This window comes from Echeneis naucrates, chromosome 3, assembly GCF_900963305.1.
Source record: "Echeneis naucrates chromosome 3, fEcheNa1.1, whole genome shotgun sequence".
NCBI lineage: Eukaryota > Metazoa > Chordata > Actinopteri > Carangiformes > Echeneidae > Echeneis > Echeneis naucrates.
The window spans coordinates 23,442,419-23,502,602 of NC_042513.1; the positions used below are offsets into that span (position 1 = coordinate 23,442,419).

Consider the following 60,184-nt stretch of genomic DNA (forward strand, 5'->3'; position numbering starts at 1 on the left):
TGCACACTGTGCAGATTTAAAGCAACATGCTGGCACCGAATAACACACACACACACACACACACACACACACACACACACACACACACACACAAAGAAACTCAACACCTTTCTTGATCTGGGAGAGACAGCTATATAGTCATTACAGCAGCCAGTATCGATGTTTGAGGATGTACGATGTTCTGTGGAGAAGCATTAAAAGTAAAATAAGAAAAAGATAAGTTTATTGTGATCTGAATGTTCATGCCAAATGTCTTCAACTTCCCTCCTGGAATAGATATCCAGATGATTTCTGTCGCAGCCTCACCGGAAGATTTGTTGATAACAAGCTGCGAGGTATTTCTCCTGGGTGCTGGGCCGGAGCCAGACCTTGGCTTCACAATATAAACTGAAAATGAGGGTCAAGCCCAGGCCACTCCTGCATTAAACCTCAGCCAGATTGTGGGCAGATGAAAGGTGATGTATAGAAAGCCACTGCAGACAAGCACGATTCTAATCCCTCTGCCTGTTTTCTGTCTTGCTTTAATTGTTTTGCTTTTCTTCGCAGATGCTCCCAAGTTGACCCATCAGCTAACAGCCTGCATTTGAGTTAGATGTGAGGAAACAAAGAAAATGAGGTAACATCTGAACGCTCTGATACAGATGTTTTTCAGGGTTTCACTCAAATCTTGACTTCATCTGATCGTTGCAGACTGGGCACCTTCCATATGTAATTAACCTTGTGGTTTGTTTATCTTTCCACAAAATGGGTTTTCTTGTCAGGCCACTGGAAAGGAAAGGGGTGCAGAGCATATTCTCATTATTTTCACTTCTCTGAATATCACATGCTGTCACTTAAATGTGTATAATGAGTCTCCATATTCAGAGGAATTTTCCATGCATGCACTTTTGGGTATTTATTTTTCCTCAGAACTGTACTTGTGCCGCGTCTCTTCCTAACAAGCGTGCAGAAATGGACCGAACTGCTGCAATGACTGATAAAATATTTGCAAAGCTCCGAAAAGAATGAAAAATGAACAATGAGACTCCTCTCACGCCCAGTTTGTTGCTTGTCTGTGTGTGTCTTCCAGGATGGCGTGTTAGTCAGGAAAGATACGTCGCCGTTCACCCTGACAATCTTTTGCAATATCAGTGTAAACCAGATTAGTTATGCACACTCGATCACACTAAGGAGCTGAGCCTTGTGCATCAAAACTGGCAAGAGATTATTATTATTTTTCTTTTGCTTTAGCAGACATTTCAGCAATTATCCCCAATCACTGATGCAATGAGACACGTAGGTTGCCGAGTAACGGGACTCACCGCCTCTTTTATTCCTACTGTCCCCACATGTGAGACCCACGTGTGAACAGTATGGTTATAATAATAATGGAGCAGATAATGCTGCTCTTTGTTTACACATTTTACGAGCACGTGGTCCTAAAAGCACCTCCCGGGCTTCTAGTATAAATAAACCCAGCCTGAACAAGTGGTGCATTACTTGCTCAGCCCTTGAGCAGTTGTCTGAACGGCTTCACGAGAAACCTCCAGGTCACTGCAGATTCAGTTTAGCTTCAACAGACGCAACAGCACATTTAAGGCCATCTGTATAACTGCACAATTTGCTGGATCGTAGGAAGGAACACCCAGCTGTGATACAAGGCCGCCGATGTTCCTGACTCTGTCTGCAGGTTGGAAGACGGGGAGGGTTCCTGTCCTTGTCACAGCATTGGTCATGTCCTCCAGTAGTTTGTCCCTCTTTGAGAACTGACCAGTCCAACGTGGGAGAGCAGAGAAATGTCAAAAAACACAAGGAGCAAGAACTGCTGGCATGTTAACTGAGCTGTTCTTGTTCCAAAATACACCTGTGGAGCTCTTTTAGAACAGATGACTGTCAACAATGTCGATATTTTGCCATTATTTTCGTGGCTGACACAGCTTTAGGGTTGGTTTGTGCGCAGAGACCTGGAGGAAACACACCCACAGACAGCAGATATAACCTAAAGGTCTTATGTGGCACCTAAATGAAATTCTATCAGATTTTCTCTGTGCTTCATCATAGCCTCAAGGATTGAGTCCAAAAAGAATTAAATTAATGAAAGGTTAAAAAAAAGGTTAAATATTTTTGAACATCAGCTGACAGACTGTAGTCAGCAGTCTATATTTATGTTCCGGTGAAATCATTCGACAAGCGCATAAGCAGTTTCCACTAAAGGCAGCTGTGAGTAAAACCTAATTTGGGCATTGATGGAAGATATTTAATCATCTTTACGGGGAAATTCAGGTATCCAGCAGCTCACAGACGCTTATCATACAAAAGATGTAAAGTGATTTGCAGGGAGAGATCTGTGTGAGCTAAATCACAAAACCTCCAAATAAATCATCAGCAATATGGGACAGGATGACCTTTTTTAATCCAGAGAGGGAAAACACACGTAAACAAAACAACAGAGAAACTGGCATGAGGTCTGTGACTCTTGGAAGAGTTGTTGACGGTAAGAGCGGAAAAAGGGAAGGAAAACCAAACACTAAGGCCTAATAAATGTGTTGGTCCCCCATGTGAGGTCAGAACAGCTTCAATGTGTCTCACTCTTCCTTCAAGTCTGAAGTCGAGCGGTGGGAAAACGATTCTCCCAGAAAGTTTCTGACAAAACACTGACACATCGTTTTCATGCTTATCAAACCACCAGTGGGCCTCGATGGTCCTTCTTTTCTGCTTTTTCCTTTAAAGACTCTATAAGATCATTTTGTTGGGAGCAGATGACGGTGATCAGCGTTCTTCAAGAACTCTGGCCAATGAAATTTGACGATTAGTTGACATAATCAATTACAACGACTATAAAAATTAATCGCTGCGTAACTTTAGCATTGTATTCTAATAATCCGTTGTAAAATAAGATCACATACCAACACAAGTGTTGGTGCTTTTGCTCATACTGTCTACATTCAGGATGATACCACAGAACATATGAATCATTATAAACAAGACCAAAAGTTTCTGAAATATGAAATGGGTTAGATGTAAACTGTAAAGCTGAGCTGTCATTTGTTGGCAGCACCAAAGAAATTTCAGCTTGTCATTACTCATTAAACACCATCAGCACACTTTATCATCTGGAGTTCCTTTGATTTAGTTTGCACTGTTTTCTATCCATTACAATCTCAATTTCTTTGTATTTTTTTTGATTGATAAGGATTTTTTTATATTTATAATGAAGATTTTCTGATTGTGATTTGCATTTCCTGAAAGTTTTTTTTTTTTTAAAGAGAACGAGAGATAAAAGAGAGAGAAAGAAAACAGAAAGGGAGAAATCTGACTGAAGAACAGGATCTTCTTCCACAGCCGGTGCAGCAGCTCATTTAGGATCTTCTGTCATAATTGACCACGATCCGACTGAACGACTGCGTTCAAAGGTAACGATCAGCTCTGTGCTTAATGATGCGGGCCAACGTGAGCGAAGTTAGTGTTCCTTTTGCTGTAGCTGCGAACTGTCTGATCACTTTCTGCTTTACGTACTACTTCTCTCTCCATCCACAGCACTCGTCATCTCTGCACATCTCCAGCGAAGCCCTCCTCTGAATCTTCTTCTCGTTGGTGCTTTAGCCAGATGGAGTTTCTGGCACTTCATCCTATCTGACTGCTTCCGGTTATCTACAGAGAGGGATCTCATACACAACAGTGAGTGTTGATGGATTCTCCTACCTCGTGTCTAAAACGCATAAGTGCCAAAGTCACCAAAGTTGCGTCAGCCTGTGTAAACTGTACAATGTGATGCCGTCTTCACTGCTGTGGGATTTCACGTTAATGGCTGGCATGTCTCGCTGTTGTCACCGGCCTTTGACACAAGGAGCTGGCAGAGACTTGTTAGTGAATCTCGATAACGGCTGAGTGCTGTGTGATGTGCGGCGCACAGCGCTCGCACAAACTTGGAGGGCTAGAAAGTGGGTCACCCAGCCCACTGAGATTCAGCCTGTACCATTCACTGATGTGGAAATAAGTCTCCTACATCGGGCTCAGCGAGCAGGGCTGCACTACCAAACGCTGCCTCAGCCAGCACCCCGCCGTGTTGTACACAAAGCTCAACAAAAAGCAATTCTGAGTCAGTGACTCAATGAGTCATTTCCTCCAACATCTGCCCGGAATGCAGGAACGTTGTTATCAGCTTTTTTTGATTCTTTGTTGTGGTGAGGCAGAAATACGTGCTGTGTGCATGAATGTGAATGAAAGGTTATGTCACATGAAAAGTAATAACACACACCTTTAGTTTACATGCTCTGGAGACGTTTCACCGTGAGCGTGTGCTTTGCATGCAGCTCAAACCCCAGCCACAACGCAAACCAGTGCCGGTCCCAAGCCTGTATAGATGGCGAGGGCTGTGACAGGAAGGTGGCTCGTGAAAGCCACAGAGCTGACTTGGTAACCTGAAATAGAGAAAACGTTGTTTTTGCTTTCAAGGAGCTGCTAAATTAAGGGAAGATTGTCAATTTGACTATAGCTCATAAAAGAGAAATATTGGTGTGTTGTAAAATTGCGACAACAGGCCATAATGGTCAATACTAATGAAAAAGTAATGAAACAGATTTTCCCGTCTCAGGAGACGGAAATAGTTTTATTGACGCCACAAACTCAATTACGGTGTCCTGACGATACAACAGCAACTGTTATCATTATTTTATCATCTAATTTCAAACAGAAATCAAACTTTTCATTTAGAACTTAAAATTAATGAATGAAAACATTGACAGGAAACAAAACAGGTAGGCACAAACACGCACACATCTCGGCTGCTTCCATAATGGGAAGGCTGGTCGTAGTCAGCGTTTAGTGGTTAATAACTTTGAATCCCCAGTTGACTTCTTCGTCCCCTGAGCCCAGAGGAGCTATGTGTAGGTGACTCTGCCAGGCCTGGCCTAATGTATGCAGCGATTTGAGCTCCTGCAGCTTTGACACGAGTTCAGAGTTGGATATAATGTAAGGGCTAGTAAAACCCTTGTAGGAAGGCTGATGGCCAGCAGCCAGCGCTTTACTCAGAGAAAACCTTCACTGGCAGACAACACGCTGGCTTTAATCCGCATACTCTGCCCAAAGCTGAAGGTTTTCAGTGCCACAGCTAGCTCACAGGTATGGCTGGATCAACTCACTGTTGGCCCAGTGATGAGCCAGGAGGACAGGCACGCTGTCAGTCTGTACCCAGATTCAAGGCAGCCCTGCGACATGGGCATCTAATCAGCTGTGGACATGTGTAGTTTGGATTATAAGGAGAGGAGGACGTGAAAGTTAAGCTACCAACAATAAAAATAATAAATAAAAAGACATAAAACGTTACATTAACACTGCAGTGATTTTAACAGCGTAATAACACCCCCGGGGCAGCACGGCAGCATAGAGGTTAAGGCTGTTGTCCCACAACAAGAAGGTAACAGGTTTGATTCCCAGGCCTGGGGTCTTTCTGTGTGGGGTCCATGTTCCATGTTGCCTGTGTGGTTTCCTCCCACTGTCCAAAGACTTCATGTTTGGGTTAACTGGTGACTTTAAACTGTCCGTCTGTCTGTCTCTGTATGTTGGCCCTGTGATGGACACCTCGCCCAGTGTGAGCTGGGATTGGCTGCAGCACTCCCCTGTGACCCTTAAACGGACAAGCGGCAGAAGACGAACGAATGACCAGCACCGTTCTTTCACTCATCCAATCCTCTTACCTCTCTGGAAAAGGGAAAGAACGATCCATCATTGCGTTACTTCAGGTAAGAGAATAATCTTGCCGCTGGTCGTAGTGGGGAAAATTGGTATACAGAGGGCGTTAAAGCTGCCTCCTCTCTGGGGTCCGATTGTGGCCAGCCAACAGTGAATAGAGAGAGCGGCAGACTGAACCCAGGGGAGAGTCAGTCCACATCCTGCACTGACAGCTCCTTGATTCACCCGCTCACTTTTCACGGCTACTTCGCTTATTGTAAGGCATCCTTTAACATAATTCCAGAGATATGTAGCCTAATAAAGCCGATGACTTCCTCCGTATTCATCCTCTCTCTCAAATCCCCGTCTCTCTAACTTCCTTCATTTATCTCCCACCTAATTCTGCTTCATTATCCATCTCCTCGGGCCGTCTGTGGTTTGCGGACTATTTGATTGGCAGGTTATAACCTTCAGTAAAATGCCTTATCTACCAGTACCATTATTCCTTATAGTCATTTTCAGAAAATTGCTCAATGGATCCAATCAAATGAAGGCTTGGGTGTATTATATATGTATGCATAATGTGAGACAATTAAGAATCAGGGAATTGCTTGAATATTAAGTATTGGAATGTGTTTTACAAAGAACACTTTTTTCACCGTCATTGCTGCTTTCTTCAGGTGAAAACAGGTAAAAGGACGGCAGCGATAGAATGACATTCAGCTAAGGTCATGTGATACATCTGCACCCATGATGTCATCGCTTTTTTATCCAGAGGAATGAAGCCAGGATAGTTCTGCAAAATGGGAATATGGTCAATATAATGCTTTTAGAGTTTTAGGGGATGGATTCACCTACATCTAAAAATAAATAAGCTATGACATTTCAAGCCTGATGCACATAATGTTAACCTTCAAAGAAGTCAGGATTAGTTTTCTAATTCCGTGCATGGCAGGTAATATAAGACGGCAATCCAAACTATCGTGGCAGAGGTAATAAAAACTATCCACTCATCCTGTACTCCTACACTTGTAGTTTAAATTCTTGCCACTTCAGGACGTCTTTGATTGTCTTGTATGCGTTGAACCATCCGGGGGCACATTCGGTCACAAACAACGAGGTGGAGACTGTAGTGGCATAGTAGCAGCAGCAGGAAGAGGCAGAATGAATGGGCTGATTCAAGAGCTTCACACATTTCCCCACAGGCAGCAAGCTCTACCTCATTAGCGCAGCCCTCACCTGACTCTCGGAGCTCCACTCACCCGCCCCTCCAATGAAAAATGAGGCGCGCTGAACCAGAGTAGAGACCTCTCTGTCGTTGGAGGATGGAAACACAGAATGCATGCAGTGATATTTGTATTTTCCCGTACACTTGGGCATGAGTGTGAGTTTATTTACTGTATGAGTTCTCAGACGCCTGCAGAGGAGCCTCGCCCTCTGAATAACAGCGATGAGTGGCCTGAGATAGCGAGTGCAACCGCTTTTATCTAACTCTTCTGCCATGTGATGCCACCTCTGTGCTCCTGTCTTAAGTCTCTGCCCCCCACATCCCCCATCCTTATCTCCATCACCTCCCTCCTACTGTCCTTTTTTTTCTGTCAGTCCCTTTCTCCAACGCAGGATAAACCATTTATCAAATACGCCGAGGCACAGCTGAACAGATCATCTCTTGTATTTAAAATATGCAGATTTTTATGAAAAGAAATTTACTCTCAGCCATTAAAGCAAATAAAGAACAGCAGGAACACACATTAGCTGGAAGCTGATGCAGGTATGAGGTCAGCGAGGCGCAAGAGGCCTGACACCAAAGCAGCTGTGTCTCCTACTGGGAGTGGCACCAAGTTACTCTGCTGAGTTTGAAGAACACTTGGATATGACCACACTGCCCTCAAGTGGTCAATACAAGACCACCAAATCAGAGAAGACGGCACGTTAGGGTGCGTCTCAAAGCGACCGAGGCCTGAAGCGTTGAACCAGGACGAAGATCGGTGGCTGGTCTCTCAGTGGAGCTTTGACAGTAAACTGTCCCAGTTCAGTCTCTGAATTTCCAACTTGTTTATGAAATAGACAAGTCCTCTCTGAGAACGTATCCCTTGGATAACATTTTCAGATTTTTTGCGTTGTCCCCACAAACACCTCCAAGCCTCATAAATTAACATCTAATGTTTAAAAATAACCATTTGGAGTTTACAGACCAGAAAAACTGGAGCAGTTATCTCCCGGAGTCTTGTAATCTAAGCAATGTTTAATTCAATGTTCGTCAGTATTTCCCCCAAATAGATGACATGCTGTAGCTTTTTCTCAGAATGAGGTGTCTTGGCTGACTTAGTTGGCGATCAGAGGGGAAAGAAACAAAAGTTAAAACGGTGACACTGTCCTGGAAATTACCGGAGTAGTTTCCAGCTGTTAAAGATTTTCTATCAAGAGAAGAAGTATGTCTTCAGGGCTCGGAGGTCACAGAGAGTGCTCGACTGGATCAGGCAACGCTTAGCTGATTAGCATGCTAACTTATAATAAGCAAACTAACTAATATCCGCTGGAAACAACAATGAAGAAGCTTCCCGACACTAAAGAGAGCTCTTGGCAAGTGAAGGCATTAAGTTTGGATTAACATTGGATTTACAGCAAGAACGAAAATCAGCTCAAAGCTGATATTTTGTTTTTCTTCTGAAATGCATTTATGAATCTATGCAAACCAGCATCCACACACTCAAAATGAATGCAATGTGGCAAAAAATTGCAACTAAAAGTGTTTTTTTTTTTTGGAATGTAAAGGTTTAGGAAGTGAAGTTTAATGCTAAATATGTGAGACTCAAAGCGGCCTGTTACGCCGACAGGACACAACAGAATCACACTCCAGCCTCCGTTCGTTTTTCCTCCATGTTTATTTACAGAAGGGTAGTTTCCACAGACATCTTGAAAGTCGCTGCATGTTTTGACATTTTCACATATGGTGACACGGTGGAAATACTTCTACAAACCACAAGTACTAGCTACCCCGTGACTGTTGGTGACTCTGAACAAGCAATGTTTCTATCACAAATCGTGGCCACCTTCACCATGACTAACAGTGAGTAATGCATCTGTCATGTTACAGAATAAGAAAATTGCACTTCTAGAAATGTAAAGACGGCAGCCAAAAGTTGATCATGGCCCGAGGAGGAAGTGCTAATCTACCACATGGTCCTACGATGTACTCCTACAGTAGCGTCCGTGACATGAGTGAGGTTCTGTTCGGCACACAATGATTACGACGATGTGTGCGTACCTGTAGAGCATCGCTGGTGGCACAGTGGCCACAGAGTCTGAGTGTGTGCTTCCACTTTCTGCGAAGCACAACTGAGCTGGTACACACAATAATAGAGAAGAAGGCATACAAAAAAAAAAAAAAAAAGAAGAAGAAGAAGACGAGAAAAGAATAAAGAAAACAGACAATAGTGTGACATCACTGGACAAAGCTGCTCACCACAAAGTACCAGAATGTACAGAGAAAAGCCAGAGAGACAGAAATACAGAGTGATTTGTACAAAACAAAGTATCATCTGTGCATAAATGTTTCCTTGATTTACGGTTCAAAAAGGACAAAATGAGGTTTTGACAACAAATGACATGTATCAGAATCAGATATGCTGGCGTGATCCTCTACAATTTTTATGCAAAGATGAAGCACCTGAGTAGAGAAGACACAATTATTTCTAAATGGCTGTCTGCACTGAAAGGGTATGACCTGCCTGGGGAGGACGTCCCTTTAGCCCTTCTCCCTGCCCAGTGCTTCCCTCCCCCGGGATGCGTTTAAGTGGGATTCCACCAACATCTGACTTTTAGGCCGTTATTCATCCACACGTTTGTTTGTTTGTTTGTTTTTTCCTAATATTTTTTTAATATACATGCTTTAAACTATAAACTGAAAGCACATAGTAACAACTAACTATTGTAGAATAACAATGTAAAAGTCAATTTGGATTACTGCCACTGAGCCATCTTCCCCTCATGGTTTTTTTTTTTTTTTTTAACCCCTTCACCACCAGACAAGACCATCCAGGCCACTGTAACGAGTAAAGACTCACACTGAGGTATAACACAACAGTCTATCCTGTTTTCTATGGAAAGCGTGTCTCACAAAACTACAGGATGCTTATGTATACATGTTCTACTCATTATAAAATGTGCAGATCAAGAAAATGATCAGAATCAAATCAACAAGTTACCAACATGAGGTATACTGTTTTAATAAAACCCTTACAAAAAGAGGATGAAATACACATAATTATCAAAGTAATTATCATCTCCCGAGAAATGAGGCGCTCTGAGCAATTATCCCCCAGTAAACTCTGATTGTTCTAGCCAACAAAAAGACGAACAGCAGGAGAAATGTCAGTGACAGCGGTTAAGAGTTAAAAGAGCTCCTATAAGGAGAGCATACATCCTTTAAGCTGGAGGCAGGCTTTATGCTAATCCCCTTTTCAGATCCTCTGTGTCGGCTCCGCCCACCACATTATCCCCCTACTGCATCAGGACTTCAAACTCAGGCAAAATGGTGTGAATTAACTGAAATATATCACTAAACATTTACATTAGATTCTTGTCAGTCGTTATCATAAACGTCTGCATCACAGACGTGATTGTGTCTTCGTTTAACTGACTGACACCTAAAAACTGCACAAACACAAGTCAACATTTCCAAATGTGATGTCCACCAGAACAAATGTGAACACTGCTGTAGAGAATTGAATTTGCTGCCGGGCAAACAAGCATCCAATAATACGGACTTTGTGTCAAATGGCTGCGGTCTGTTTGCAGTGACAACAGGCTTTCTGACTAAATGAACATCTCCCATGTTGGAAGGGGGAGCAGATGCTATATGCAAAGCAAAATTGCAACCCTTTTCATTAGTTTTTGAGAAGTGAAAAGCCTGTGTACGATGAGGACCAACGCTTTACTGCCCTGATTCACTTATTGCCTTCAGTTCTGAAAAAGGCTCCAGCATGTGCAAACGTGGGCTTTGATGGAGCCTGTCAGAGCAGCAGGAACACACTCACTTCTCTTCTGAAGGTAGCATAGCTAATCATGGCTGACCTGGACCGACAGAGGTATGTTTAAGATATCAAACTGGAATGCTTTTTTCTGGACGTACGTCCAGGTGTTTAAAGATGATGTATAACAGCATCGGTAAAGAGCCTGGGTCAAAAACATGCACAGTTTTGGTGGTTTGATTTTGCTTTTTCTGTAAATTGGGCAAGTGATTCTAAAACCTCAGGGGAGAAAAATGCAGTTGCAAATCTCCCAATGTATTCAAAGTGTCACCCAAATCAATGATGCCACAGCAGGCGCCTGCTGACACGACTGATTGGACTGTGGCCACGAGTAAAACGTGACAGGGAGCAACATTTCTATTGGGGTCAGTTTGTGAAATCTAAATTCTCCTGATGCAGCAAACCCCAGCCATGCATCCATATTGTTTGACCCAGACTTACTAACAACACATTCACTTCTGTCCCGATATGACTGCCAATGCAGTTTAAAGAAAAAAAGAAAACAAAATATGAATGTGATATTAATTACATACACGGAAAGGTTAAAAAAATAAAGTCTTTTTGAGGTACCAACCATGCAACAATCAAAGTTTTAGAGAAAACACAAGAAACACGCAGAGGATGTTTCATGTCACGAGGAAGAATACATTTCTGTTGCTGATGTATTTGAGCTGGTGAGATTTTTACAGTTGTATGGACACGGGCAGAAACACAGGCAGGACAGGAGCTCTGTCCACCCTCTTTTCACTGCTGGATGACTCGAGGAAAACCACCTGAGAGAAGATGAGAGATCACTCAACGCTCTGCCTGTCATTTCTACTATCTTTTTTGAGAATCAGGGGACATTTATGTCACAATATCACACACATGCAGAGTGATCCTGGCTCTGTCTGTCCAGTACAGGTGAAATCAGTTCAGTGGAACTTGTTAGCGTCCTTCAAATGATTATTATGTTTTTTTGTTTTTTTTTGGGAAGCACCTATGAAACCGGCCTGTAACACTCAAACTCATTCTTATGAGTAAAATGCACCAATTATCGGCGTTCTGTGTGAAAGCCACTGTAATTTTAACACTTGTGCCACCTGCTGGTTGTCAGTATGAAGTCAAGGTTACAACACAAAGCGACATTTGCTCGTCCACAGCTACATTTTTACTTCTCACTGACACACCTTGAATCGTCACGCTCGCATCGTTCACTGAGGTCAGGGCAGAACACCCATAATGCTGCTGTACTTATTAGTGTTTCGGCACGGAAGGCCAGTGTTGTTCAATCAAATATGATAGCTTGGATTTATTGCAGACACATGGGAAAATGCCAGACTCTCCACTTAAATTCGGTGGTGAGACTCTGAGTGCCAGGAAAGACCAGGAACGACAGGCTTTTTGGCAAAGATGGTGTTCACACTGAAGCCCATTACCTCGCACGATTCTCTTTAAGTTACACTCTTTGGCCAACAAACACTCCAAGCTTGCCATCTTAATCTGTCAGAAGACAGGTTACATGTTACTCTGTTTATTCGTGTGCTTTCCTGAGAGCTGGCTTCATCCCAAAATAAACAACTCAGTGCTGCGGCAGTGGGATGGATCGCAGAAAGGCGTCGCTGAAGCAGCATGCAGGAGGGATCCACTTCTAAATATCACACCCAGACCACTCTAAGTCCTTCCATCCTTCATCCTAACTGCGAAATGCTTCCCTCCTAAAGCTGTGGCCACTGCATGAAAAGTGGGACCACAACACAATCTTTGCTTTCCAAAGTATCGCTGAAGCCTGAAAACCAGCTTCAGACAGAGGAAGAATAACTGTCATATTTGGCCCAACCTGCAGTATTGTTCTGTTACTGCATCACAGCCTGCAACTCCACTGGAAGCGTGGGGAAAGAAACCTGCTGGTGTACCAGGCCCCGGTGCAATATCGTTTTAAAGTGGTGTGTTGCACAGCAGAACTTTCCAGCATGCCGATGTGTTTGTGCCAAAGAAAGCCAACCAGGCAGACCTGTTGTTTCTACACCTGGTGTGTCACCAACTCTCCTCTGTTGTCCCACAGCAGTCGGCAAGTAAGCTGACGATGTCAAGTTCAATGTGTTTTGTCAAACACCTTCTGGTGAATGTTAATTCAACTCCTAGCAGATGTAAGTTCAAATTCATTGGCCCATTCAGCGATGAATTTCGTCAGCGTCCGTATGTTTTCCAGTTCAGTCTCAACGATCAGTGTTAGATTTGAGAAAAAATCAGGATGAAGCTAACGGCTCTGGGATTATTTTAAATGTCACTAACTATCGGCAGTCTTTTCGCCATCGCACACGCAGACAACGGGCGACGATCACTGACTGGTGGATTAAGGTGAGATCAATAAAAAGATAATCAGTTGAAACGGCTGACAGCAGGGACGCAACAGGCAAGCGTTAAAGTTTTACTATCATGTCTCCGCCGTGACTGAGACCTTCAGGTGCTTCAGTCAGTTTGTCACAAACCGCCTACATCATAGTGGCAACAGATATCTTGGTGGATGATGTGCATGCTTCAATGCCTTTTTAAACCCTGGCTTTCTAATTCCATGACAATCTTATATACAAGCTCATCACAATACTATTGATCTAATGTCCGTTGCTTAGGTAGGTACTGTGTGATTTTTAAGTCTTAAGGGCGCTGAACAAGAGCTTTATTGGTTTACATCTAGAGGAAACTGACTGATGATGCAGTTTTATTTTTCCTCCACATGATATTCCAACCTAGAGACAATCGAGCACCTGCACAAGGAATGTGCCCCACCGAGGCTGTATGAGTTTAACAGTCCATAATCCAATGAACCTCGACTATCTGTTGGCGGGGAACGAAGGTGGTCAAACATTCGTAAAACCTTTCAGCACTCAAACTCAGTTGCAACACTTACTCCAAATCTGTTACAGGTTAAAATTTGTTCATGGTTTCTAGTGTCTGATCTCAATTAAACAAAAGTGAGGTTCCAATCTCTGGTGGACACAAACACCATTAAATGTTCCAGCCATCAACACTGAAAAACTGAAAGCCTTCGGTGGTATTTTCAGGAATGGTACGGTGCAGCAGCAGTTGAGGGCATTCTCAGTACTTAATCTTTAATCTTTCAGGGACTGCTGGGCAATTATTTATTCATCATACCCCGTGAATGGCACAAGTGTCAAATTGCAGCAACTTTTTCTTCCCCCTTCTGGAGCTGGTGCCAGTTTGACAAGAACGACGACTGGAAGAAGAATCTGGCTAGCGCTAGTTTCTTGTGATTTACATCAGGGATATTGTGTGTCCTCGTTTTCTGTTGGTTTTTTCAACGTCGTACTGAGTGAAACAATCTTTCAGTGATCTGAGAGGAGGTTACAATGCACTAAAGCGATGTCATTTTCCTGTTGAACAATACACAAGAACATACAGTCAGTATAGGATGATTATTTCCGCAAATAACCAAAGGCTGTCAAATCAGAGAGTTAAGAAAAAGATCTTAAAAAGGTGCTAGTTACATTTCACGAATAAAACCACACTGGAAACCATCCTGAAAAGAAATGAGGTAGTGCTGTTGATAAGAAGTTGGGATGCACCAGTTCCCCTTTTCACACTTGCTCAGTTTCATATATTGGTTTAATTCAGTACTTATTGAACAGGTTAGCATCTTTTTTTTTTTTTGGACCTGGTCCTGTCTACAGTCTGGAGCATTGTGAAATGATCCCATACAGCTGAATGAGACATGCAGAATCAAGGTGAGTTTTCCTAAAATTAATGAAGCTAAAAATTTATCATGGCAGGGATTTTATATATGCATATATATATTTTAGACTGAGCAGAGAGTGACAGTTGGCTGCTGCCTAGAGCTCAGTATCTTGACAACGTGAACTTTGGTGCATCCCAAACTGGGAGCTGGACCAGAAGAGTCTGTGTCTATAGGTTGGCTGTTGTAACGTCTCCTCTAGTTCTCCCATCAACATAATTAAACCAGTGTACATGAATACGTACAGTACAGGCCAAAGGTTTGGACACACCTTCTCATTAAAATGAATAGGAAAGTGTGTCCAAACTTTTGGCCTGTGCTGTAAATACTTTGATTCCAAAATTAGATCTCCACCATCTTAAAAAGTAAAACACATCACTTTTCAAATGAACGTCCCTGGTTCACAAAATTACACCCCCGGGATATATATGGCATTTTGGAAAGGAATACTTCACATGCACCAATTTTGTATCTTCAATTTTGTGTTTTTTCCCTTGATGGGGACATGACTTGAACTTGCTCTGAATAATAATGAATAATCTATAGAAATATACAGAGGTTATAAATGCACCTACAATATTCAGGCACCTGAGACTCCCAAACTCCAGTCAGGAAAAGTGTGTGTAAATGTGTGTTTACGCATTAACCAATGGACTTTCTGTGACATATCCTGGAAACCATAACCTTTGTGTGTGTGTCTGTGTGTGTACATGCGTTTGTATGTTTGTGGTGATGTGCCCTGAGACAGCTGGAGGCTGGAGAGAGACACAGGTGTTTCTGCACTCTCAGAGTGTGCAGATACTCTTTAAGGCTTATTCCTCGGTGCCACAGTCAAGTAGCATCAACGTGGCAGAGCCCAGGGAGCCTCAAGCCTTCGATCCTTCCATCCACAAAGAGCTCACTCACTCAGGGAACCCTTTATTCAGTGGAACGGAGCCACGTGCGACACAGTGGGAATAGCCTCCTTCATCCACTTCCATCTGCTTGCTTAAGTTAAAACTTTCTGTTCTTTCCTATGGACATTAAAGAAACCCAGAGGAAAGTGTAGTTACAATGCTAGAGAGAGCGTACCCATATACAGTACTCTACCACTAAAAATACACTGTATATGTATACTGTATGTACATGTATGAAACAATGGAATCAAAGTACTTATAAAAACTTTTGCAAGGAAGAGAAAGAAATCCAATAATGAGGTGCATAAAAATAATCCTTGGGGAGTCTTCCTGTGTACTTTTGTACTTTTTAAAAGAAAATCAGTCTCATGTCTCTCTGTAAAGGTCGACGGCCTACATGCAAGCGCTACGGGCACAGATAACTGTGTGCTGCTGAGGTAGAGTGGACAAGGCCGGAGCTGACGAAGGGGGCTGGGGACAGCCCGACAGAGATGGCCTTCCCTGGTGCAGAGGGGCAGTGCCTGGAGTCCCCGTTCTCCAGATGCTCCGACCTCAGCACTGACCTCACAGTCTTCGGGGAGTGGAAGCCATTGGTTAGCCCCGTGTCCGGCTGTGGCTGCATTTCTGCAATCGGCTGGTCTCCTGAGACGTCCAGCTCCCCGTTGTGATTCCCCAACAACTTAATCGAGGGAAAACTTGAGGGGCTCTGTGCCAGTGATAGTTTTTCTAGAGGTTCTTCCTCTCCTGGCGAGCTTGGCTGACTCAAAGGGGAATATCTGTCCTCGGATAGTGAGGGTCCCCGGGTGGCATTAGAATCCTTCTCCCTCTCGCTGCTTTCGTCTTCTTTGTCCCCACTCAGCTCTGACAGCTCAGAGTGAACGATGACTTCAGCCTCCACCTGGTTACTGCACAGGGATGTACCCAGATGATCTTCTAAGGTCTGTAAAACAACAATGTCACCGTCACTTCAGCAATTAACACAACAGACAAAACTATGTTCCTGAACAAAGACGGTGCAATCACTGCCTCAGAAACTCTAACGGGCCCATCGAACTTTCCTGCAGAATTGGTGCGTTTGGGAGAGTAGAAAGACTCATGCGTGTATTTCTTGGCCTTTCAAAGCCAAAACCAACACTGTAGGAATACATTAAATTGTGTGTTTATGGGCTGTAAAAGGCTGAAATCCTTAACGTGTCTGCTGAATTATCTTACCACAGAAATCTATCCAGCAAGCCAAGATGCATTAATTGCCTGACTAGGTCACAAATAAATGACTACTGTACACTGACTACTACTAAAACATCCACTGAACAAATCCAGCAACATTTTCAAAGTTAACTGCGCTTTGATGAGTTAGATCTTTGTTGCCACAATACTTTTCTCTTGTGACAATAAAAAAAAAAAACAACAACAGCAGAACAGCATTCAAAAATACAAATAAATGCACAAATTATAAGCAGAAAAACAACAAACCAGTCAAATCTTTTATTTTCTCTTATCATGCTTACATATGATATCACATATTGAATCATACCTAGGTGTGATAAGGGGATGCATACACTAGGACTAATAAGCTTGTAGTCATTTCAGCCAGTAGATTCGATGGGTGTTTGGTTCAGTCAATTCTGGGAACTTTGAAGCTAAATTCCTGCTCATCTATCATTAAAACGCTGAACGAAAATGAAAACTCCAGGATTTAGCAAACATCAGTTCGAAGTGACGTTTGGGGCAGTGGTGGTAAAGCTAAAGCTACTTGTACTACAGATAGAGAAATGAAACAGGTAGAATACTGGAGATAATTGTACTTAGTTCATTCATTTACCGTGCCGTTATCAGTAATTAGCATGTTGAGAGCTCCATTAATGAGCGTTGGAGAGTCTTCTGTTACGGTGTCTCTGTATCTAGTGATTCTGTTGGCCCAGTTATGGCTCACAGAGCCGTTCCAAGCAGCCTGCAAGATGAACAACAGAGCAGACGTGTCAAAATTAGAACTTTTATCGTTCTGTCAACAGATAAATAGATAACAGAGTATCCAGGTCCCATCTGGAAAAAATAGGTCCCCCTTGAAGGTTTTGACCTTGGGTTCAGGTGCAGGGGCATCCTCCCCTTCCCCTGGATTAGCACTTGCCATCAGGCTCTGCTCCTCTGGGGCTTCTGTTAGCACCTGACCAGACTCTTGGCTGCCTAGGGGCATCAGTGTCTCCAGCTCGTGGCTATCATTGCACTCAGGCAAGTTGGAGGGTAAGGGGCAGCCTCCTCTCCTGTACTGAGGGGTCACAGCTGTGGAGTCCAGACCCCCAGATATCTCCCTATGTGGTGCAGAGATGAGCAGGAAGGTATAGGACTATATATCACATCACACAAGCCTAAAATTCAACACAGTTGGAGGACTTTCTGTCAATAAAACAAGATAAATGATTAAAAAAAAAGATCACATCAGTATAATACTGATGTGGCGTTAACATACCTGGATTTGCTGTTACGAAAGCTAAAACACATGCAGAGGAGGATGCATATGAGTCCCAGACATACACCAACTATGATGCCTGTTACTGCATGGATGTCCAGCTCTGTTCAAATATCAGGCAACATGTAAAAGAAGAAGAAAAGAGTCAACACATGGCAGGATCCCAAAAATATTTACCATATTGATGTTAACATTTGTTCTACTCTAACTATATATCATATAGCTCTTATCCAGAACTTTGTCTTGAAGGATAAAAATAATTAGCATAACTGGGGTGAAATATTATTTGACAGGGGCCTGATTAAAGAGACCGCGAAAATGTATTGATTTTTTTGATTTAAGGCAAAGTTAAGTTGGCAGACCAATACAAGGCGAAATCCACCGAGGGAGAGCAGACCTTCATTGATATTCATTTATGCTGGGTATCTTTGGCAGTCTGGACATGAAGAGGAAGCAGATGGCCGGAGCTCTCACCCACCCACCAACCACCTCAGTCCCATTCACACTGCTTCCTGGCAACATTATCACTGCCCATGTGAATACAATAAACCCGTTAGCCTCTCAGTTTCAGGGTTGAAGTGAAAATGAAATTACATTAACAATTATGCTTATTGCATTTGCACATGCTCAGATATATCTTCACGATCATATCCCAATCACTATGTGTAGATATTTCTTTGTGGTATGGTAAAGAGGCTGTGATTACTTAGACAGAATAATGATTCCAGACAAAAGGACGTTTAATAATTACAGGTAAATATAAAACGCTGACTGACGGAATTAAAAAGTGTCTAATGAGATCGAAGGCTCAAACACAAAATGACACAAAGAAAATGCTTTTCACAGCAATTTTGCAGAGAGCACTAACTCAAAGATCTCCACTGGGGGTCGCTGATGATGCTGCCCCTTTGACATTCACACTGAACATTATCCTCAGAATGCACTGGAACAGCAGAAGGGAAATAAAGGTCTCCTGCTGAACGGCATTTCTTTGCAGGAGGCGCCATATCACAGACTCTAATAGGAAAGACCTGTGTGTGCATTTGTGCATGATTACGGGTGTGTGCGTGTGGTCTTGTGTATACATCTTTATGAGGACCGATTATTGTTGTATTCAGGGGCTGTTCTTTCCTACTTTAAAAGACTGTTTGAAGATTTTGATTTCAGATGGAAGAGTAAAGTTAGAATTAGGTTCAGGGTAGTCAGGATTAGTCAGTAAACAAACGGTACAGTACAGGAAAATAAATGTCCTGGTGAAAATAAGAGTGTGCAAAAAGGAATGAAAAGAAGGGAAGGCTGTTAAATGTATTGCTACTTCTCATTTCTATACACTGAACGTGAAAGAAATATAAGTTATAAATATTAACTACTGGTAAAAACTAATTATTGATTCTAAGACGGAGAGCAAAGTAGTGACACTGAATATTGATGAGTTGTTGAATTTATGCTGATTAGCTTGGAATACTTGACCATTTGCATTTTTTCTTCTCAGAAAATAAACATCAAGTATTCATCCAAGCCATGAGCCCACAGGTCATGTTTTATTAATTAACCATCATTAAAAGTTAATAATGTGATTAGTTATTTATTAGTTATTTAGTTATTTATGAATGAAAGTACACATTAGATAAGTTAGATTTATATTTATTTCAAAAATCTTTACCGGTGATCGAAAACTTCCATTATTAGTTTTCTTACTATACATGCACAACACAATATGTACCATATTTCTGAAGAGGCGTGTGAACATCCTTTACAGGTGAAAATGGCCCTGGCCCCACCTCAGTAGATGCTCCCAACTTAAAAAAGTAATGGGTGCCGCTGGACAAACCCTGGACCTCCAGGCTGGTGACGCTCCCTGAAGCAGACGGAGACGTGATCTTCAGAAAAATGATTTTATTGTGCCAAGAATTCATGCCAGAGCCAACACTCACCATCCTGAGAGAGATTTTTCCACAAGTGCTCGGGCTCACTGAGGTTGCCACTGTACAATATGGTGTAGCTGTCGATGATGCCGTTTGGCTCCAGTGGAGGGCGCCAGCTCACCAGCACAGAAGAGGAGTCAAGCGCACTCAGCTGCAGCTCCTCTGGGGGTGAAGAAGGCCCTGCAAGAGAAGGCAGGACCGGGTCAGTAATTAAAATTAGAAATGAGGCATAACAGCTGGGGATTGTATATTGTCTTTGTGGGGAATTTGACACGCTGTGCAACAACCATCTGCATCCTCATTGCCCCGCCACCTGGGTACAGGAGAGAGCAGGGCGATGGGAGGAACGGGCCGCGGCTCAGGTGATGAGACATGGTAGGGGAGAGCAGGTTGAGGTGACTGGTGTTAACAATACTGCTCTGCACTCATCACCTTTGCTTAGATTGCAGATAGAGCCGTAGAGCTGCAGGCCAAGCTGTGACACGGTGCTACACCTGAGCATTTTGTTACAGCTTGTTATCAGTTATTATTAAACCAATAATTCCCATGTTCACTGGCCTCTGACCTGCCTACAAAGATTTCCACCAGTGATCTCACAAAACAAAACTGTTGAGCAAACAAAGCGCCGGTGTTTGGTAATATGGCCACCAGAGGGCTCCCAGGAGAGCTGGAAATGTCCCACAGGAAAGTGTAAAACTATCAGGAACACTTAAATGGTAACAAGGCAAGTACACATAGACCACTTTTCCTCCCAACGTGAACGTGGGCGTCAATATTTATCATGACAGAACAAAGTAGGTCAAGATCTTGACTGCAATTCTGTGACTACGTTCCCGACAAATGAGAGTGAAACACAACATTTATTACGGTAGATGAGCACCAACTAGAAACTGTGCTTCTAACCTTCTAACCAAAATTTTGTGTTTACCAGCAGCAACCTGTCTGAAATGGATGTGATGCAAAAAATTGTAGTTGACAATGACCATCGAGTTTCTCAGTCAAGGTTCTGCACACTTCCACTCCACTGAAAGCGACTAAAATATATCAAGACCCTGGTTAGGTGGGAATACTGCACAATGTGCATGTACATCCCTCAGTAAATAACCTTGAAGTATTAATCCATACCAATGGCATACATTTGGTTTATCTGTAGATGGAAGACGGCCATAACAATATATTCCTATTCTTTTAGAAAGTTTTCTTTAGAAAGTGAACTGATTTGTTCAAGGGCACTGTGGCACTGTGGCGAAAGGAGTGTTATTATTCATTCAAATCACATGAGTGAAAAAATTATGATTAATCACATCTCTCCCGCTCCCAAGCAGTTTCTCTGGCCTCCGGTCAAATACTGTATTGATTATTAGATTCTGTTGCTCACCTATAAGGCCATTTATCACCTCGCTCCTCCGTACCGCTTTTGCAGATTACAAACACCAACCTAACATCACCGCTCTCTAAAAACCCATCAGATTAAATTGCATAATCTCTTTAATCACCATCACCATTCCATCTCTACGTTATTTTAATAGTTTAACTGTTGATTAGCGTTCTATTCTGCCCTGTAAGGCGACCTTGAGAACCTTGAAATGCATCTACATATAAAAAATGCCTTCATATTATTTTATAAAATGAACACTTGAGGTAAAGACTTCTCTGAAATATCTTTCCAGGTTAATGTGAGAAGTGTGTTTCAGAAAGCTAACACATACTGTAAGTAGACTACTTCACATCTTTTAAAGCCGGGGTGGGTGGGGGTGCTCTTAAGGCTAGATCATTAAAGACTAACACGGGAAAAACAGTCAAGTGACTAAATTGTTGAGTGCAGTGAAGACTCACGGTCAGACAAAGTGGACTCTTCCACAGTGCCACTGAAGGGTCCGACCACATCCACTCCATTAGACTGAACCGCCAGCTCATAATGGGTGAAGGGCTTCAAGGACCCGAGCAGGATCTCCTGAGCAGAGCTGCAACACACAAAGAGTCCAGAGTGTCAGTTCAATGTTGTATTTTACATCAACAGAAAAAAAAAAATTTGATAATTTAAGTGGACCACTTTAGTCCAAAAATATCTATTAACTCTATAATAGATCTGACTGCTTCTAAATTATACAAGCCAGTATTTATGTGTCTCTTCAGCCTCAAATCTCTTAAAACGCTTACAAATATGGAAGCAATATGGAGGCAGAAACAATGTCATGTGCTGGTAGATAGTACTGCTTTGACTCCTCACTTTTATTGCTATATAAAGGATTATTAATAATCAAGCTACTCAGTCCTAGTCAGAAGAATGAATGCTTCGGCTTTTTTGGTTTGTTGGACGGTCAAATTTTTTATTGGAAAGAAACGCAGAGAGGCCCCGGCGCTGTTAGAGATGAAAAACCCTTCAGCAAAAAGGAACATTCTGGCGCTCTTCTGCAGAATACGGAGAAAAGTCTGACATAAAAGCCTTTATTTTGGAGAGCAATGCAGAGGCCTCCAACGGAAACAGATTTTCCAATCACAGGATCCTTATTGGTATATAAAAACACAAAGCCCATTTGAGTCGAGAACAGCTTCTCCTTGTTCCGGCTGAGAGAGGCTGAAGAGCATTTCTATGTAGAAACCAATTTTAGCAGCATGTGCACACGTGTGCACACAACGTGTGTGGGGGGGGGGGGGGGGGGGGGGGGGTTCAGTCAGGAATGGTTATCGTCGGGCTGGAGCTCTGACCTGATGTGGTAGGAAACCAGGGAGGCGTTTGTGGTCCCTGCTGGGCTGCAGCGCACCGTGTAGTTGATGATGCGCACGTTGCTGAAGCGAGGTTTCTCCCAGCGAAGCCAGATGGAGGTGGAGCTTTTTGCTGTGGCTTGGATGCTGCTTGGGGGCAATGGAGGGGGGCGTATGGGCGGCGACGGGGCTTTAACACACACACACACGCACGCACACATTACTTTCCATGAACCTTCGGAAAGTGTGAATAGCATTTGTTATTATTGGTTACATTCATTCTTTTATGTAAAGGAATAAATCTTACTTCTGTCATTAGCTTTGTCCGTTCTGCCCTTCCACACTGCAGCGGCTCCATCTATCTGCTTGTTGAACGCCCAAACCTTCACCTCGTACTGCCGGTCAGGAACTGATACACAAACATACAGCAAGAGAAGAGATTGAGAGGACGAGAGCGAAGAACAGACAGACTTACGTGTTGGTGTTTTGTTTTTTTTTTTGCCACTGTACTTTTCTTGCTTGGATTCGTGTGTCCTTGTTTTTCTTGAAGGTTAAGACTTCTAACTTTTACATCCGTCTCCTGTGCAATGGTCTCAAGTCTCTTTTTTTCAGAGAGTTGTGACAGTTCGACAGTTTCCAAAGAGATGGTAAATTATTAATGGTTATTTTTCTCTAGAGATGCCTGTCTGTCTGCACCTTATTTTCCACAACAGTATTGGAGTGAAGAGGCACACCCAGGGCAAGAGAACTGCTTTCTTTGCTCAGAATTGAAGTAATACAAATTTTGCCACACTGTGTCTGTGTTCAAAAGCAAATAATTTTTATCAAACATTTGTGACAAAGTAAGTTAAATTCTGTACCACAAAATAAGACCATGAAAGAAGAATACACATGAGAGCTGGAGAGCCCTCCGTAACCAACTCACCGAGCCCGGTGAGGAGATGGTACCTCGCCTTCTTACGGAGCCGGATGGTGTGGGTTTGTGTCGTCCTCTGTCCATTTGCTGACTCCTCGGGCTCCACTTCTCGACAGGATAGCTTATAACTAGAGATCAATGTGTGATTGGGTGAAGGGTGCCAGGTCACATTCAGCGTGTTCACTCTGGCTCGGACTTTCAGCTCAGTTGGGGCAAAGATCACTACGAAAAAGGAAAGAAAGTCCACGTGATGCGAGCCCAGGACAGGATATCTGTTTTTGCTCTATTTCAACCACTCATTCCAAGAAAATATCTTGATATCAGAATCTACAGAGCGCTTCCGATTTCACACATATTGTATCGTAAGCTGATCATCCAATCAAATTTGTTGGGTGCTGAAATCCAAATAATTATAATGTAAATTTCTAAACGACAATACAAATGGTTGCTAGCCAGTGTGTTATATTGTAGGTCTTTTAAGTGAGAAAATAGTGAATGTTGGTGCTTAAGATGCTTCAATTACATCTAAGAGAGCTTTTATCTACCTAACCTTCAAGATACTTGTCTACTTTCTTTATAATGACAGATCGTCATGAGCAAACCTGAAGATAATAATATTATTTATATGAAGTTTCCTCGTCACCAACTGAAATATTCAAAGTGAGTAATTTCAGAGATATATTTGCCCATTAAGAGTCAAATACAGATATTGATTTTGTGTCTTTTGTTGGTTGGATCAAACCAAATTCTGGATATGGATATCTGAGTCTTTATCGCCAAACACAACTTGCAGAATTTTAGAAACAAACGTGGACTGGCGTCTCTCCCTCACCCATGCTGTGGTCGCTGTGGTTGTAGTGAGCCAGTGTTTGGTGCTGGGCCCACTCAGACGGGATCCCAAAGCCAACGCCTGTCCCAGCTGCTATCCTCAGCCGATAGGCCTGGTTAGGCTGCAGCTCTCTCAGGGTAAACTGGGTCTCGTTACCCCCCACCTCCACTGTGAACACAGTGTCTGCTGTGGGAAACACAAAACCTATAAATGTATGTACATATTTGTACAACGCCCTTAATGTTATTTAGAAAGAAAGCAGAACTGTGTAATTCAACAGATAATACTGTATATACTGCGCAGGAAATGATGAGCTCTGTATTGTGTTTTTTATGCAATCATTTAAATGAATTGCTCTGTTATGAAACAACATCTTTCAAAGTGAGCTTTGTCTGTCTGAATATGATGATTATTCATTGCCCAAATAATAATTAAGCTTATCATGAATAACTTCTGTCAGAAGTTATTCATGGCTACATTAAATTTCGCTGAGGTAAAGTCGACTATCCCGTGGAATATTTCCCAAATCACCCTCAGCGTGTGATGAAGATGTAATTTCACTGGCAGTTAAAACCAACTTGTCAGCGTTGTCGAGCAGGCGTTACCAACCCTGATCCAGAGAGCTGTACTCAATGCGATAGCGGGTAACAGCTCCTCGGCTGTGCTGCGAGGACAATGGATGCCACATCAGCCTGATGTCTGTGGGGGAGGTGCTGGCTATAGACAGCTGTGGAGGTGCACTTGGCACTGTTGGAGGAAATGAAAAAGGAGATGCTTGAGCTGTTTGATGAAGCACATTAAAGCCATCTGAACACGATGTCTCCTCTATATTTAGTTGTTGTTATTATTTTTTTATATTATTTTTTTATAATATTCTTATTTATTTTCACAAAAATCACACTGATGATTGATGAACAATTAAAAATCCTGTGTTACAAGGTTAGCAACCTAATAGTGTTTGCTGTGTGGCTCAGTGAGGCGGGCGATGTTTTACTCCTGCATTAGTTTGATAAACTCACCGTCCTCCAGCATCTCCACAGTAACAGGCAGCGACGGGCGACTGGCACCCATGGGAGAGTAAGCCACCACAAAGAAGGTGTACGCTGTATGAGGGAGAAGCTCTTTGAAGTGATACTCTGTGGTGTCGTTGTTCATGGCAAACTGGTACTCCACGTTGTCTGAGCCTGAATGTGAAAAAAAAAAAAAAAAGAAAGATGAAGACGATAGGTAAAATGTATGGTATTGCTACACACACAAACACACACTTATGACGAGAGCTGCACCTGCGGCACGCTGGCAGTGCACAGAGTAGCCGATGATCTGGTCTGAGTTGTACTCCGGCTTCTCCCAGGTGAGCAGGGCAGTTGTGCTAGAGTAGGGGGTAACAGACAGGTGACGCGGAGAGCTGGGAAGGCCTTCCCTCACGATGACCGTCAGCTTGGCGGTGGCGCACGCCGTGCCCAGCCCGTTGTCCGCTATGCACTGGTAGTAACCTGCATCCTCTAGAGCCAGCTGGTTGATGAGCAGGACTCCGGGGCTTTGGGTCTTCACTCGTCTGAACGTCTTGATGGGTTGGCCGTTTTTCAGCCAGCGCAGCACAGGAGGAGGCTCCCCGGAGCTGTTGCACACAAACCTGGCTGTGTTTCCCCGGGAGAGGGACACCGACTCTGGAGGCTGGAGGATAACCGGAGGGGCTGTTCGAAGAAGGAAAACAAAGCTTCAGCTTGGATTGAAAGGCTTTAAGCTTTGTTATGGTTTGGAAACAATTTTCAAACTAAAACTGGAATAGCTTATTTGTAATTCAGGATTGTAGCCTGTTTCTTTAGATCAGATAACTCAGGGCATGGATGTAAATGTAGGTCAAAGTGAATGTTCAGCATCAAATCCCCTCAGCCAACGGGACACCTGGAAGGCAGTTATACCTACCAGCAGCTAAGCCGGCCAGTGAATTGAAAATAAATGACATAAGATACTTTCTGCACAGAAATAACTTTAAAGATACCGTGAAATGATTCAGTTTTCCACATGACTACCAGACCTTCAACTTCATGGCGTCTTCATATGAAGCTGCTGACAGAAAGAGGTGTCAACCAATAATTTTTCTACAGTACATGACTCTTACCAGGCACATGCAGTTCGGCAGGAGCGATGACAAACTCTCTGGTCTTGGGCTTGTTGGCCCGGCACACATAGATGCCGGCATGGTGACGCCTTGTGTCTCTAATCACCAGGTTTGTTGCGAGGACAACCACATCGGTGGAAATGGGCTTTCCATCTGATCAGAGGAAAAAGCAACAGACAACAACGGTGGTAGATCATGCAGTTGAAAAACAAAACAAGACTGGCGTTGAGATGAAATTATTTCTCTGGGTTGCTGCTGGCTGGCAAAAAAAAAACAAACAAACAAACAAAAAAAAAAAACAGCACAAAGGAGAGAGGGGCACTTTGAGGAGCAAAGCAATTTGACCTGTAATCACGCAAACTGACCAACAGGTGGCTCTATGATTTTTCAGTCTGGGTTCACTGAGCTGCCAGACAGTTCACTCCAAAGGCTCTAAGTGAAATCACTCACTACTCACCATATAGACCGCTATTTAGTTGAGCCGCCATTTTGTAGGGTTGTTGAATTTGCCACAGACATTAATCAACCTTTCTAAGTGAATTCTCTCAAAATAGAAAGTAGTGAAGAGGGTAGTAGCACAAACTACCACTCTGCAGTGTTGATAATATTACTGCAGTGCATTATGTGTAATCCTGTTAGTTGTGAATGAAAGAAATTTTGCTGTAGCCTGTTCATGGATTCCCATAAAGACTGTGCGTCAAAGTTATGGAGGTGTGAAGGAATCTCTATGATAAAGGATTTTATGCAGAGCGTGGCTGAGAGCACAGTAAGGTAACAGGGGACTGGTTGAGAAGAGGCAACTGCTTTACGGCTACAGGTACAGAAAACTGATGTTGACACATCCCGGTCTGCTCTTCATGTGTGAAAAACAGACAGTAACAGGGCGAGACACGGATCATGAAAGTGCAGCAGGTGTAATAAAAGAGAAAAACCAACAGCATCTGCGAACTGCACTACCTTGTCTGCTCCAGGACACCAGCGGTTTGGGCTGGCCCTGCGCCATGCACTCCATCACGGCCGGCCCACCAAGCACCACGGTGGCATTTTGAGGTGGCGCAACAATCCCAACTCTGCTCAGAGTTTCAGCGGAGCCTACAACAACAAGAGAAAGGCATACTTCAGTGGGACACAGTTCAGTGACTGGAACTGCAAAGTTGACAGCTTGACTTCAATATTCACGTGTGACAGGAAAGAAAAGTATGTCTGATTATTGGCGACAGTGCTGCCTCATGTTTCAACCATTACTGCTGAAGCGTCTGATGTTTTATGTATGATGATAACAAAGGTAGAAGGTGTAGGGATAAGGAAAGGCAAGTGGATGAACTTAAATGATAATTTGTGATTTATCTCATTAAAGTGTGGGGGTTGTCTCCCCTTTCATGATGAGATGTTGCACGTGACAACAAATGTAGCTTCTATGTTTAACCCCCCCCTTTTTTTCTTTTTTTTTTTGCTCATAGATTTGCTGATTTGGGAGCAGAAAAGCTCATTTTGGACGCATGTACGGCACTACGATCTTCTGTCCTGCCCACTGACCGAGCAAAAAAGTGATAATCCGAGTACGAGTGTTTGCATTTCACTCACTGAGCTGAAGTTTGTAAATCATGCAGGGATCTCAGTCACAATAACATGCATGCCATATCGTGAAATACTGTGTACTGCATCAGAGGCTGGGACGGGATTTAGACCGTTGTCTTCAGAGAGTTATTCGTGCCTCAGAGATAGACTTCACAGCAAGTCACTTCATCATCAGAACCGTCTCTGCTGCTGGCTGATTGGTATCTGCTTGGGGCTTCATCAGCTCTCTTATTAAATAGTGGATGGGGATATGACCTGAATCTTATATGAAACCTTGATTACAGAGATTCTCATGTGAGAGAATGAGCTGGGAATGGATGGAAGCCCTTAAAGACACATATGACTATTTACAGGTAGCTGTCTGACAGGTTCCTTCACCGACACACTGTCGATGTATACTGTACAAAACCACAAATGAACCGTGAGGAGCTGACTGAAGGAAGCGAAGTAGAGAAAGCGGATGATTTTTCTGAGGCATGACGAACACCTTATAATGTTCAAAGGTGCTTTAAGACTCTGCAACAAGATGGAGTTAAAAAGACTATACGTGTGTGTCAGTCATGTGATATGTCGTGTGTCATTGTAATGATTGTAATTATTGTAATGAGACCGTCAAAGCATATTGTTTATGGATTGAAGGGACCACACACATTTCTTGACAGCGCATCGGTGCCGAAGGTGCTGCTGGTTTGAGGCGTCCATCCTAATGCTAATGTTCACCAAAAAGAGTCCTGTCCATTCAGTTAACACCAGATATATGTTAAACATTCACACGACGCACCGCAAGCCTTGCTCATGCACAAGCCTTTGTGTGTCAGTCTGCCTTTGTGAGCACTGCAATGCGGGGTGCACCTTCATAAAGGTCTCGTGTGGACCTGATGGGAGTGGTGAAGTGTAAAGAATCTAAGGAACAAAGCGATGGTTCAGGGAAAAAAATAGGAAGAAAAAAAAACTGCAAGCTGGAGGTTTAAGGCAGCAAAACGTTTCATATTTTCTAAATCCTCTCAAGTTAAGTGTTCGAACTTGATGTCAGCATCAAGCTGTCAGCACTTGGCAATGAGTTCGAGATGTTCTATTCATAGAAGTATGTTCAAGTAAAGCAATTGCATTCTGACATCTGTTCCATGTAATGGCTCACAATAGAGCCTTAAGTAGTTTTCCAAGGGTTCATTGGAGGCAACAAGAAGATGAAAAAAAAAAAAAAAAAGATAAATGTGCACAAATATATGTTAGAGCTGAACACATCATCAAAATGTTGGTGATATCACAATGGCCAAGTGAAATATTCAAATCGAAGGAGCTGCCTCTCGTCTTTTCATCTTCACCTTTTTTCTTTTCTTTTTTTTTTTTGTAGCCTTTCTATTGTACGATACAAAAGCAGTGACTCAAAAAGGACACAATGGTTTCTACAGAGGAGCCAATTAAAGTTGACTGATCTCTCACTAGCTGGTGGCAGCGGTAGATAATGCGGCGTGGCTTTTATGTTATGCCAGGGCTGCTTAGTGGTGAAATCTCACCTAAAAATACTTAGGAGACATTCACTGGATCAGATAATCTCCACTATTAGTCCTTGTGAGTTGCAAGGTTTTGATCATAGGTCAATGCTCAAGTCAAAATAGTGAAAAATTCCACCTGTAATAAGTTGCTCAGACAGTATTACTTATGTAATTCAATTTTTAGCAAGTACTTTCATTTGTTTGAGAGTAATTATATCAAAATTTAACATTTATAGTTGATTTATGACATTCTAAGTTGATAATTTGATTTTAATTGTCATACTAAATTCAGGCAGATAATATAAAGAAAGAATATGCCCAGAAGCGCATTACTAGTACTATCGCAAAATTAATTGGAAGACCGGATAGAAATTCTCCTGAATTTGAAAATTTGGGATTTGGCAGGTTCATAAGTATACACAGGGAATAATTACTGAAAAATGGGCAGTTCTTTGGGATAATGTCGCTCCGTGGCTCACAGGATCATGATGAAAGCACAGTCTGAGACATTTTGGTAAGTCCACTGTTAGTAAGTATTCAGAGGGTGACCAGTCAGTCAGCTCTCATTAATTTACAGCAAATCAAAGGACACGGTGAATGGACAGCACTTAAATTCAAAACAGCTTTAAATGCTTTGAATAATTCATATGCTTTTAGAAAGAAATGTAAAGGTCCCTGAAATGGCCATGGGTTGGTAAAAGGAAAATTATATGACTGACTACGTTATTTTGGTTTAATTATGAATAAAATGTCTCCTCCATATACTGCTGACTGAATCAAACATCAATTCAGACAAGCTATGTGTCTGTAAACCTTGAACTTTTTCAATGAGTTGAGGAAAACTGCCAAATTCTGAGCTGAATGCCACCTCGTATGTCAATACAGTTTACCTATAAAGTGGGAGCTGTGTTGATGTATATGAATTATTTTGATCACACAGAACTTGCATTTCTGTGCATACTGATTCACTGTGTTATATTGTTTTCTGTGGTGGCCTTGAGAGCTGAACTCTCCGTGACCTCAGAAAAAAGGCATACAAATGCACAAAAAACGGTTTAACAGCATAAGTGTTGTATCTGCACACAACAAACGTGTTTTCTGAAAGTCATGAAGGTTGTTGCTCTCCAAATTTGCTTGTGTTTTGTCTGTTTGCACATGCTGCCGTGCGTAGAGCTGTCAGAGGCCACCGTAGTCTTCCATCAAAATGTTTCTTTCATTATTTTTGACCTAGGCCTTGTAGCCAGAAATTACAATGTAAAACTCTTGTTTGGCGTCAGCTGAGATGAGCCCTGGCGGTTTCAAACACGGAGTGAGAGAGTTCATATCTGAGATTGGACTGGTGGCTCCCAGTGGGGCTCGGCTGCCCCTTCAAAGACTGCAACAGACTTTACCTGAGATGACAGTGAGCTTGGCTTCGCGACTGATGTCCCTCCTGGCCGAGTTGGTAACAACGCAGCGGTAGGCGCCTTCATCCTCTGTGGTCACCTCTAGAATCTGGAGCACCCCGTTAGGAAGGGAAATGAACCTGGCAGAGAGGCAGCACAGAAGGAGGGGGGGATAAAAAAAAAAAAAAGAAGATCAACTGAATAAATCTGTTGCTCTACAGCATGAAACATTCATCTTATCAACTCTGTTGTGATCCTGTTGCGTCCTCGGGGGACTATAACATGCTTTATTCACCAGTAGGGACTTTATGAACCACCTCAACCACAACGGGAGGGGGGGTGGGACTTAAAAATCAGCTGAAATAGACAGAATGGTTCTGTATTTTTCTGAAAAGTCTATTTTGACTTGATATTTACTGTAACGTGAAAAGAAAACGTGACAAGGTTGTCTGCTCAAGAGGGAGGAGGTGAAATCTAGTGGACAGGATGTGACAACGCAGATAAAGAGAGGCTGTGGATGGTGGGAAAAAAAAGCAATACAAAAAGAAAAAGGTAGTTAGACAGGGTATAAAAAAAAGAGAGAATGGAGCGGGGATAGTGAGGGAGAGAAGAAAGAGAGGAAAAGGCCAGTGACGCATCCACCACCCTTTGGCTCATCGTTGTGAAAGGCCATTAACGGCTCCTGAGGTGGGAGAACCACCTCCCTCCAATAAGACCTTATAAGCAGCTCACTGTTTGCAGGTCATGCAGGGCCACAGCAGCCATTAGCACTTAGTGCTGTGTAATAAGGCTGCAAACAAATTCCAAGGCGACAAGGCCAGTGAAGCAACAGTGAAATGTCAATATTGTTAAGTGGCCCAGTAAATGAGAACATTTGTGGGAGAAAACTGAGGGAGAGAAACCAGGTGAGAATGTGGCATCAGGCATGCCTTTAAAAATAATGTACTCATTCATTCATCTTCTGCCGCTGATCCATTTCTGCTGCTGGAGCCAATCCCAGCTCACATTGGCAGGTCGGCTGTCCAGTACATTTACAATCACTATGACCTCATCCTGATTCTGATCAAATAAAAAAATGTGCTAATCTGTCTCCGCCCTTTGACCCCCGTCGCTTCAGATGAATATCCAAAGAAATGATGAGGCTGCAAATAAACAGCATTGAAATGATTCTGCATCTGTGTGTATGTTTCATACTTTAAATGAATGCAGAGGTGACATTTAAATGTCAGACTAGACAGCGCAGTGCAGTTTTCAGGTTTTCCGGTTTTACCTTGTAGCTGTGGTGTGCTCACCTTCACAGCTGCGTACAGACACAGAGGTGGCCTTGAACTCTGTTTTTTTCCAGACTGTAAAGTTTTTGGTTTGTAAAGATTTACAAACAGCCACTACCACAGAAGAACAACATAAATTCTACTGTATGTCATTCTGCATAGAGTTAAAAAAAAAATAATCCAATCAACTGACATATACGTGAAAAAAGAAGGCTGTAGCTGAAAAATGTTGAAAATCCAGAAAGAAAAAAAAAACAGAAGATAGGTATGTATGTATATAGCACACATTTCTGGAGTAATAATAGAGCTAATTTGGATCTGAATAAATGAAGGTTACCAAACTAACACGCTGACACAATATTTGTTATTCTTAAATGAATTAGATGACTACAACAGCTGGCTTTTATGTAACAGGGATTTAATATTGTGTTGAGAGCCACGGCCAGCTTGAGTTATACAGTATAACAGACGTCGCAGGTCACCTTAAATAAAATTCACTCTTAGCCTTCTATTTCTCACATTAAATACTGCAGTTCACTGAGCTGAGGTTTAAATTATCTTTATAAGAAGGAAAAAGAAAACGACAGAACTAGGACAATTAATGTGGGAACACCAAAAAATGTGTCAGGTTAAAAAGGAAGTATAAAAAAAAAAATCCTAAAGCAAACCTCCGGAGTTATTGCATCACCTTTTCCTCCGAAGCTGTGAGTGATTAAAAAGACAGACGACAGAGGAGGAAGGAGAGGAGGGAATGCAGCAGATGAAGAAGGCTCACCTCGTCTCCTCAGGGACAGCCACTTTGTTCTTTTCCCAGGTAATAACAGGTGTAGGTACTCCTTCAATCTGGCACTCAAAGCGGGCAGCTCCCCCAGCGGGCACCGTCTGAGGCGACGGCTCCTGATGGAACTTGGACAGACCTGGAGGTAAAGAAAAGATCCAGATCACACAGGTAATCTATCAAAACAGAGGACAGGTACAAAAAAAAGTGAAGTGAAGTGAACTAGTTCTTCTGCATTTGACATTTTTTTAATGATTTGAAATCTACGCCTCTGATATGTTGAGTAAGGCGCACAATGTTGTAACGATGTAAGTCACCGATGATGTAACAGCAATTATGCAGGAGTGATCCCCCAAACGGTTCACAGCTCCTTCATCATCAGCACCAAGACGGACGGCGTTTCAGCACATACTTAGTACAGTAAATCACATCAACCGCACAGACGACGTGCTCGAGGCAGTTGAGGGACTGTACACTAATTGTCAGCACATGCATTGATTAAATTACAATTACAGTGAATTTCTTTATTTTACTTGGTTTCCTGAGATCCTAAGATCTTGCACACAACACTGCAATGATCTTTATTTCACAGACTTCTAATTGTTTCTTTCAAACCATTTTACGGGCTTTAAAGGTACCTTTTAAAATTTTGTAATTTAATTAAAGACTTTTTCAGGCCATTTAAATACCATTGAATGTCCTGATTAGGAGAAATTTGAGGATTTAATCAGGCTTGGCTAGATTATTTCTCTCTCCAGGTTGAGTCTTGGCAGAGCTCCAGTTTTCTCAGCTCATTCGCACACAGACAAGAAAAAGCGTACAATGTAGGTAACGCTGAGCACCAGGGAGCAGCAGTGAGCACCGTCTGAGGGCCTCTGACCTCTGACCCCGAACAGACTGTTGGAGAAAAGAACAAAACTGGTTGGCCGTCCCAGCCACTTCGCCTGCAGCTCTGAGCAGGAGGACGGGAGGGGGGTTTGTGGGGTGTGGATCAAAGGGGAGACTTGAGAAAGGAGGCAGAACAAGGCAAGAAGAAAGTAGGAAGGAAACATAAAAGAAGGAGACTCCGAATCCCGACTGATATATATCAGGGGCAGAAAATACAGTAGTTCTAAACTATATGGACGGAAACAAATTAAATTCCATCAGACATGCTGTCTCAATAAAGTCATGCTTTACTGATGCAAACCTAATTGGTACTGAGTCTTTCTTCCTGATTTCTGCAGCCTGCTCTTTGCTCCATGTGGAGCCAATCTTGGAGCTGATACAGACCAGGTTTGCAGAGTATGAAAACAAAGATTATCCAGCAGTGCTAAAAACATAAATCTGCCACCAGGGAAAGGCGAAGCTGACTCACACATTTCAAAGAGATACTGCAGGCAGAGGGACTGTTTATTAGCAGAAGTGATTAGGTGTGAACAAATTACCCAGTTATCTTCTTTTCAATAGTTTTGATCTTACTTGGGTGTAAAATTTAATTTTCCTACTAATTTCATTTGCGTTGCTGACATTTCACACCAGCGTAATGCAAACATTTGATATTATTTTCAATCAATATTCTTTCAGTCATTTTGCTTGGAAAGACACTGTGCATTGGCATGCTAACATTTCCTCCACGGAAGACAACATACAGCAGCTGCTGATTAATGTCATTACGTTTTAGATATTGTGACATAAACCAAAAGAGGTGACAAGGTGAAATGTTGATCTGATTATGGCACCAGCTGAGGAGTTAAGGGAAAGATAAATTCACTTCATGCTGAAGGGAACATGAGTCTGACATGAATATGTACCAGATTTCTTTGCATCGATATTTCCAATAGTTGTGGAGGCATCAAAACTACAAATGTCAACCTAGTTATGTAGCTACAGGCAAAGCCAGGAGGATAAATCATCAGGGAATCACGAACCAATCAGTTTCATCGATAGTTGATTATACGTCTGAGCTGCAGGTGGAGCAACTAAATGAAATTTGAGGAATCATTGCAGTTCTTTTTAATGGCTGTAGAAATTTTTTTCTATAACAGTTTTATTTGTGGTAGCAATCCCCAAAACCCCTTGAGACAACGTTTATATTCAGTATATTCTAGTCAGGCTGACAGTAAAATCCATAAAGAGCCAAAGGTGGCAAAGCTGCTGAAGTGGAGATGACTTTGAACAAACAAAACTGTGGAATGGAGGACCAAGAGCTGGGACTGGAGCTCTCTCTCCAACTCTTTGGCTGTTTTCAAACCTGCAATCAATCAAATCACAAAGTCTGAATGACCCCCGCCCTCTTTTTTTTTGGAGTCCCCTCCATACCACTGAGAGCCGGAGGTGACGCCGATCACGCCAGCTGTTAGCTGACTGACCTTCTGTGTTTTCCTACTGCACCGAAGGAACAAAGTTTCTCAATGAGGACACAGATGCTGACCCAAATGCGTGATTTATTTCACACAAAAAAAAAAAAAGAAATTGCAATGGCTGTTGCTTAGACTGTTGCGGGAGTAGCTGATGATTAACCCATGCTACTTCCAGCCATTACACACAGTGATACCCTCATGTAAACACACCACCTGTAACTCTGCCAGAGAGCACCTGACAGGGTGCCAGACTCACTCAGTGTGTGCGAGTGTGTAAATCTGAGTGCATGTGTGCAAAGCTCCTTGTACCTCAGTGTTTAATCTCGATGCCCGCACACAGACCGCCGCTCGCTGTTACATTAATGGATCACCGTGCACGTATGCGTGTGTGACGCGAGGTTGTGAAGGGTGAACAACAGCTGATCAGCGACATAGATGGAGCAGAGCCCGTGCTGTGATGGAACAATGGCAGCTAGCTGGGCTTCCACCTCTGCTCTGTCAAAGCTAATCATATTAGTCTTTTCCCAGGACTCCCTCCGTGTCCCCGGGGGCCACCATGACATTCCACGGCAGATCCATCCGGCACCACGCGGAGCACACACACACACACACACACACACACACACTGTCCTGCCCGGGCTTGTGCTGACATCCAGGCCAATATTTCAGAGAAACCTTCCCAGGAAAGGTGACACACGAAGCCATGGGGTCAGAAATATGTCCAACTGTTTCCTAGCAACAAAATCTTTCTATGTTTTAAAGGAAAATTTCCTGGCAGCTCCGTGTTCCCTTCTCTGTGTGTAAAGTGTGTAAGCCCTCTATGTGCAAAATGAAATGTCCCCATTTTACCTTTTTTTTTTTTTTTACTTTTTCACATCTCCCTTTCCTTCTCTCCACTGCCCTTGACTTTCCCCCAAATCTCTCCCTGTCTTTGTCTGTCCGTCTATCTATGCCCCATTCTTTGGCCCCAGAGCTATCAGATTGCAGCATTTTTCCCCTCCCCTTGTGCAAGCAGATAATTCTACCCATGACCTCGTGTACCCAGCTCTCAGAGTAACTGTGGAAACCCATCATGAATGCCTCAGCCTTGACAGATATTTGTAATGGCTCCTGGAAAACATTTTTTATATCCTATTTGCATCATTTTTAACTTGACAGAAGTGCTCAGTTCATTCAGTTTTGACAAATAGGAACATTTAGGGCATATTTTCAATACATTCTTTTTTTCTTCTACTTAAAGTAAAAGGTTAAAATCACAGAAATTTAGTTTGATAGTCACTTGCTCATACTCCAATTTTCTACCTTATAAAAATGGTTGTCTTCATCCTTTTTACACTAAAGAAAGCGGACATTTGGTTATAACATAAGAGGGCTTGAATACATTTCCTTCGCATCAAAGTGGCTTATTAAAATCTTGTGACACTATAATTAGAGGCATAAAAGCACAGATATGAATACGTACCTTTTTACCGGAGCATAAAAAATACAATGTTTACTTTCTCCATGATGGTATTAAAATTGTAATGAAGACAACAAAGTGAAACATGTAAACAGTCAGGTTGCCTGGAGGAGAGAAGCGCTATTTCCAATTATGGCTTCAATTTGTTGATTGAAATCCACTGAGAAAGCTGGTAGGCATTAGGAGATGTTGACATTCACCTCAGCAGTCTCGTAATCAGAAAGGTTAATTGGTCTAATTAACACTAAAAGCTGCTTTTTTTTCCCAGCGTCATTATTTACTCATGGTTTTATTTGAGAAACGTGGTGTGCACTCACTGTGTATCACAACAGTGAAAGACAATAATCCTTATCTAGATTTTTTTTTTTTTGTCCACATTCAAACAAGGGGGATATTTCACTGTCTTTTTGCTGGCACTGACACATCCACGTGTTTTTAGTCAAGGTCACATGCATCATATACAGTGAGAAGTGGAGCAGGTGGCTTTCATAATATGTTTTGACAGATGTGTTCTCTGCTATGTTCTCTCCTCGGTCTCATTTCTGGTCGTGAGGACGCAGTAGGAAATGAGAATGCCCGTTCAATGTCAACGGCAGAGCTGTTCGGCTCCAAACTCCTGAATGCTGGTCCATCTATCTCAGAGCCTTGCACTGCTAAATTAATTCAAAACCCCCACACACATATGCATACATGCACATGTACACACACACACACACACACACACACACACAATCTGAAGGTCATTTGTAATAGTCTCTGAAGCTTTCCTTTCACCGACACCCCAAACGCTCTTCAACCTTTTCCACCTTCCCGCCATTCATCCAACATGGCCCCTCCCTCCACTTTACTACTTATTGTCCCTCAAACAGATCCTCATAAATAGGCCTGTGACAGCTGACAGAGGTGGGGGCATCCACAGAAGACACTGTCTCATTCCATACAAAGCTAATGGCTAAATAAAGACTGCCACTTAGGAGCGTCGGTGGAGAGGCGATTAAAAAGCTGCGGCCCGTCCTCTCGTCTAACACTGTCGCACCTTTCCTGCTCATTTTCTTTCATTTCCAGCCGTTCTTTCTCCTTCAGTCCGTGCCTTTTAGCAGACTGTTGTTTAAGAGTTAACCTCTTCCCAGGACGCTCGTTAGCGGTCCACCAGAGGATCAGGCTCATATCTGCAGCAGAGGAGGACCAAGTTCATCTCCATTCATGCAAAGCAATTCCCTTAACAAATCTGAAAATTCACATTCCTCTGCATGTGTGTGTGTGTTGAATCAATCCAGTATGCTTTCCATCACATTATCTTGCAAACCATAAAAAACTTTTTGAACAAATTCATTTGGACACGGGCCAACGCATTAAAAAAGCATTAGTTAATTAACATACTGCCACGCACAATATTTACACAATGGTGAAATCACCATTTTCAGTTAAAGCAGCTCCAATGAAACATGACAATGCATGTGCTTTCCTGCAGAGTTATATGAGAACCCGTTTGATGGCCCTCCTTGGGGGGGAAATAACCAGCATGTCTGATTTTATTACATTATATTATCTTTGATTAACCCAAATATGTGGGTTCAAATTGATTGTTAAAGCTACCCGTCCTTCCATGCACGCACCTTCTACATCTATGCTGTTCAAGGTCATGAATATTGGAGCCAAGCCGGCATTGGAAAGAAGGAAGTGTTCACTGGGGACAGATCACAGCGCTAACACACTCAGAATCACAGACCCATATTACTTCTATTCATAATGTTGAGCCTCAAAACTCATCTAAACTGGGGGGGGGACCAAACCACCACAGCCAACAGACCTGAGAGTGTAACTGTACACCTACTTGCCAAAAGTACATTCACGGTCCGGCTGGTGAGGGCTCCAAGTGCGCTGGCGGTCACGCAGCTGTAGCCCCCCTCCACGTCCTGGGCGGGCTGACCATCCTTGGAGGTCGGCAGCAGGAGGAGGGATCCATTAGCTAAATGCTGCAGGTATTCATCACCCTCCGGAGGCAGGGTCTTGCCATCCTGAAGCCAGGTGACATTGAAAGGTGTGTCGCTCGCCCCCAGATTGCAGTCCAGCAAGAGGGGCAGACCTGGTTCCAACACTACATGGCTGGGCCCAGCCCCACAGCTCAGCTCCACCGAAACAGGCTTTTCTGTCAGACAAAGAAAGAGAAGCTTGTTAACTGTAATGATCTGCAGAGGAGACGGCTAAGATAAGTCGATTTTCATTCCAAGACTGACTGCATTTGACTGTATGACCTGTGTGGGACATATGAAAAGATTTCTAATTTCTGATTCATTAATGTCATCTTACAAAACATACAACAAAACTTCCGTGCCCTCACCGTTGTACTAGAATGAATACAAGAGAAAAAAAAAAAAAAAACAAAGAAAGAAATGTATTCAATGCAGTAGAAAGCATTTTAAAAGAGATAAAAAATAATACCAAATCACAGCCCTGATTCAACCCTTATTGCTGTGCAAACAGCTCAGTTCCTTCATCGATATCACTTGTCATATTTTTGTCGCATAACTTCAATAGAGTTGGTAGCGTTGGCTGCACAGATGGATTGGGGTGTTTTGGGGACAGAGAGGAGGCCAAACTCACAGCAGGAGGAGGAGCTCTGTAAATGAAATGGGTGTAGAAATATGAAGGGACTTGTATGTCAGCAGCAGGACAATAAAGTCTGAGGGAGGGGTGGGGGGCCGGCAGCTTGATGAGGTAGTGTGAGATGAGCAGCCACATAAACTGCAGCCAAGGGAGATTGTTTGAACCTGGGTTAGGCATTTTACTCTCATGGTTTAATTTTAAGCCTGCAGTATATTCACTCGCAGTGCCTTTTTCATTCTACAGTACGGTCCTTACTTGTCTTTCCCCAGCAAATTTTCCTTATCTTAAAATGATTTTATCACTGTAACCGACCTCTACGTTTTGTTTTCTCCCTCGATTTTAAAACAATGACTGAGGTCAGATTACGTGAGAAAGAATGAGTAGAAAAGCATTAAAGTAGAGATCTTTGGAGAAGCGAGAATTAATGCAAAATAAAGGGGGTAAAGATCGAGAAAAGAAGTGGAGATGAGAAACAGAAAGATCTGAGCTGATTCCATATCGTGACATGACGGCACTTGATTATCTGTCATGAGGACAGAATAGAATTGAAATGGACAGAAACACCAGGAAGGGGAAAAAACCCTGAAAAAGTAGCACTGCATTGCACTCCTTCCAGTAGACGGCACACTATCCTACACATGATCTTTTCCTAGTACTTTTAATGAGTCCATATTGCATCATACATTATTCATTAACATCTGCTTTGTATTTTTTTTTCTGTGTAAAACCAGAAGAAATTCTATCTCATGTAATCCAACAATAAAGTTTGATTACTTTATTAAATCAACTCAAATCAGATTTATTTATATCGCGCCAAATCATAACAAGGTTACATCAAAGCACTTTACACATAGAGCAGACCAAACTGTTTATAAAATTATTTCAAGAGACCCAACAGATCCCCCGATGAGCAGGAAAAACTTCCTTTAAGAGGCAGAAACCTCAGGCAGAACCAGGAAGAAGAATAAAAAAAAATCTAAACACAATTTACTGAATGTACTTCTTGTTTAGAGAACATGTAAAATGTACATTTTTACGCTTGTGTTTCAGTCAAGAAGCAGAGAAACATTCAAAATCAAAAACTTTTACAAGAGTTCGGGTTAGTTAAGTTTCATTGCAGTACAACCCACAGTAATAATAAGCACATTAAGTTCTCCGAGCTTCAGAGCGAGCTGCCTCATATTGCACATGCTGAATTTTTTATGTCCGATTTCCTCTATAGATAAACCTGGCTGCTTATTTATATGCTGTGCCACCACTAATACTGCCGTGGCAGAACACATTTACATTGACATGGCAGGTAGATATGTTTGGGTCGTTTACAGTTGGCAGTCACACCCTCCAACTCTGGCTGAATATGGAAATGATTCAGTCTCAAATCAGTCGTTAGAAATTAGGTCTGACAAAGCCCCCTGTGGAAAAAAATAACATCCATATAGGTCTGCAGGCAAAAACTTGGTCGCTTGGCGAAGTAAATCATCAAACCTGTCTAAGTCATCTCATGTAATCAGAGGGAATGCATCATTAAAAACCACACACTAAAACATGAATATCGGCCAGGAAATGTCGAAGAGTATCAACCTAGCAGGAGATCTGTGGGCTGTGCAACAGATTACTCACTCAAATGCCTGCCGCTCAGAGTGCGACGGAAACACGAGGATTTTATGGAAATAAATGCAAATTACAGCTGATTAAATAGGAGCGATGCCTGTGTCTTTTGTTATCACTGTTTATTTGACAAAATATTCAACATGTAAGAGGTTCAGCAGGCTTCTTAAACAAAATTCTTGGCCAAAGATACTTTGGAGATCATAAAAACAAAGTGTAATTTAAATAGTTACACGTCAGGTATGAGTCTGTCTACAGGTCACAAAGACGGCGGACTACGGTTAAGTCACTTTCTGCGTCCTTTACATTAAGTTATTACCTGATTACACATGTGGCTGTGTAGGTCATTTCATTTAAACTTCCTCTCAGCAGCTTCTTTGACAAACCTCTTAGTGGATTCAGCTTAAGAAACACTATTCTCGCACATGGGCACATAAGTGAACGCACACACACGGGCAGGTCTCGCTCAGCTTCTTCTTCTCTGGTGTTTGAATTAATTAAGTTAATGGGAGATGGAATTTTTTCCTTGATTAAATGAGGCCTGACCCCCCACCATCATTTCCTGATGAAGAGGCTGGGTAATGCTGAGAAAAGCTGTTGCACTCCTCTCTGGCACACACAAACGCTTTCTAAAACACACACTCACGCTATAGAGGTGCAACATATATATGTATGCACCCAAAAGCCATGCAAACATGGACACGCATGTAAAAAAAATGATCAGGCCTGTTGGAAGAGAAACGCACAAGCGCACAAACACACAACAATGCAGCTCACATCCACAGCTCCTCTCTTCCTCTCTCCCATTTCGACTAATTAGGTCTCATTAAGTCATTAAAACGTTAGCAGCCATTTCCCAGCTCACTGCCAGTAGTTTCACTTGGCGAGGATATGGAAGCCATTACACCTCACCAAACTTGATGCAGACATTATAAAGCAATATGAAAATAGATTAAAACAAGAGAGGCTTAAAAAATGTAGAGGTTTAGGCATAAAGCAAACAAATGTAATCAGAAAAACAATAATAATTTCAGTGGCATGGAATCAAATAGGTCTCAGAGCAGTCGCTGAAATATTTTTAGAACTAAGAAGTAGATTGACCCACTGTCCTTTACAAAGGTAGGCAAGGCAAACATGCTGGATTACACATTTCAAGTAGTGGCTATCTCATTTGGGAATGGAACGCTTCATGCTCACGCACACAGATTCGGGACAGAAACCTCAACTTGTCCTAGATTTGTGGATACTCACACATACATGCGCACCCACGTAGTCCCACTCTAACATCAGGCACGCAGCAACACGCAGGCAAACGCACACCCCAGTGTCGGTATCTTTTGAGGACACAATGCCGTCAAGAGGGGGGATCTGTGAAGAGGCCATTTTGCCAGTTTGCTGACAAGTGGGAGCTACTGGAAAGGACAGAGCACACACTCTGGGATACAGTAGTGGCTGTGAGCTGTAGTGAATGGATTGTGATGGCACCGCGCCAAGAGGTTCATATCTTTCTCTAAGTAGAGAGAGCACAGCGGTTTCCAAAAGGGAGGGGAATTAAAAGACCAGGAGACCAACAGACAACAGGCTACGATCAAACGGCCGGCCTATAAATGATCGAGAGACTCTCCACCCGAGCCTTACGTAGAATTATAACCGCTGTCTAATTGTGCCAACAGCAGAGATTTAGTTAAAGTAAGTCGCGGTATGAGCCCTGTGAAGACATGTGGCCTTTTATTACTGTGAAATATCAGGCCGATAAATGGAAAATGGAAGGCTGAGTTCTTATCCTGATCACAATGAAAAAACAGAGAGAGATGACAGGAACAAAAAGACAGAGAGCCAACAAAACAACAACACAAAAACACAAAGGAAAATGAGCAGATCGTCAGTCAGGCAGAGGAAAAGAGAGAAAAGCCAGCGGGGGGGCAGGTGGAGGAGTGACGAGTGCATTGCTCTTAATACCATCAACACTTATTCTGCAGATCCATTTCTGTTAATGGATCATCTATTCACAAAATGTTTGGGAAAACAGAAGGAGAAAGAGGAGGAGCAGCGAATATTTCCCCCGGCCCATCTCAGTGTCAACAGAGACTGGACACCCCATGACCCCGAGGCTACGGCTCAGGTTTCCACAGCCTCTAAAGTGAACTGATACAATGCCACATGCCTTTCAGAGGCCAGCGATCAACACAGCTTAAAGAGTCCAAAAACCGAACCCTCCTGGAAATAGACTACATTTTCTTTAAACCAATATACATTTGGCTGTTTCAAAGCAAGAGGTTTACAGCTAATGTTAGGCAAGAGTGATTTGGACTAAATGTTAAGGTCAGCGCTGACGATGTGAACATGCAGACTAGCAGGTCATTTTTAACACGTTCTTCGGGTGTCATCTTGCCCAACACATGTCTGGTCCTTAGTCAGAATCTGGCCTGTTTACTTGGTACAGATTGTGGCCACAGAGGTTTTAAACCTTCGTAGTCCACGTTCTGATGATGTTTAATTTATAAAAGTATTTTTCCAGAATGTTTTTGCTCCCTGTATCCAACTTGGTTTAGCAAATTCAGAAAATTTGTATTATACAGCTGCTAGTTACAGCCACAGACTGGCCAATAAGCTCAGGTGTTTTACAGAGCAAGCTCATATAAATAACAAAGAATCCTAATTTCTCACGTCCACACTGCTGCTCTTGTCAAACAGATAAAAGTGGAAGGAATCTCTTTTTTTTTTTTTTTCTTTTTTGTACTTTTGCCAGTCTAAGTGACAAAGCTAACATTTTCAGTGTCAGTGCTAACATGGGTACGTTTGGCAGTCGCTTATTTTAGCGTCTTTACATGGAAACGTAGGCAAATTAGCAGTACATACAAACTACAGTTCAGGATGACAAGAGTTAACCAGATACAGGAAAAGGCAGGAGGTCCTCAAAATAATCCTGTGAAGACAACGAAAGCCCGACACTAAAATCCCATAATTATTTTATTACAGTCTCGACTACAGTGGCGTTGTTATCCATAAATCCACACGCCGACTAGGGCTCAAACAGCACCTGATAAAGTTGTACATGAACAAAAGCCAACTGGAGAAGGAGCCTAAAACTTAAAAAGGAGGAGATGTGAGGTAGAAAACAGAGAGATCAGCTATGAGACCAAAAAAAGGGACTCAGAATTGTGGAATAGCAGACTGAGCAGTGCAGATAAGATTAGCGCAGCCTTGAGACTCAATTGAAAGAGAGCAGCAAAATGTGATTACAGACGCTTTTGTGAAGAGGAACCACTAAAGCACTCAAATGCAGTGATAACCAGATTGCCTTGTACATCTTCTAAATTGACACAGCGGCAGTAGATAATTGCTATGAGTTGTTCCTGAATGAAATTAGCAAAGTCTTGCATTGTGCATGTTGGCAGTATTTGTCTCAGGGGGAAAAAAGGGATGTAAGACATCACTATGCACTGAAACCTGAATACGGGATGAGTGGACAGGGACAGATGGTCTGATTGATAGCACTGAACAGCGTACAAGAGGAAAATTGTTTGTATGTGTGTGTGTGTGTGTGTGTGTGTGTGGTAGGTAGGTCTGGATGCCACAGACCAAACCTCAACCCAAGCCCAACTGTTGAGCGGCTGTTGTTTCAGAGTGTTTGTTTCCTAAGTGAATTAAATTACATCAATAACAACAAACTGCCCTGGCTCGTACGTGTACTTGTGGCCAAAAACTACCCGGCATGTGAATAAATCAATATTTTGAAGCCACAGTTGTGATAATCCGTGCAGAGAGGCAGCTTGCGATAAAACCCTTCAGGGAGACGGAGACTCTCATGTTTTGGTATCCAGGTGGAAATGCCAGAACACAAAAACAAAAAGAGTGCTACCGTCTAAATATTTAGCCTTTTCTCTTATATCGCTTCATCTCTGGCGTTTTCCAGTTAAAGACGTCGCCTTGGGTGTTGTGTTCTTTCTGGTAGCACGTATAGCTCCATCTGAAGCCTGACTGCACCATCTTTAGGAGACTGAAATGACTCTGATGCCAAATTAAAACAGTCTGTTTACTAACCGCGCTAAGCTACACGCAGCGGGCTCAACGTTTCACTAAATCCACAGTGAGGCTCTGAGTCACTCAACAATCCGAACAGCTGTCGTGTCGGGTGTTAACCGTTCCAGTTGTGTTTCTTCTCATGATGACACTGCAGGGTTGTTTTCACTCCAAGTCAGCCTCGCCACAAACACACACTCACTTTAAGTCTTGGCAAGCCAAATAAAATGAATCAAATATTTCATTCTGACCTTGAGCATTACAGGGTTGATGGCATTTGCAGATGCAGAAAGGCTGCAATATTAATAGAAGATGTAATAAAAAATTTTCTTTAGGGTGCTTTTCTTTTGCTGTTTGAGATTAATTTAACCTAAATTAAAATCTGAGATGTTTCCTGAAAACTAAATAGTTCTTTTCAAACATTTGATGATTTCAGGATACATTTTTTTACTCACTGTGTGAAATATCAGAGAAAGTAGCCATCAAAATTTCTTAAATCTTATCTTGGCATGTTCGAAATGTTTTGTTTTGTTTTGTTGTGGTCATTAGTAATAAAAGAGATATTTAATCTATTACAATAGAAGACCAATAAAACCAGCAACAATTCATATTTGAGAAAAAGGAATCTGTTCTTCTTAAGAAATTACCAAAGTCATTCTGGGACATAAATAGTTGCTGATTGGTTTCCATTCAGTCAACCTATTAATTAACAGAATAATCTTCTTCCTCACTTGTTATATGTATTTGTCAAACTGTCTCGGCACCTCCCATGCTGCGCTGAGTTCTACAAAAGCTTCTGCTCAGTGTTCGATGTTCATTCATCCCAGCCTGGCACGTTCACGCAGGCAGGGCCGACTAGCAGCGTGGGGGCCTCCACATGGCCGTTGCATGAGTCAACACACTTTGCAATAAAACTAACATGGGAGTAACATGGGAGATCCAAATCACAATCTGTTTATTCATGCAGCAGCACAGTGAATGTACAGGAATGTGCACTCGGGACAGTGGGGCATGAAAGTGCCACTACAAAGGTTCTCAGTGTGCAGGACAAAAGGAAACACTGGAGTGTATTAGATGGAAAATGGACCAGAAAGATGCAACGATGGGAGAGAGGACACAAGCTGAACAAGCTAACGCCGCCATCTCCTCGGAGCGAGGCGAATGTATGTTATAATGCTGGTGTGTGAGGATCAGGGTTGAGCTTCTCACACAGGGTCAGGATGATGAATGAGGCTGGCGTGTAACATTATATGGTACTTTATATTTCATGCTCGCACTGAGGTCTTAAAAATCCTCCATCCTCCATCGGTGATGTGAGAGGGATGTGCTGTGATCTTTAAGTAATAAACTGCGTTTGAATGAAACCATAAGTTCTCGTCTACTCAGTATGAAACTACGAATGATTCATAAATGTATGCTCTTTATTTTATGGCGACCGCACGTGTGATTAGAAACTAAAGCATGGCCCTTCGCTGACTTCTATGCATGCAAATCTTTTGAACTCCAAACCCCCTCTGCAGCTGGTTCTCATTAATGTAGCATATAGTATAGTTAAAATGCGACTCAGGGGTGACACTGCAATATTTATTTATAATTACCTACACAAACACACACACATCCCACCTCCAGTGGAAGTCAGGTGATCAAGCAGACAGCAGGGAGGAATGGAAGGAATGTAAATGCAGGTTGGTTGATAAAATGTGCTCGTTCTCTCACAAAGGCACACACACACACACAGAGACAACGACGAAAATTGCAGTGGAAGAACAAAAGCCAGAGTAGTAGTATATACAAAGTGTGAAATTAGGCTTGCCAGCTTAGAATGGCAGTTAACTATATTCAGAAACCAAAATAACCCTGAGTACATTTGTGAAATTACAGAGGGACCACAAAAATAAAGAGCCATTTGACTGGCTCCCTGTAATGTTGGGAAACCTCATCACATGTATCGCTGAAGCGTCACTGATCGGTCTTAACATAGTGTTTAAATGCCGATGATGTTCCAGACTACTAGTTTTGAACAGTGAAGTTGTTGCTCTGGCTAGAGTTGGAAATTAAGTTGTGATCTCAATGTGAGGCTGGTGCTGGATTCAGCTCAAATAATGTAATTCAGACACCTTCAGAGAAACTATGACCCTACCTTGAGCATTTGCTCAAATCCCAGATACAGCGAGCGGCAAACTTCAATGACATAGTAAGCCAAAAACATAAAATAGCACAAACTGGCTTAGTTGCATCACCGCAGTTGTAATATTAATTTGTGCTCCCAGGATCAAAGAATTAACAGAGAGCAGCGTTTCCAAAGAGCAACTTTCAAATAGACTGACTCACCACAATTTGATCTCTATATGCAACTGCGGTGCAACCCTGTGCAAAAGCTGAAAAGCCAGTACGACCACTGAGCCTTGAGGATACGATTTACATGTTGGCCTCGTTCAAAAAGGACTGCCTTGGAACATTTCTACAAGGCTCAAGTGTAAATAAATAATAAAAGCAGGTGCATTGCCTGTGGAGACACTCTAAAGGATAGGATTTTTATTTTTTCATACATAAAAAAGTGGCCAGAGGGCAAAATTAGCGATTAAAAAGCGACTGTTATATAGGCATGTGGTTTGACTTGTGTGATATGTCAGAATTCATTCCATATTGATCCTGTCATGATTATATTCAACATTAACAGATAGCCAAGAGTCTAAATCAAATGTTTTCATTTCTGAGACCACACAGAAAGCCGATAAATCGTTTTCTTCCTCCAAAGAGTCATAGATACAAACAGAAATACTTAAATACTTAATACTGAACACAACGGTTGTACATCCCAAGAGAGCAAATCATTTGAATTCACAGCAGACAAAATCATGCTGAAGACATCCTTTCCCTTCATATAAACACCTCCATGCTTCAGATTGCCTCCCCGGCAGCATGAATAGGCGCACACAGGGCACCATAAAAATCAACATATTCACTGCGCAAATATACCCCGTTGAAACTGAGCCCAAGGCATCTTTAAATAATATGCATCCTAATTTAGCATGGGCTCTCTGGGGAGAAGATCAAGATGCACTCACAAATCGCAGCTGACACACCCAAACTGGCACACAAACAAGAAAACAAGCAAGCAGACGGGCACACGGGGTGCATGTACCTCAGCAAACACACACATGCAGATATTTAATTTACTGCTAATATGTAATGAGCTTTTCTCCACAGGCGCTGCTGTCCAACGAGCTGAACCGGGTTCAAGTCTCCGGAGATCTGAGAGTGTGTGCTCACAAAATGAGTAAAACGTAAACTGGTGACTTTGGGCCCAGGAAAAGTTCTAATGACGCTAACAGCTTACAACTGCATAGTCATTAAAAGCACTATTTACATAAATACATCATGTACAATTAAATAGCAAATGAAATTACACGATGCCATTCGGGTGGTCTGTTCAGAAAAAGGAGCGGATCTATCATCTGCTGTAAACCTGTGAAGAACAGAGAGCGACAGTGAGATAAAAGCAGGTATCGTGTATTTTTTCCCAAACATTTACTTGAAAACCACAAATGCAGTGAAAACACAAACATTTTTGGCAGAATCAGAGCGGCCACACGCTGATGAACAGAACAAGAGACAGTGCAAGACACGCTGTAGAAACCATTCTGTACATCCCTGTATGGGAGGGTGAGCAGCTGGCCCTCTGGTACAGACATAACAAACTGGAGCTGAGCATTCAAGTTGATGTTCAGAGTTCAAGTGGAGGAGAGCAGAGGACACTCATCCTGCAGCCGCCGAGGAAGTTCACACAGCCACAAAAGCTCTGTCTGCGAGTCTTTGTTGTTTTTACAAACAAGTTGCACCAACAGCTCTTTGGATGGGCACGCACACTTGGCTAATAAACGTGACTCAAATTTCACTTCTGCTACCAGTTTCATTAAGGGAAGCACCAGCTGGAAGACATCTCGTGCCAGGAACCAAAACCAAGCTTTCAAGAAAACTTTAAAGCCGCTCCACTGATTTGGTTTGCCACTCTTAGGTCCAACCAGTCACGCTGCCTGCCTGCCTGTTTTAAATCGTGCCGCAGGAGAAACGACGGCGATGGAAAGTTAGCACATAGCGGGGGAAGAGCATCAAACATCCTTCACACAGCGCGTTCCTTATCACAGTCAGTGACACCGTTGATGTCACCGTGATGCAAACAGCTATTTTGCAATCCATGTTGCAGAAAAAGTTTAAATTTCACAACAATTAACCTTAGACTTAAAAAAAAAAAAAAAAAAAAGCAGGTGCAATGTTTGCAACGCACCAACGTCACTATATTTAAAGTATGTTCCTCTCTCTACAAGGCGAGAACGTATCCCCTTGTGCAACTTTACATCTCCATAATACCTAAGCTGCAGGATGGACTTTGCTCCGCGGTACCCCACTGTGGAATAAATGTTTGACACAAAACTGCTTCGCTCTCACTGCCGCTGCCACTTTTCCTCTGGTGTTCCACTGAAATATTACATTTTATGAAACAAGCTGCAGAGACGACACCGTCTGTCCATGAAATACTGGAAGAATATTTTGTTATTTCACCCAAACAGTAACAGACTGCATGTTCTGGTTCACAATAAAAGAATATAATGAAATCCATCCCAGAAGTGATCACATGGACGCAGTCCAAGGCAACTCCAAAGCTAATTTTATCACATCAGCTGCGAGGTGCTGTTGATGGTCAGGATCACACCCTTCATAGGAATCAACAGAGCACGAGCAAATGTTCCTCATTTGGATGCGATGATTAAGACTTGTTTTCTGATAATCTGTATAATGTTACTTTTACGACTTAATACGCTGATCAGAAATAATTTCATGCATTTCAAAAGCAGTTTAAAGCAGTAACATAATCAATATGGTGATAGCGACTCATCAAACACACAGTATAGAGTGACAACGCGTGTATGATAGGGAAGTAGCAGAATTAGAGTTGTCTTATCGCCTGCATCTGCAGCTTTACACTCAGTTTTAGTTCACTGTTCAGCTGCCTGGCTCGCAACTTTTCCTTTTAGTTCACTCTCACTGTCCTCACAGTGTTGTTTTCAGCTGTTATCTGTTGAAAAGCTCTAAAAAGCCACAGATACACAGCGGTAGCGAGGAAGTGAACACAGTGGAGCGTTCAGTGCTGAGAATACAGATATTTCCCTCAGGCGTCGGTGGAGACCAAAAACAGAGCTCAAAGAGAATTTTATTTGTCCGACACCCTGAAATACGACTCTAAATTAATAATGATTCGCTTCATAACACCTGGAAGCAACAGTTTGCTTGGGATGTTACCTTTTATTGAGAATCTGTGAATGTGTAATTGGTATGCAGAGGGTGGATGTTACTGTGTGTGGGGAAAAGAAATGAATTAGTATTTTTCCCCTTAATGAAGGCGCATGATACTGAGCTGCTTTGGGAATGTAGGTGACTGCTGTTGCACTTTGCAGCTTTTTCTTGTACACAAAAAGTGACAGGAAGGACTGACAGTTAATGTGAGCTCTTCGACTTTTAATGCAAAAGTAGTTTCTTTTTTTTTATATATATATATATTTATGAAATAGTAGACGGAGACATTTGGATAATGGACATCCTCACACTCTCGCCCACACTTCATCATACATGTAACTGTTGCAGTTAACAATTTTCTTGTGCATATAAAAAAGGCCAAAGGCATTACAATAATCAGATTAACTTGCTCATAAAGTCTTGCAGGGCTGCAGATGTTTTTTTTTTTTGTGTTGTTCTTATGATGTCTGTTAATAACTGAGCAGCGAGGACTGTGAACACAGAGACATCCAGGCACTCACTCACCCTCAATCATTTAATTGTTACGTGTTAAGTGAGGCTGAAATATTTTCATTTGATCTTCAGAATGGACAAAACACCGTCTTTGTTTGTGGCTGTCATAATGGCCCTTGCCCTCAAATTCGTCCAACTAGCACCTGCCAATTTATCCCTGTCCCACAGTTGCTCCCAGACACCCCCCCCCCAACACACACACACCACTAGCCTCAGTTCCCACAACCGCCAACACCCACGACATTCATGCTCCACTTTCAAAACCTAACAAAACAAACAGGGAGCGAGAGAAACATGCCACACCAAGTCGATTGTCCTCAATGACTGTGCTGTTCGCTGGTCTCAGTGACTAATAACAATGCAGTGTAATTGTTTGCTAATAACAAATGATAAATGCTAATCTGTTCAAATGATTATAAAGCATGATGCGGCTGTCAGCAGAGCTCATGAATGCAAATGTGGATTTTGCTCCGAAGCAAAATGGTTTTTGATGCCAACAAAGCCTGTGGTTCGTTTGGCGTTCTTTCAGTCTTTTTTTCTTTCTTTCTTTCTTTGTGGTAAATGTGTTGTTTCATGAACTCAAAACCTTTTAAAATACCATGCAATCTGTCAAAACTTGGGTACTTGGTACATCTTGCAGTGGAAATAAATCAGTTCCCGCCTTGCTCGGATCGCAGACGACCCCCATCACAATCACCATTTACCTGCAAAAGATTTTATCATCTGGATGTGATCAGCCTGGTGTGACATTCACTCTCCTGTCAGGAGGAGCTGAAGGGGAGTAATTTCTTATCCTGCCTCCACTGGAGTCTGCAGGGCATGGTAATCTAACTCCATATAAATCGTATCCTCTGACCTTCTGCTACTATATCAGATGGAAGTCAAGGAGGAATACCTTCAGTTGCCTCCCTTTTAAAACTCTATTTACATAATTGAACAATGAATAACAGAGCCGTAATTTCATTATATCTCAGCTGGGAGAACGTGCACATGTAAAGTTTGTGTTATAGCCACTGCGTCATGCTTGACTTTACACCAGCACATTGACCCGTGAGAACATTAATGCCTCATTTCTGCACAACATGTGCTGCATGAGTTGAAGCAGCGGCACACGCATGTTGGAAGAAAGGCGCAGGCCTGACATGCGATGGATAAAATAAAATAAATGCGAAACTTTGAATAGTGCTGCTCAATACAACCATACAGCAAGCACGGTGTATTAGACGCCTCCATCTGTCTGTGTCCACTGCACGTCAAAGACAGCCCCACTTGTTGTTTCATTCCATTTCACACTCCCTGAAGATCAGAAACAAAAAGGATGGGGTTCATCGCTGTGAGCCTCCTCCTGGTCCCTGTTCACCTGTAGCTTGTCCTACACTCATCCAAAGCATCCAGGAAACTTCTCAGCTCAACGCTGAGACAAACACATTTGGTAAATGCAGACATGTCAGGTGGTGTGTGTGTGTGTGTGTGGGGGGGGGGGGGGGGGGGGGTGTCTCCCTGACCCCTGAGGAGCATTAGCAGTGTAAACTTCACTGATTTTCTGCTCAGGCCGCTGCTCGTCGCCTGTGTGGGCAGACTTTCCTCTCAGACCAGCCCGCTTTTGTTGCATCTTTCACTCTCACCTCCCACACAAAATATTTCCTGCCAACACATGACAGTGTGATTATGAAGATGGCACTTTTATTATTATTACATTGTGATCTGCATCTACTCCTTAGCTCGACTTCAAACCAAACCGAAGCAGGCACGCAGCCTGACGAGGTCATTAAACTGTGAGGAGAAAAACTTCTGACTTGAAAGTGTCGGCTTTTCTCCCATATAACCATCACACCTCTGTTTGATCCCAAACTTCTCCCCCTCCGGCCGGTCCAGGGCTGCTCCTGCTCCTGGAGGAGGGGAGGTTTAGGGGTTGGAGGGTTTTTTTTTTTTGGGGGGGGGGGGGTGGGGGGGTGCTGCTGCTGCTGCTGCAACTTCACAGTGCCAGAAGCCTCTCAGGGCGTCCTGGGAGAAGAAACAGGAGAAACAGGACACCCCCGAGGCCACATGGGGTGAACACAGAGGAGGACCAGGGAGGGGGCAGAGGGGGGGGGGGCGCAAGGTGCAAATTCACCCAGTACCCCTCTCCTCCCTCCAACCACCACCACCACCACCACCACCTACCCCCTCCATGTCTTTTATCACAGCCCACTTAGAGTAACTGCTCTTCAGTGTAACAAGAGTGGCCCGCTGCCTCACACATGCAAAAACCTCCAAATTAAAGTGAGCGCCTTTACCTTCCTCGGATGGGCCACAGAACAGCGAAAGAAGACAGAAGAGCCAAATTGTACTCTCCACCGCCATGTACAGCCTTTGATTTCCACCAGCAGCGTGCGTCTGTACAGCCAGATATACCGTTACAGCGACGTGCATATGTTGGAATCCGCTATTGTCTCCGCCGGTCGGTCAGAGACTCTGAATGCTCCGCTCTCTCCGGCTCTCGGTCCCCTGGCTTCCCCAACAATAGGCTGCATTAGAAGGGGGAGAGCCGTCGTGTCTCTCGGCGCTCCAACGCCATGTTGCGAACGAATTTTAAGTGTGTGTGTGTGTGTGTGTGTGTGTTCGCTGCTGGTCCACACACACACACACACACACACACACACACACACAGTCACTCACACATAGAGTGAGAGAGGGAGAGAGAGAGAGAGAGGGAGGGAGGAGAGGTGGGGTGGGGGGAGCGTGCGCGCAAACACTTACGCGCACACGCACGTTCACCAGACACTGACTGGCTGGCAGGTCGTCGCCGGAGTCCTGAAAAGCTGTCGCTGGTTCTGGCACACCTCTTCCTCCTCCATGTCTTCCACCGACACTTCATCAAGTCAAAAAAAAAAAAAAAACACTTCATGTTAAATTTGCCCCTAATGATTTTTTTTTTTTTTTTTTTTTTTACCCCCCTCCAGCGCCCTCAGTGTCCGTCTGTCTGGGGCGACAGATCGGCTGGGGCAGTTCTTCTTCCTCTGCTGGAGCTAAGACGAGCTGTTATCTGTAATGACTGTTTATATGAACCCAGTGACTGATGACTGGGAGCATCTCACACTCACAAACACGTGTTTAAGTGAAACTAAAAATGTGGCCACGGTGTGCTCAGGGTGTTGTTTTTTTAGTTGTTGTTGTTGTTGTTGCTGTTGTTTTGTGATTGATGAGAATGAGCATGCACTTTTTGTTTATTTGTATATGTGTACATGTGTGGTGGTGGATGTTTGGCTGCATTAATGCTTCTGTGTGATAAAGGGAAAAAAAATGGAGAGCAGGAGAGGCACATGTGCTTTCTGAGCAAGAACAAGCAGGAGGAGGAGGCTTGTGTGTGTGTGTGTGTGTGTGTCTGGGAGGGGAGGGGGGGTGTGCATCCCAATCAATCAACCAGCCTGCCTCCTGCACTGAGTGCTAAGGGACCCGCTGACTTTTGCATGCAGCCACATAGCAGGAGCCAGCTGGAGCCCAGCCTTCCCAGATTAGACAAAGACTCGTCTCGTGCAGCACTCCCAGCATCACCGATATCAGCAGCATCCACCAGAACACAAAGATAGAGGTGGAGGAGGGGGGGGGGGGGGGGGGGGGGGGGGGGGGCAAGAAGTAAAGACTTAAACCAGTCAGATGCAGCAGCTCATATATCCATCAAAGCTCCTACTTGTTACACTGTAATGAATTGCTCTTTGAAGCTGCAGCGTGCCATATCCACCTTTTGATGACGTGACATCTTCTCATAAATTGGTAGTTGGGATGAAAAGAACGCCTATTCCACGTCATTAAGAAGCTGTTTCACGTCATTTGAATTTTAGTGTGAAGTCTGTGCTTCCAACTGCAGCCTGCTTTTGTTTATTTTTCTTTTTTTGTGTATACTGTAGCACACCTACAGCATGCAGGAGGAGGAAGCTTTGTTCAGTGCCTACAACATGGAGAAGGAAGACAGGTAATCATAAAGGGCAGTAATGAAGGACTTGCTTTTGATAATAATAGCTTGTCCAGCCAGATTTTTCATCTCAGCGTATTCATTTAATACTGATGCAAGATTGATTTGAGCTGATGAAATGAAATGGGATGGATGCATTTCCCAGGTGTCTGATTAAAGCAAATGTCTAGGCCATTGGATTATGTGATTGCATTGGAAAACTAATAGCTTTGCCGTGTCCTCTGTGATTGTGGTCAAACTGTAATTTCCCTGCCTCTCCCTTTACCTCCCCAGCTGCCGTAAAATAATGAACACAAACTACCAGCTGCTTGCAAATCGCCGAACTGCCCTATGATATCTGTGTGCACGCCACCTGAAAGAAGTAGCGTTGGTTCGGTTTCATAAGATATTGACATTTTCCCATTTGTCTGAGGTTTGGCTGCGTGCCGCTATCCGTCGCAGCACAAGTGTGCAAAACTGAACATCATATGTCGGTTCAGACAGACAGAAATTAAACCTCCAAAGCCGATCCAAGTTCTGAGTAACCTGATTCCCTCAAACCGCAGTCAAACCGAGCATACTCCAGCAACTGATACCCCCGACGGACAGGGCGACGCGCTCTGGTTGATATGTGTTATGAGTTTGGTGGCTCTCTGATTGAACATTGGTCTCTGATTATCATATTTAAAGCCATATTTGTTCAACATAAAAAAAAAAGGCGTGCTCCAGGAATTTCTGTGCAAAAAGATCTTACAGCAGCTTTCTTTTCAGCGTCAACAAAAGAAAGCCATGATAGCCAAAAATAGAGCGAGCCAATAGCTGAGAAAATTATCTACACAATTGATGCTCTGCCCACTGAAACCAATTAGGACAGTAAAGTTGTTTGGCTCGAGTCAAACAGTGAGAGGTTTTAGTAGTTTCTTGGCAGTTCGAGGTTGTTGTTCCTGTTTTTCACGGAAATCAAATTAGATTTTTCAACTACAGACAAATATTGTAATTGGTTGGTGGGGAGATGAGGAACGCAGCAGAATATTCATCAATCAGCTGATAAAGAAATAAAGTCTGACTTCAACTGTCACACTAACGGAGTTTGTCTCGTGACTTCTGATGTCAATATCACTGTAAAATTCAATTCGTGCTAAATATAAACACTCACTCGCATGTATCAGAAGTTCATTTAAATAGCTTAGTTTTGCATAATATATATGAGCTTGGAGAACTTTGGTTTTTTCCAAAATCAATTACACAGCAGTAAATGGGAATCAAACGAAGTATTAGGGACTTCAAGCATAACCAAAGGCGAAAGACAGTATGAAATGAATGAATATTTCTCTGTATTAACACGTTTTTCTGGTATCTTTCAATGAGATAAAAGCACATTATATGTCCTGCTAACTCACGACCTCCATTCATTAAGAACACTGACTTCATGCTTAAGAGTAAATTTTAATAATAGCTGTAAAAAAGTTTATACCTGAACCTGCATATATTTAAGCACTTCAGTATTTTATCTCTTGTAAACATGAGATCATAAGTGCCTATTTATGATCCATTGTTATAAATAATAAAAACAAAATGTAGATTGATGCCGTGGTGGTTTGTGTGGTGGTCCGACCATATCGGGCAGATGGAAGGATGAATCTGTGTGGGAAAGAAGTGAGTAAACACGGTCAGATGTACTGTAGTGGTCAACAGTGCACGTTTTGTGACCATGATGCATGTGCATTAGTGTATTAGTGCAATAGCTGTGAGGGAAAAAAAAAAGCAAACCCTTGAACTGAAAATGTGAGGGCAGGATGTGATCAGATTGTGTTGACAAGAACGGTCCATCAACAGTTTCACAGTGTAGAAGTGTACAGTTGCGGTAAATAAACAACTGAATGCCCAAGTTCAGTGGTTTGAAAAATCAAGGCCCACCGAGGAGAAGTGATGAGTCATTCTTCACCATATTCTCCAAAATGTGCGATGCACACCAAAAGAACAGGACAGGCCTCGCATGATCTTGTGGCTGTGACAGGATGATAACGCCTCCATCTATTGGGCATGAAGCCGCCGAATGGTGTGATGAGCGTGAGAATGAAGATGTTCATACCGCCCCAAGTTTTTTATGCTCAATAAGCGTCTGTGTTGTGACGAACATGAAGAGAGCATCAGTAATTTTCATCACTGGCGTCCTCACAGCGGTGGGTCCAACAGTTGGAAAATTAGTGCTGGATTACGAAGCAGTCAGTGTCTCTGCCACATTTACTGCTCCAGTAAGTAAGGAATAAAGTGAACCCAACGATAAAGCACATGTGTAAACTAGAAAAGTGCCAACTTCAAGTTGCCAAGAAATGATAGTGATAGAAAAAATAAAATAGTCGGTTATCATCTTCCCCCCATCCTTTGTTTGTCTCCTTGTCTCTGGTTTCACTTATAGTGGTGAATCTGGGAGGTTTTTGTGTTTGAATCCTGAGTACAGCAGCGTCTGTGGTGGCTTTCTTTCATCCTCCCCAAGGTTAGAGATGGTGAACCCCTTCTGATGGGCAAACGTCCGCAGACTCACCGACAGGCAGATGGAACAGTGCCCCCAGCTGGAGGTGCTGAGGAGCCATCGCATCATGCATCATTCATGTCCACTGTACAAAGGGAGCAGCGGTGAATGCTGAATGGACCCACGGCACAAAGAACAGATATTTTCTGGATTTTTCACCCTTTTCACCTGATTCCACCAACTTTCCTGCGTTCGCGCAGTTTCAGAACCAACATTTGTGTGGTTTAAAAATACTTATCCCGATCAATAATCATGTGTCCTCCGTCTCCAGATGGGTTTAATCAACTACTGTGAAATGTTTAGTGAACAAACACTGCACGTTACGGTCCATAGTTCATGTTTAGATATGTAAATGAGGTTGGTGTATGATTGCCTCGCCACAATGTCATTCCACCTCCTTCCGCTGGAGGGGTGCCCTCCACATACTTGGCCTGGAGGAAAGCGTCTCCATAGAAACTAAGACAAAGGTGGCACATGGGCTTGGAGGGTGACTGGGCAAATGGTTTTTCTTCTGGAGGACAATGACACTGGGGTGCACTGGCACTGGGCCGCAATTGAGAGCATCAAGCAGGGATATTGAGTGCTGAACAACAGGCACTTATTTTTATCTCATTTAAAGTGCATTCACTCACCCAGTGATGAAGACAAATACATGCATTTGTATGGAATGAGTGGACGCGTGCATGTGCGTGTGCACTGACAAGTTTTCAATCTTAATTTATGGATTTTAGCTCAAAGGGAAGACAAATATTAAACCGTGAAATGACACTGTTTATTAAGATGTTGGATGTACTGAAGATCATTAAGAGATGACTGACTTCTTACTTCATTCAAAGATGCTATTTTCCGGCATGAATCTTGACTCATGTAATTGAATACTTGCGGATTAACAGGCGGTGAAAGGGAATTTTGACTAATCCTGACACGACCACACACTTCAATAAATAAGTCACTATATCTTTGCCTATCAGGTTCAATAAATGCCCGTGCTGAAATCCCTCACATTTTTTTCATTTCCTCTCCTCTCCCTGTCGTCCTTCTTTTTTCCTCCTACGTGCCTCATGCTCTCGCCATCATTTTTGATACTTAATATCCTGCTTTCCATCTAAACCTCAAGAATAATGATGAAGAATGCAGCAAGGAGGGCCCAGAAAGGGCTCATTGTTATGTTGCATCAATTTGCTGGCAAAGCGTACAGGAGAAAATCTGACTTTCCCCATTGTAATCTATGCAGAGTGAAGCACTGTTGGTGAGCTGGAGTGGGAGGGAGTAGGTGGGCCGTGTTAACGCAGAGTAGGACCATTACACGCTGAAAGAAGCAGCCTTCGTTCTAATTTTCTTGAAGAGAAGATTCTGAATTGAAGTCTCAACTGAAGACTGCGAGGTGTTAAAGAAAAGAGCTCATCTCAATGGCCCTGCCAACGGTGGCTCCGTCAGTGAGAAACAAGAGAAGGGCCCGTAAGGCCAGCTTTTCTGTGGATGAATGTTCAAGGCGTGATGGTCAACCTGTCAGAAGCTCGTCTAGACTGAAACTACTTCTGATTAATATTAATGCAGAGATGAGAGGAAGTAACAGTGGAGCTTCTCCCAGCGCTCTGTCCCCAGTGACCTTGCTTTGACTGATTGAAGATGAGATTTATATTATTTTTTATTAGCTGTTCATTTATAGAATTGTTAAGCACACCTTTCATTCTGGATGACACTGAAAAGCGCCGGTGAGGAGGCAGGTCTCCCCCGGACTGCAGCGTTTCAACGTACCTTCAGTCCAAAGGCTTCCTGTTCGGCTCTGGACTCGCTGCTTTGACTGTGACCTCAGAGACCGAAGGTGTATTATCAGCGTAGATCTGCCTCTGTACAATAAGAGCACATCAATACTGGGACGACCGGTTCGGAAAATGGATGGTTGGAGGCATGATTGACCTTGCAGGGGCCCCTGTGAATGACACATGGCATGAATATTCAGCAAGCTCTTCCCCTCTGATTATCCAGGGCCATACCCATTCCTTTAATCAAATAATTGCTATGTCTTTGGCTTGATTTATTTTTCTCATTTCCATGAATTTTCATTTTTCACTGGGGTAATAACTTAGTATTCTTACAGTATGCAGCCGAGTTGTTGAGTTCACTGCCTTGCACAAAAGGACTAAGGCTGCATTCGAGACAAACATCAGATAGATACATCAAATCTTTTTGCTTGAGCAGACCTTCACCGGATTATGATGCCTTTGTTAAAATGATTGCAGGAAATGAAATAGTGATATGCTAGAATAATGTAAATAGTCTCCAGGAAGACACAAAAACAAGTCTGGCGTCTGGTGGTGAATCAAATGAAATTCATGATGAAAACTCGAGTTACAACAATATATCTTACAAGAGGCTTCTTGGTATCTAAATGAAAAGATGAATTCTCAAACGTTTTCACATTTTATTCTTCGTTACTCCAAATGGTGTGTGAATAATGACACGCTGCCATTAATTCTCTGAAACACCAGTAAATGTTTGTACATTAAAATGTAAAATTTGTCCCTATTAGTTATATTCTTTCCTAAATGCCTTCTGTTTTCACTTCCCTGACAGCTCCTGAGATGAAGGTTGAGTAATGAGGGCTCGCAAAATTTGAATTTAGAATTTAATTGCTGAATGTGAAGATTTTTAATATCAAAACTATAATGATAAAGGATTATGATATCCTCATTATGTGTTAAAGTCATATTGCCCATTAGTTTTACTGACATACCGGTGTAATATATCCGTGTCTATTTTCTACGATGGCCCTGAGCAGGTTGCTTAACCACTTTATCTTCAGACCACCAGTCAGGCGAATCTGGAGTATACAGTTAGAGCTGCCTAATCCCTCTCATGATTTTGTGCTTCAGCGTGGGCTAAATTTGGAGAAGAACCCGGAGACAAATGGAACGGAACAGAAATTGTCTCTGATTGTCTGGCCAATATTTTGTGCTGATCACTGCTCATCTAGTGGAGAGAAATTTGCAATAATATCAGAGTAGAAGTCGTTTGTTTTCAGGAAGAAAAGTGGGTTCTGATATATGGTTATTACAGCCGTAGTAACAAATCCAATCCCACGTTAA

General features: G+C 42.7%; 1 protein-coding gene across 1 annotated transcript; it reads right to left on the reverse strand.

Moving 5' to 3' along the window:
- Positions 1-15,593: 15,593 nt before the first annotated feature.
- Positions 15,594-42,183, reverse strand: igdcc4 (immunoglobulin superfamily, DCC subclass, member 4). Its single transcript, XM_029498579.1, has 20 exons — positions 42,066-42,183; positions 38,420-38,734; positions 32,782-32,923; positions 30,742-30,875; positions 27,234-27,368; positions 26,277-26,429; positions 25,438-25,848; positions 25,174-25,338; positions 24,764-24,901; positions 24,158-24,340; positions 23,335-23,547; positions 22,717-22,818; positions 22,413-22,599; positions 21,540-21,667; positions 19,713-19,883; positions 19,502-19,636; positions 17,779-17,881; positions 17,389-17,620; positions 17,134-17,262; positions 15,594-16,251 (listed from the first exon to the last, which is right to left on the reverse strand). The coding sequence occupies exons 1-20, from the start codon at positions 42,181-42,183 to the stop codon at positions 15,718-15,720; spliced, it is 3,828 nt and encodes a 1,275-aa protein (XP_029354439.1). The 3' UTR covers positions 15,594-15,717.
- Between the last annotated feature and the right edge of the window lie 18,001 nt (positions 42,184-60,184).

What these genes read in the sequence shown, in the direction of transcription:
- igdcc4 (XM_029498579.1), bottom strand. Translation starts at nt 42,183, where the DNA reads ATGGCCTCTTCACAGATCCCCCCTCTTGACGGCATTGTGTCCTCAAAA. An exon ending in GTACAGCTCTCTGGATCAGG is followed by an intron (nt 24,341 to 24,763) that starts GTTGGTAACGCC and finishes TGTTTCCCACAG; the next exon opens with CAGACACTGTGTTCACAGTG. An exon ending in TAATTACTGATAACGGCACG is followed by an intron (nt 16,252 to 17,133) that starts GTAAATGAATGA and finishes GTTGTTTTACAG; the next exon opens with ACCTTAGAAGATCATCTGGG.